Genomic DNA, 72,089 nt, shown 5'->3' on the forward strand with positions numbered 1-72,089 from the left:
ATAGATGACTGAGCTAGCCCAATAACTGTGATGTAATGGCTAGATATAAAGAAATGGAACCAATAAGTAAATAGAGTCAAAGTATTTTCTTACATTTGTGTTTTAAAATCCATAGTCTGATGTTCTAATTTCAGCTTTTAAATACCTACACATCTGTTGTTTTGCATGTCACAAAGAGAATTATGAACAATAGCCAGAACTTCCCTTCTTTTGAGACATTCAGGCTAATGGTTCAATCAATGCCTAAGGGTTACTGAAAAAAAATAGTTTCTTCCAAACATGACTGACAAAAGTAATTATAGCAATAAGTTGAAATAAATATGTACTTGCCATTGACGGCAATGAGTTCCACAGTCGGCCATTTATGTGAACCAAATAAATCCTACTCCATTTGCAAAGGGGAAAAAAAGCTTTTGTGCTGCTTTTCTTTAGTTGTAATTTAATCTGTACTATTTAATTTTATTCAGCATATTGACTCCATGCCTTGACCATCAGCAGCAATCTGGGACCTGTCTTTTCTCCCATTATGGCATTAAAGTGCAGCAAAGTAGAATGGCCAAGGCCCACTTTTTTGTCTTACTCTATTGCCAAGGTAGATGATTTGGCTGGCTCCACCAGCTGCCAGACCATCATACTATGAAGTTGTTCCTGCTGCTTGGGAAGATTTTTCTGGTTTATTTGTCATCACTCAGATTGGATTCCTTGTCCTTTGATCTCAAAAGTGGGAAATTGGTTAATCCTACAGTCTTTAGCATATGCCCCACTCCCAATGGCCACTGAAATTCATACTTAATTGCTTATTTATTTCAGAGACACATTTCTGACACATGTTGAAAATTTTGCAACCCAAAATACAATACAGGACTTTGGGACCAGCATTCAATCAATCTAAGGTATACTTTGATGGCTCTGATATCTACTCCCACAATTCTGATTGGTGCTCTCATTTCACCATTCATCAGAATACATATAATCCAGATTTCACAAGGATTCATTCAAAGCAGTACTGCAGACTAAAATTGAGGGCAACTCAAAGATGAAAAGATCCTTTACCTTTTATGCTGATGTTGCATAATACAAAGAAACTCTTTTTCTGGGTGGGTGTTAAGAAACTGTACCTATAAAAATAATATCAAATATTTCCCTATTAATCCAAATCATTAAAATCAATACAATTAAAGATACAACTCTTGATTCTGTAGTACAAAAAGTGCATTCAGTGTTACGCTGACAGTAATATATCAGTTTAACACTGAATGTAAAAGCTATGCCATGTGTAGCTTGCTGCAGTACAAGACCATGAGATTAAGGAAACCAAGAAATGACAATTTAGCAGTTTTTCCAGCTGATTTTAAATTTAAATGTCAAATGTTGAGAAATATAAAGAACTAAGCATTGACATACACAGCAGGGAATGGAGGAGGAATAATGATAGATAAAATGTGTGTTTTAACCATACTATGCAATTTACATGGCTGCATGTGATATTGGAATGCAAGTATGAAAAACAAGAGTTTTGTTGTGATGTCACAGTACATGTTGCACCATGTTTGCATAATTGTGATTTATACTAGGTGCCCATAATGCTAAACATTCTTACGGTGCAATCCAGAGCTTATTTTGACATCTTTCGTATAAGCTCTGCCTATTCCAACAATGGTACTTCTGCAACATGTAAACAGCTAATGAACAAGATGATTATTCATAAAGTCATTCTCAGGATGAGTCTTAAAGATTAATGGACTCAGTGGTCTTATTTTAAAATATTTTATTCACTTCATAGAGTTGTAGTTTGGCTAAACATTCAAAAAGCTACTAGTAGTTTATAAATTTAAATAAAGAAAATATTGGAAACTTCTGATTTGAAATCAAATCAATTAACCAAGAAAACATTAAAAACAGCAATACAGGTGACAGCTTTAGTAGTTAAAGCCACTCTAATATTTAGCACATGAAGTTAACACAGAGAGAAAAATTGATCTTTTAAGCCTTAGAAGAGCTTCACTTTTTCCATATTATTCTTAGAATACTTTAGAATTGGTGGTGGGTTTGAACTTCCTTTACTGCCTGGATTGAAGTAAGATTTCTTGTCATTTCTTTGCTTTCTGTTATACTTCTGTCAACTACAACTTCCTTTGCCTTTCACATTCCTCATCTGAAAAAGTCTCATGAGAGAAGTTCCCTCATGACATCTTGTTTGGGGTTTAATTGAAGTATGAAAAGGCAAGAGGTGTTCTGTTGTAGAGACAGCAATCTCTCAGAAGGAAGTTCTCTAACCAGTTTTTTATGAGGTCAGGAAACAGGCAAAAAATCTAACATTAGAGTCATAAAAACCAAAAGGGAAACTTGTAAAATCCAAAAGCTATCTAAGGTTAATACCAAAAGTTTTTGGATCAGTCTGAAGAAATGACAATCAAAGGAGCTATGTAAGAACCAGCATACTGATTCCAGTCTAGCAATACTTACAACAGAAAAATATAATTTTAGTTCTGGAATGAGATGAGTTCACGAATGAAGGTGAATGTATGTGTCCCAGGATAATGTTGCAGGTGCCAATCTGGGTCGGTCACTGGGACCAAAGGTTTTGTCTTCCCATCTTTCAAACTCATACTGGAGCCCATCTTCAGGGAACTTCTCTCCAGCAGATGGCTCCAGTACAAGTCTGAAACCTCTGGTTCTGGTGACCACCCCAGATTGGATCCTGAGATGAGTTCATTTGGAATCAAGTGCTGATAAACTATCCCTGAGAATTAAAAAAAAGCAAATAAAAACAAAGTCATTAAACCTAAATCCACCTAAAGCCTTGCATGATAGCTGGGAGTTTTCTATCTAGCTTGCTTTAAAGGAATTGGATTCAGGTGGTTTATTACTGGCCAAATGGTTTATCTGGTGGTTTATCTCTGGCCAAATTTAACCCTATTTGCTTTGCTAGAGGCACTATAAACCCAGAAATATTTTTTTAAAAAAAGAAATCAAGGATTAGGTCCACAAACTATTTAAAGAATCTTTGTCAAATCTCAGCTACCTTTATGCTGGAATCCAAGGTGTTTAGAAAGTGAAAAGAGTGATCACATAGAAATGTTCTTAGCAGCAAATTCTCCATCTATTTGGACTGCTTTGGGATGCGGGGTAGCTGTCATTTTTCCTTATTTCTCCAGAACATAACACCCAGAGCATTAGGAAGAATATTGTTTGCTATTTCCATCACTACAGGTAACAGTGCAAAAGATAACTTACTTTTTTAAAGAAAAAATCTTTAACCTAAGCTACTAGCCTCACTATTATACTTATGGTAGCATATTTTACTTAACTAAAAATAAGGCTGAGATCAACAATGTTATTTTCATTTTATATATGTGTTCAATCTGTGAGGACTTTTCAAATATTTAAGCCTTCGTAGAAATACAAATATGTAAATCAGAATGAGATGTAAAACACTTAATTTTTGTTTTATTTTAATAACCCATAATTTCTCAAATATTACATATACAAATATTACAGCAAGGACTCTAACTTGGAAATGCTAAATTACATGTGAGTTCCATGCAATATTTTGTAAAAGCAAAACAAAATCCCTACATTTATTCATTTATTTAGAATAGTAAAGAGAAAGATCAGTATCTTGGACCATAGATAAGATGAATATCCCATTGGGATCCATACATTAGAACATTTTATATGTAGTCAGAACACAAATTGTATAATACAGCCTTATTTGAAAAAAAAAGTATAGTGAGAACTGCATAAGTAGAACTGATTGGGATAAATTGTAGGGTTGATACAAAAATATGAATTGTATTTTCTTTTAGTTCTGCATTTTAGTCTATTCTTTTATCTATCAGTGTGCTATTTTCTTGTACTTTGTTTTCTAATGCAGCATTATAAATAATAAATATTTATTTTCCTTCTAGTTATGTTCAATTTATTTATTTATTTATTTAAAGGAGAATATTTGACTGATCTTTTTCATGGGTAAAGTATGACCTTCTTCTATTACTTTAGTGAAGAAGTAGCCATAAATAACTGGCCTTTTCTATTGGTTCTCAAGTGATCTTTATCTTCATTTACATTAAATCTCAAGGGCAGATGTCAAGCTGGAACTCTTCCCATGACCTTTTCAGATTTGGAACTGTGGATTGTAAAGGGAGCTTCTGAGTGGTACTGTATAAAAATGTGTAATAATTACTAACACCAACAGAATAGCTTGTCTATTTCTTGCAACACATAAAGCTCAGAAATGAGAAAAATAAATGCAATTTGTCAAATAACCTGAGAGCAAGGTAGGAAACAGAATTTTCTTGCAGGGAGCTGGAGTGTATATATGTGAAGGAAACTCTAAGAAATTGCAAGGAAGATTTTGGCACAGCATTAGTCCATAACATCTTCCCCAATGTAATCATATTCATGTCTATTCAAACCAGTGGTGGGATTCAGCTGGTTTGCACCGCTTTGGCAGAACCGGTAGCTAATTTTTCGTTGCCAGGCCCAGAATGGACTTCCAGAAGTGGCATTCACACAGAGAACCAGTTGTTCACATATCTGAATCCCACTACTGATTCAAACATATACCTATTGAATACAATGAGATTTTTTCCCATGTACTGAATTGTCCTTCATGTCTGTATTATTTAGTCAGATATCAGTATACCTTATAATTGCATCTACACTTTCCCCTAAAGCAAAAATAGGTTGCAAGGTAATTTCTACCTACAGAAGCACTTTTCATATAGAAACTTTCAATAAAAATAAGATGAGAGTTCATATTTATGAAGCCTAAGTAAAACATAACACTCACTGGGCATTTTGCCATTCCATTTAATCTGCCATTATAACAAATACTTTTCTTTAATGTCAGGTATTTCCTAGGATTAATAGGCATGACTATATAATCAAGTGAAAAAAAGAGTCATATGTATAATTTTGCTTACTTTCAGAGACTTTATAGCCCCTTTTTGTTTCTAAACATTAACCTTTTATTATGACATTTGAAAAAAGAGAAGGCAAAGTGTTTCAGCATCCATAGTCACAGCCTATAGTAATGCCAAGGCACATGGCACAATCAAGATCTGTGAACTCTCCTAGTTTCTGCTGTTCCTCATATGGAAGCTGTTAAATCACTTCAGGGCTTTTGACTACTCTAAATTGACTCTCATGTTAAAGGCTCCTTGCAGCAGAGAAATCAAAGAGAAATCAATTGGCCCCTGCTGTCAACAGTGGAAATGAGGAGGAGCATCCAGAAGATGGATTTTGATGATGTTCCATTTCACAAGCAAAAGCAGAACTTATCAATTTCATTGAACTCTAGGGATGATTTGCAAGCTTCTTGAAACACAGCTGTAAAATACCACAGAAAAGTTTTGTTTGAGAATGGTGAGGCATTGTTTGAAGAAATAGTTACATATTTTTTTCTTACTTTGTTTTGAGGCCCACCAGTATAATTACTAGGGATAGGTGTAAAAAAACATGCAATATATTTGTTCTTTGCAAAAGTCTTCTATTATAATGGATGCTGACTTTGTAGTGGATATGTATGATATACCTTATATGTACAGATGACAAATGAAACAATTTACCATGCATGACATGATTTATGTATGGAATACAGAAAAAAAACTCCATGGTCATCCATGGATATTTCTGTGTAAATGGATTTTAGCTTTCCAAAGCTGAGATTGTCAAGATGAGGATAAAATTATATAGATTAAACAGTTTCTTAGAAGGAGGAATTTCAATGAATGAAATTCTACCTTTCATAATGAGAAACCAATCAGAAGCTGAGCTTTTGTTGTAGCAAACTTCAAGATCTTGAAAGATGCTGCCTACAGAAAAAAGCCCTGACAACCACCTTTATTATCTTACAGAAATTATAACTAAAGCATAGCTCAAAAAGCTAATAATATTGACATACTGTACTACACACATTTTTAATATTTATACCTTAATACTATGTTATCACATTGGATTTCTTCAGCTTAGTTTTTAACTTCATACATAGTTAATGCACAGCCTTGATATATGTAGCTGAAAATTATTATTTTCCTTGTGTTTTTCTGAGCATCAGATGAGGGAAGTTCAGACTAGAAAGTAATGGCTAGGATCATTATAAGCATTAAGATCTTGGAATTTGTTGCAACAAATCACTTCTTTTGAAAAGCTCAGCTTCTGACTGGCTTGACATTATGAAAGCTATAATGAAGTCTATACCATTTGTCTATTTGTTTTCTTTTCAGATGCACATTCAGGAAACCAAACAAGCAGCTGGAGAGCAGATGATGGCACAATTTCCTAACGTTAGCTTCAGTTAGGCAAGACTGGAATAAAACTGTTACATCTGGGGAGTTTTGGTGGAGAGAAACCTGAACTGAGCTCACAGTCAAATCACTTCACACTTTCTGCTAATTTGATTCCCAAATCTCTACAAAGCATCTGGCAGACATCTTCAACATCCAGAAGAAAAGAGCCAGGTTGATTCTATACAGAAAGGCCAGCTGCTGAAACATGTAAGAATAAGCAAAATTTACCCCATGACTTTTCAGTTTCCTATTCGCTGTGATTCAGATATTTGTGGCCACAAAGCCAGCAGAATTTTGCTTGTGGAACTTATTTGGCTGAAACTCAAAGTAGCTGATGTTGAGAGCTTGTTTTCTTTACAGCAAGAATCTCCAACAGCCCTGGTAACAATTAATTGGAAATAAGGATTTCAAACTAATACTTCTATTCACCATCTTGTAAATATTAGTCGGCTTCTTCTTGTGGGGAAAAAGACATAATCTATAAATCATTGGATTCTTAGGAAAATGTAACATGGAGTCCTTGCATCATTCTAGAATCAGTTCTACAGTTCTATGTTCCCACACAATTGTCTGTATTTGTTAACCAATTTATTTATTTTTAGTTTAGTGTTAGTGTGTTGATAAAAATAAAAATAAAAACAGTAAAGACAATTGGATTGCTGGCTTCTAAATGGCTGAGTGGGTTCGAAGTGGAAACTATGCCATGTAGATGTGCCTTTACTATCAATGTAGATGGCACGCTCCAATAACCCTATACTTTGTGTAAACTCAGAGTATCTTAATGTTAGTTGTTTGCATTAGTCTAGAGCAGAAGAGCTACCTTGCTCTGTACACCGCCCCGAGTCCTTCGGGAGAAGGGCGGTATATAAAAACAAACAAACAAACAAACAAATAAATAAATAAATAAATAAATATAATGAAAACTTAGTACAAATAAGTTAGAATTTTGATATTCCACTAGTGTTCACATTTTAGTGTGGTATGTACACACTAAAATTTCTCAAACCTTAATAATACCAATTTAGAAAGCACGGAAATATAATTTGGTTGATGTTTCATGCAATTCCATTACATACCAGCATAAAAATGATCAACTTATGCTTTCAGAAATCAATAACAAATACATATGAGACAATGTTAGGAAGATGGTATTAATTTATTTTATGATGCCAGTGTTAGGGTAAATAAGTGGATTATTATGATGGACTGGTTGTTTTGATTTCCTAGAAGACAGTCTTTAAAACAATCCTTTCTCCTAAATGAAATGGCATTGATCTGAATTTGAAGAGTTGCTTTCAGGAATAATACTGTCCCGAGCTTGCCAAAACCAAACAAAGCCATCATAAACTTACTGGCTAGCTTGAGTAGAATTCAGCCATGCATTTCTTTTTTTTTCTTCTTACAAAATCACTTCCCAAATATTTAAACATTTACCACTGTTTTACACCCAAAGACACAGATATGATTAATGCAGAATATTGGTTAAAAGATCACTTTCAGATAAGGCTTTCAAGAATCTACTGTTGCATCTAAAGTCAAGAGCTCTTGTCACTGTCCCCCCTAGTAAGAACATTTATGTTGTATTTAGTTATTTGCTCTGACAGGTGCTTGGCTGGAAGGCAGTTTTTTCTGGACTATTCATTATTGAACTACTGAGTTATAAAAAGAAATATCAAGAGAGACTTTAGTATTTTAGCCTTTTTCCAGGAACATAGGTCAAAGTTTTTCTTTATAGGGAGAAAATTCCTTAAGAAATGATTTGAAATGAAAGCATTGAAATTGTTGTCTGAGATGGACTACAAAAAATAAATTATTGATAGAATGATTGTCTGAAAAAATAATGAGAAATAACAAACCAGATATGGCTATTCCTTTGTCACATATTGTTCTTTTCTTGTTTTCAGCAAGAATTAATATTTCTATATTTTCAGGATAGGAAAGAAACAATGTGATGTAAGCAAATAAGATGGGGGGGTTAAATTCACACAGATATTTACAATAATTTTAAACTTTTTTAAGTAATTGATTTCTGGTAATAATTGCAAAGAGATAGAAATTAAAGTAAAAAAACAAAACAAAAAGTAATTTGTTTTTAGCAATCTTCCAATACTGGATGTTCTCAAAACTGCTTCTCCGGGAAAACTTTTGATCCTTTCGTTATAAGATATGGTTATTAAAAGGCATGCAAATAGCCTGAGATAAGGAGGGACAAAGGCACCTGGTAGAACAATTGCATTTATGGCTTTCTAAAGCAAGAACACCCACTGTAGTTCTGAAGGATGTTTCCTCAATAAGGAAGTTTGAAGTTCCCTGAACATTTTTCAGAGAAGAGATCCTAGGCATTCTACTACACTATATTGATCAGTTGGGGAAGCAATGTGGGACTTGTACAATAGAAAATTATATGCATTCTCTGAATGGACAAGACAGAAAACTGAATAAATTGTTTTATTTTACAAGTTATCTGAATATGCAAATTCCTTGAATGTTTTGGAAAGGAGCACATTGTTAGTAGAATTACCAAGTTTAAACTTTTACCATACTATTCAGCACTGATTGAAACAAAAGCATAAAATAATTGTTGTACAAGAGCATAGAAATAAGTCTTCCATCAAATAATAAACAATGAAAAAATGTGATATAAATAAGTAGAGACATCATCAGAAATCACTGAATATAATTTCCTTGGGTTTTTTTATACAGCTTATTTTCTTTATTTATTTGCAGCTGTGTTCCCTCTTCCCTCTCTGCCTGTGCTATTTGAAGCACAGAACAGATTTTATTCTAATATTTCTAAAACTCATGCTGTCGTGAACAATGTCAGATAAGAAGCAGGAAGGTCTAGAGTCATATTCCTAAAGAAATATGCATGTCACCATATAACTTTGAGCTCATTACTCCTCCTTTATTAATCCCAAGGTGCAGTTCTTTCTTGGAAATGTGCCCACCTGAGTTTTAAATTTGGCACCAGCCATGAAGGATAAAGAGACAGTGGGCTAGCTCTGTAAACCAGGAAGCCTTAACAGCTTTTAGACACACTGTGTCACAGATTGCCATTGAGGACCATGCAGAAACTACAGACAATCCAGAATATAGTGAGACAAGAAATTATGAATTCACCTTGATCAGAGGTGGGATTCAAATATGTGAACAACCGGTTCTCTGTGTGGATGCCGCTTCTGGAAGTTCATTCTGGGCCTGGGCAACAAAAAATTAGCTACTGGTTCTGCTGAAGTGGTGCAAACATGCTGAATCCCACCACTGACCTAGATACACTCATGTAACATCAACGACAACAGCACTAGTTCTTAGTAATCTTCCAGATACAATTCAAGTTACTGGTTGTGGTCAATAATTGTGCTAATGTCATTGCCCAGAGATTTTACAGAAAAATAAAGATATTGTTTATTCTTATTCATGTTGTATATCTTGCTCCCTGAACAGTGTATATATTTATTACACAAATATGCACACACACACACACACACACAAATATAACTGAACATGAATTGAGATTTTTTTTCTCTTGTATGAAGTAGCTAATGGACTTCCTCATAGTACAATATGTCATCGTCCATTATTCCATGGCCTGGGTTCATACTAAATATTAAACCATAGTGTGCTTGTATATTTAATTATTGTTTGAGGGTTTAACATAATTTATGAACTGTACTATAAAAGCTTGGCTTATGTCTTAGCTTGCTACTGTAACCCAGGGTTTCTTCAGTTAATGTTGATTAAATAAACCAAAGCTAATTATGGTAGGCAAATCAGGCCTCTATATTTTTCTCTTAACTATAGCTATGGTTTGAAACTTGACTTGTTTCCACTGATTATAATTAAAATTAATTATAATTTGTTTGTATCAATTTTAATGGCATAACAAGTTATAACTAATTAGAAATACAAGCAAATTCCTTGAAGCCATACCATATATGGAGATTACTAGATTCTTAATCTACTGTAACTACCTTAGTAATACCAGATTCTTAAAGCCAAATTTCTTATAAAATATAGTTTAATATGTATAAACTAATATGTATAAACTAATACATAGCAAATAAATGAAGGGCACTGCTGCAACAGAACTCAATTTTCCATTTTGGAAAATATAGGGTGGGAGAATAGCTGAGAATATATTTACTAATGAATATTCAAGAATGACTTCACCCAGTACTGAAACACAGCTGCTCTAGTGGCAAAATGCTGTAGATGCTTAAAACAGCAAGCAATTTAGTCAAAAGAAGTCACAACACATCACATCCTGTTCAATATGATTCTGTAAAAACAAATTAAAATATGCAAGAAGCACATGGGTTTTGGAAAGTTACAAAGGCCATGCCTGAGATGCAAAAAATAAATGTGATATTTAAAGATGAAAACCCATAACTCAGTTTAAAATGAGCTGTCAGCTTGTAGAAACTTTCTGAACAATTCAGTATAAGCTGTGATATGGAATAGTGCCTTAAATAAAGAGACAGTCTTTGGGTAAGAAACTTCTTTTTTTATTATACAGTAAGAAGGAGAAATGCTTGATTATTGAGGGACTGCAATAATCAGTAATTCAAGAAAATATTAGGTTCAGGCCATTTATACTATAAACCACACTCTCTCTGATATGTATTTATCAGTTATTGTTATAAGTGTTCACTTGTTATTAACCTATGAAATAGTTGTGTTACAGCAAGTTGGAATAAGGTTCGTGAGGTAAACTCCCATTTGACAGTTCAGCACGCGGCAATTTGACTCTCTTCCATATGCTATTTATCTGATAGGATGTAAAAGGTCTGGGAAATACCTTTGGCTTTGTATTTACTTGTTCATGACTCTTTCATGTTCTACACATTAGCATGTAGTCCTCTGTATATCCTTTCCTTTACATATAAGTGTCAGGAAAATTTACTGGATAAGTATGTATACAAACTGCTTACCTTATCAAGGAATGGAAATAAATTCAAATTTTGACAGGTAGAGCTAACATAGCCTTCTCTAATTAGTAAGTCTATTTATGAGGGTAGTACATTAAAGTACAATATGATCAAATATCCTTAGACTGAGAAAGGATTGTATGTAGGTGTGGATTGGTTTTGTTTTTGCTTTTTATTTTGCTTGAGCTGAGATTTCAACTTGACATATGAAATACATTCCTTTGGAATAATTATATCTCTAAATGTTCAAAACAAACCATATAAATGTAATTGAACTTCAAGCAACAGAGAAAGAAATGAACTACAGAATCATTTCTACATTTATAGGTAATTGTATAAAAACTATACATTTACTTTTATAAAGTAAATAAATTATAAATTATAAAAAGTGTAAAGAGGGGCACATAACTAAGGCAAAGTATCAGCAAATAGCCTCACCCTACAAAAATGAAGTGAGAAAAGCTAAGGCTCAAAATGAACTAAGGCTTGCAACAAAAGTAAAAAAACAAAAAAAACTTCTTTCAACATGTAAAAAAGAAGAAAAAAGTTAAGGAAATGATTGGTCCATTAGTGGGAGTGTTATACACTGGGTTCGTTGCTTGATTGACAAGATGAGGTGAGTGAGTTCAGCAAGAATCATTCATTTGCTTACAGGACCTGAACTGAGAAACAGGGCTGAGGATGCAGCTATTTATACCCTGGCCTCTAGGTGGCGGCCAATAGGTTTAAAGCAACCTATTGCTGCCCTAGAAGCAGCCAATGGCAGCGCTAGACATGGGTTGTCTGAGGAGCTGGGAGCCATTAGCCAGCTTCCCTACTTAAACAACATTCCAGCAATTAATCCCACGTGATACTCTTTAGTAAGACAAAACCCAATACATTATAGGGAGAAAGTGGTGACAAGCAACAGGGAGAAAGCAGAACTATTTAACTCATTTTTTGCATCCATCTTTACAAAAAGGCAAAAAACAGTCCAACCTATCAAAAACAGTACCATAAAAAACAGATTAGCAACACAAGTTAAGATAGGCAAGAAAATGGTAAGTGAGCACCTGTCCACCCTAGATGAGTTCAAATAACCAGGACCAGATGGATTACACCCCAAGGTGCTGAAGGAACTGGCAGGTGTGATCTCAGAACCACTAAACTATATCTTTCAAATATCCTGGAACTACTAGAGGACTGGAAAAGAGCTGATGTAGTTCCCCTCTTCAAAAAAGGGAAAAAATGGATCCAGGATACTACAGACCTATCAGCCTAACTTCAATATCTGGGAAGATTCTGGAAAAGAAAACCAAGCAATGAACCAGCAAACACCTAGAGGCAAACAAAGTCGTTACCAAAAGCCAACATGGATTTGTCAAAAACAGATCATGCCAGATAAATCTTATTGCATTCTTTGACCATTAATGGACCAGAGGAATGCTGTGGGTATAATTTACCTGGACTTCAGCAAGACTTGATAAGATAGAAAAATGTGGGTTAGACAGCATCACTGCCAGATGGATTTGTAGCTGGCTGACCAACCATTGTTGTTGTTGTTGTTGTTGTTGTTGTTGTTGTTGTTGTTGTTGTTGTTGTTGTTGTTATTATTATTATTATTATTATTATTATTATTATTATTATACGAGAAATTTCTACAGCCACAAGAAATAATAATGTGAGCTGTATTTAGGGAGTTTAAATGAAGTTGATATAGCTACAAAATATGAGTTCAGCTTTTTTTTTTAAGACAAAGATAGCGGCCAGTGTAGGATTGAACATCTTGTTGAGCCAGCCAAGAAAGTAGAAAGCCCTGAGGGAGGGGAAACTGGGTGGGGGTGGGGGAGGGATGGGTTTTATGTTTAAAATGTATCTGTAAAACTTTTTAATAAAAAAAAGAAAGAAAGTAGAAAGCCCTGATCACCAAATGAAGATACTTCATAGTCAGACATAAATTAATAACTGTACCATACTTTTCACAAATGATTATAAAATATCATAGCACTTCCTGTTGTGCTACTTGTGAGAATGCTTGTACGTTCTTCCTATGAACAGGAAAACATATGCAACCTGTTGTTGTTGTTTTCAGAAAAAACACATGCAAACTAATGGATAGCTGAAATTTATATTATAGATACTGTTAATGGCATTTTTAAGCAAATATGTAAAACAATAAATGGGACTTGTGGCATGTTTTAAGTGTAAAGTTATGCTTATTTAAATATATTATTTGATAGTTGATGCTTAAATACAGATTAGAATTTTTATATGAAGAATGGATTAGAAATAAGAAATTGCTTTGCCACATTTAATGGCCTCATTGCGAGTCCCATCCATCCATCCATCCATCCATCCATCCATCCATCCATCCCCTTTCTCTCTTTTTCTCCCATCTCAGGTTACTGTGTTTTCTGCAGGTGCAGTTGTTGCTTTTATTGGCATTATTGTTGTTTCTTGTGGTGTGACTGAAACTCTTCTTACTTCACAAAACTACCTTGTAATTCCTGGCTGGCCTGGCCTGATGGGGAGTTACCTAGGGTTTTAATATTTATATATATTTTCTATTGTTTTTACTTTGGGCAATAATTTAATTCTTTTTTAACTTTTGTATTTTTGTAGTTTTATGATATGCCCTGTTTACTGCCCTGAGTCCTTCGGGAGAAGGGCGGTATAAAAATTTAATAAAACCTAAACCTAAACCTAATATTTCCTCCAAAAAATACAATACATATTTCAGGAGAGGGTTCAGATAGTCTTGGAGTTGAGGAACCATGTCTCTAACACATTCTTTATAAAAGAATATGCTTTCAGCAAACTGTGTTATGAAGGAGTGTTACCTTCTTGTTAGTTCCACACTTGAGATTTGAATAAAGCAATCTTTGCCAGTAAACAAAACCTACCATACTTCCCATTTAAATGTTCTGGTGTGTGCAAAGCATAGAGAGTATTCAGGAACCCAAAGGCCAAATTCTATAACCTGAATTACTAAGGAAAATTCATAATCACTACATTACCATTGCTATGGAGAACAGTCTAAAGCTGCCAACTCTTCAGCAAAGCATGTATCACTGGTTAACTCTTAGAAACTGGCTCTTCCAGTTCTTTTATGGAACATAAAAATTATTCATGCAAAGCTGCTTTTCATGCACAGGTGAATAGGAAAAAACAAAACAGAACTGGCAGAGAAACAAGTGGTACTTCCTTTGTTCCTTTCTTCTTCAGGCAAAAGATAGTCCATAATTATGAGAAATAAATATATTTTCTGAAGTTTAATTATGAAAAAAAAGAAAAGACAAGAAAAAAGTATACTGTGTTTGAAAATTGCACCATTATGGCCTGCTGTTATAATGTTATAATATGAACCAACATTATGGGGATTCCTAAAGTGAATGCTTATACATTGTAAAAACATTTATCCAGACTCAAATATTCCTGGGCAATGATTAGCAAAGGCGATTCATTATCAGAAATAAAATATTCAGGAATGCAGAACTGGAAGAGATTCAGAAAAACTGTAGAAACGGAAGACCCAGACACAATAGTAGAATAGTAGAAGAAACTCAGATAAAACCAATTGCAAATAAAAAGGGGAAAGCTGGTATGAACTAGAGAAATGATAACTTAGAAGAAATAATAACAACATAACCAGTACAAGAGAAAATTATGGCAGGTGCAGACTTACCAGTAGAAAAACAAAGAATGGCAGCATTGAGAGTAAAGCCCCCCAAAGACCTGGCACCTATAATGAAAGAAAATAAGATACTTGCAAGAATCAAAATAACACCAAACATTGAAAAGACCAAGCAGTGGCATTTACAGAAGAATTGGCATTAAAATTAGGAAACAAAAAAAAATCATATTCAATCCCAAAGTGGCCAAGATAAAGAAATGAAGATCAGATATGAGTCATTTACAAATATGATAGAGCAGAAATTGTAGAATATAAGAATCAAGACAAACCTAATTAAAAAAACTCGCATAGCACTATAAAAAATGAAAAAGCTTTGTGAATCATGAAGCAACAAATAATAGCAATAGCAAGGATAATTGAATGTTATGAGGCATAGATTATCAAATTTAAATAAAATCAGCTATTTCAATCAGATCAAAGGCAATTCTAGAGAAGTATAAATGGCAGTAGTAATTCTGAAAATGGAATACCAAACAAAATAGAAAGATATATGAGAAATTAAAAAGACTATAATAAAAATGCTGGGTGAATAAAAGAATTTGAAGATGTATTTTAAAAAAATAAATTGGAAGAAGTAATTATAACAGCAGAAATGGTTAAAAATCAAATGAAAAGGATTAAAAAAATGATATCTCCTGGAAACAACCAATTGCATGGCTCAAATATCTGACTACCTTACATCCAGTCATAGCAAAACAGCTTAAAAGAAATATTGCGTAAAGGAGACATCAGTGACTGATTTAATACCTGGCAAAACTTACCTTATTCAAAAAGACTCAGTGAAAGGGACAACACCAGGAATCTATAGACCAGTAACATGCTGGCCTACAATATTTAAATTACTCACAGGCATAATAACCGAAAACATTCAAGATTATTTTAAAAAAATAACATCCTTCCACTAGAACAAAAAAAGAAAAAAAAGGGGGGGGAAACATAGGTACAAAATATCAACTTCTGATTGATAAAATGGATTTGGAAAATTGCAAAAGGTTTATAGAAAACCATAAAGCAGCGGAAGACAGAATTGGTGGATGGGAATGAAAAATATGGGCTTGTGAATATTTGCTTCAAATGAATGATCTGTAGCTTCATGAAAAATCAAAAACTGAAATCCAGTCATTGGGAAATAGCATAAGAATTTTTAACATAAATATAGCAGTGGAATTTGGCCTAAAGAAATGTGCTACAGTAACAATAAATCGGGGTAAAATCATGAACAGTAATGGAATTAAAACACCAAATGGCAAACCATCAAAAGCCATCAACATAAATTTAAAAATATCTGGGCATTTTACAGTTGAGTAACATCAAGCATGGACAAGTTAAAAATGTGATTAGTAACAAAATACATCTAAAGAGTGAGAAAAGAGGAAAAAAGTTAAAAAAAAGGACAAAATTAAATAATGGAAAAACTATCAAAACCATCAATACATAAGCCAAACCTATTTTACAATGTATTGCTGAAATTATTAACTTAAAAATCATTGCACCATAATACTGTTATGGAGTTGTTTTTCTAGTTCATTTATCCAGTGTTTTTTATCTTTGTTTATCCATATTCCAATGTATAGCCACCTATGAAAAACTAATAATAGTGATCACCATATTTTTCATAATTTTTAAAGCCAACCAACTAGCTAGCTAGCATATAGATAAAAAATATATTCCCTCAATTTAACCAACTGCCATTTGAAACAGTCTTCCATTTAATATTTTAATACAGTCTTGCACAACTAAGCTCCTGTGGATAATTCTGAAGCTGAAAATCCTTCTACTCACTTTTCTCTCCATGAAAAATTGAGAGAATAGCTCTAAATGTTGTATTATTCCCTAGCAAGGGAATTACTCCAGTTTCTTCATCGTTTTGAAAGGAAAAATATGTTACAAACTAGACTGAAATGGGAACAAAGAGAGATCAGTCCTATGAAAAGGAAGAAATATTGTGTCTTCCATTTTATGAAACTGTGCTAGAATAGGTATGTTTGCTGTCAAAATTTATCAACAGTTCAGATAGACATAATGTGTTGTTATATCATAGACCTAAACTATCAGCTATTGCTTGGAGCCTTTTTTCATTTATTTCTCTGATTTCAATAACTCTGAAAGGCTTTAATTGAAAATTATCAATTTCCCAAATTTTTCTACAACAGTCTTCTGTTTCCCATTCAGGTTTTGATAATTTGCAGATGTATATACAATAGACTTCTATTCAATGGTGATGTCCTAAGGACCCACTTTATAAAGTTGAATTAAAATCACACTCTATGATTAAATCTTTAAGTTGCTTACAGTATCACAAATTGTTCCTGGGACATGTTCCAATCTTCTGATATATTTCTGGTATTTATAAAAAATGCACTTTAATTGCATAAATTAAACACAAAATACAAATTATCAGCTATACTCAAAGAAAGTATTAATCCAAAAAATATTGAGGGTGGGATTCAAGGAAAATTTACCAACATTTCAGTCAATTTCTAACCTTCTAGTTTAATTTCTTATGCAGTCACAGCTTGAATAGCCACGGAAGTTTAATAATGCATTTTGTTTTTAAATTTATGAACTTGTCTTACTAAATTTTCCAACATGTTTAAATGCATAAAGATATGGTTCACAATCTCCTACCTTATAAAAATATATTTGTAAGTTTAAGCAATATTCTATATGTGCATGTATGCCTTCGAGTTAAGTGTTGACTCTTGGCAAATGCCTGGACAAGCCCCTGTAGTTTTCTTGGCAAGATTTCTGAAATGATTTGCTATTTCCTTCCTACTAAGACTGAGAGAGAGTGACTGGTCCAAGGTCACCCAGATGACTTTTTGCCTAACTTGAATTCAGGGTCTCCTGTTTTCTAGCCTGGTACCTACACCAAATTGGCTCTTGAAACAACAGTATTATTTTTTCACTCTTTGTCACTAACTGTTGTAGCTTATACTAAGTCTTATGTACAGTTCTTAATTTCTGATTGCTTTTTATCTTGTGGTTATTAGAAACTTCATTGTCTTTGCTTTGCAAGCCTTGTCCATCCATTCCAAGAAGCCTCCTAGTCTGTTGCTATTGATTTATTTGCTGCTTTTAGAATAATATTATAGCAAATAACATTCTGTTTCTGCCTGCACCTGAAATAGGTATAGGAAACTGCATTGTATCACACCTCAGTGTACTCTATATTGATTGGCAACTGCTTTCAAGAGTTTCAGATAGGATTCACATAGAAATCTTTAACAGCTGCCAGAAATATAAAGCATATGCTCTTCACAGAGTTATTCCTTCGGGTTGGTTTCTGAACTTATTGTATAAAATTTATTTCTGCCCACAATATCCTACATTAAGCCGGTTTTTTACAACAAAGTATCAAAATAAGTAGCTATTTTTTAAAAAAAATGTTTTTAAGGCAAGAATATTTTTGACTTTCTATTGTGCTACTGTTATTCCACATTCAGTGGAAAAGAAATATATCTTTATTATGCTATCTCCTTCTACCAGTATACCTGGAGGATATATTATAATGAAGAGTAGTAATAGCAACAGCACTTAGACTTATATACCACTTCACAGCCTTCTGTAAGCAGTTTACAGTCAGCATATTGCCCCCAACAATCTGGGTCCTTATTTTACTGATCTCAGAAGGATGGAAAGCTGAGTCAACCTTGAGCCAGGGAGATTTGACCTGCCAAACTGCAGGCAGTCGCAGTCTGTAGAATTAGCCTGCAATACTACATTCTAAGCACTGCGCCACCATGGCGACATTTGGGATACAGTAACAATGGATATTATGGTGAAAAATTGGTTCCTTGTACTAATTCAGACAGTTTGATCTAGAGGTTAAAGTACTAGGATAGAAAGCGGGAAACCAAGAGTTCAAGTCTTGCTTTGGCTATGAAAGCCAGTTGGGTGACTTTGGGTCAGTCAATCTCTCTTAGTCCACATGGTTGTTGTTGTAGAGAAAATAAAGGAGGAAGATATGTTAAATATGCTTGCCACATTAAGTTATTTGCAAAAAATAATAAAGGTATGATATAAATAAATAATTTAACAATAAGAGTTGGAGCTATTCTCTGTAATAATTACATTTATGTTAAATGTTGGCATGCATATAATTATAACTCTATCCTATGAATTTTTCCATATCAAAGAAACTAATGATTATCAAAGGAATTGGTTGTTGTTTCACTTCTTATTCATAAATTGAATGTATAGGGTACATCTAAATTTGAAAAATAATTCCTCTGAGAGCTGAACTCAGGGAGAACTGATGGCCATCTTCCACTGCAACAGAATATGGTGGGAACTTTGCCAAACTTGCACTTTGTTGAGTTTTAAAAGAAAGAGTATGATTTTAGTGGTATTTGGCAGTTTCTGGTTTATTATTGGTGTTGGTTTTATTCAAATGGAGAACACTGCAACTATAACTTCATTGCAGTTTGATACTGAAACTCCCTTAAATGCTTTGGATGAATTATTTTGGACAGCCCTTGGAAAAGTGATTTGGAAACAGGAAAGCAACATCCACAGGCCAATCAAGCCCTATGCAAAAACATGTTTAATTAACTCTTAATCAGTGACTTCTGGATGTCACATTAGTCATCTGTGGTATGTAAAGACAGGGACTATTAGCTACTATATTTATAAAATCATTACACCTGCACAAAGCATTTAGTTGGTGTAACATATTTTATTAGTTAGCTGCTAGAAGAAAAACCTTGTAGAATCTATAGCAAAAAAAGTTTGGCTTGGATAAGAGTTTGGCTGTTGTGATACCCCACATTAAGGGAATATATATATATATATATATATATATATATATATATATATATATATATATATATATATATATATATATATATATATATATATATATATATATATATATATATATATATATATATATATAGTATATATACACACACACATTAGTTACCAGTATAATTAAGCATTTTAAATACTGAAAGATCAAAAGTGTCAAACAGCAGATGTTCACTTACTAATACAGTATAAATGATCACCTACACAGAAATGTATGCAGTGTTACTCCTTTTATTATTACAGTTCTATAAAAACCAAGCAAACAACATTCTTTGTCAAATTTGATAACAGAGCTATGTGAAGGAAACACAGAGTTAAATGTTACTGAATGGTAATAAAGAAGCTGGTCCACAGCTCAAGAGAGTTGTCTTCAGTGTAGAGTTGCCCTGATGCTGAAACTGAACTTTAATGCATCCCTGAAGAGGGGAAAGGATGTAGTAGAACAGGCATTGTTTGGGGTTTTATGATGAGAAGTAAGCCTGCTGGGTAAAGAGCAGATGGTTTATACGTTCAGTGGGACTTGTTCACATTTGTTCACACCTCTAGCAGACAATTTGCTAAGGTTCCAATTTATGGGGAGTGTAAATGATAGAGTCTTCATAAGATTTTTTTTGTTGTAGTTATCACTAACGAAACAGAAATAATATGGTAATACTTAAAGAAAAAGCTCTTTCTATTTATATGTTGGAGAGTTTTTTTTAAAAAAAAAAAGATCCTCCCTGCTTTATAAAGAGGCTCAGGAGCCATTATAAAATAATTTCTACATGATATAAACCTAGGGTGGGTATAAAATAAAGTCATGAGTCTGTGCAACTTTCCTTATGGCAAGGTATCCTTTACGACTAGGCAATATCATGGAATATTCAGAATACCAGTGGGAAAGTCCTCTTCTGTGTGCTTCTTCCTTTTTATTTTTAGCTGAATATATTTCTGCCCTTCTGTTTACTTTAAAGGAAAATGGTGGGTATTTCATAAAAGCAAACTATTGGCTTATGGCTAAGAATTTTGAAATTTTCAGTTCTAACATATTTACAAAGTGTCCCATTAGGATACCATTAGGCACAGGCCTGTTTCAGCCCTTTCAATGACCAGAAAGAAGGTGCATACAATGTACTGGCAGAGTCTAACAATTCAATAATACTTGTGGAAGTCCAGAATAGGCTGTTTTGGGAGGGGATCAACCCTGACTGCTCTTTAGAAGGCCAGATCCTGAAGTTGAAACTCAAATACTTTGGCCACCTAATGAGAAGGAAGGACTCACTTTCGCAGCCTAATGCTGTGAAAGGTTGAGGGCAAGAGAAGAAGGGGATGACAGAGAATGTGGTGGCTGGATGGAGTCACTGAAGCAGTAGGCGTGAGCTTAAATGGACTGCAGAAGATGGTAGAGGACAGAAAGGCCTGGAGGAACGTTGTCCATGGGGTTGCGATGGGTCGGACACAACTTTTCAACTAACAACAAATAAAATGTATTATTGCCACAATTGATCTCTTTCCCAGAGATCAATGGAAATTACTGCAATTCCTATTTTTCACTTTCTGCTTTTAATCAAACTATATCACAGAAGGACAAGTGTGCTCACAATCATCTAAATACATTCTAAAATTCATTCCCCCACACATACCAACACACTTCCTTAGCAACTAACATAAAAATTGCTGCATTAAGCAACACACACATTAGTCTCCTCAATCATGCTGAAAAATCCACAGCCACTCAGTACACAATACTTATTTTTTTTCTCCTAAAGCTGCCTATCTCTCCACATCGCCTTGCTTGCAGTTGCACTAAGTTCTCAAATAATATTTCATGTTGGTTTCCCTGTTTTTTCAAGTCATCCCCTGATTTTTTTCCATTTCCACCAATTTCCCTAATCTAGACTAATAATCATCAATTTTTCAGGTCTGCCATGTGCTACAGTGCAGATTATGATGATGTGCATGTATATATTACATCTTTATACCCTAAGGATATCTATGAGTTCTCATGGGTCACAAAAAATTGTTAGGAAAAAAAGATTATGATAAAAGGTGAGACATTCATTCTGATGCTCTACCACTACTGAGAAAAGACATTAAAGACCTAAAACAGAACAAATGTGAAAAGGGATAAAGTTTAAATGCAAAACACTATTAAGAATTTTTTTATTTGAAAGATAAGTTGAGGAATATGTTGTAGGAGACAATGATTACAATTGTAATTTAACATGAACTCATGTTGTGTGTATATATGTAATTTAAAACATATGTGGTCTTTGAACTCCTGATTCCCAGGGTGCCCTTTGGCATCACCTAGGATATGGATTGTTTGCAAAGACATAGTCCACAAACATAATGAAAGCAACTTCTTTTTTAAATGTCTGACCATTTTTTCCTAGCTTACAAAATTAGAATAATTTTAAAATGTACAATATAATATGTTAAAATACACTATAAAGTTTTTAAAATTGAATTTAAAGATTGCATAAAAGCATCCTAAAGCATTAAGGTGAAGAGAAGAAAGGATACATGGAAACTTATAAGTAAACAGTGCGCTAGAAATTGGATGTCTACAGTATGTCTTTTAAATAGTCACCTGAATATAAATCTATTGTCTATTTCCCCAATAGACAAACATAGAACTCTGCTGTTAATAATACAGGATAACTATATTTAATTAATAATCTTTTTACAGGTAGTCCTCACCTTACAACAGTTCATTTAGTGACCATTTGAAGTTAAAATGGCACTAAAAATGTGACTTATGACCATTTTTCACATTTATGCCCATTGCAGCATCCCCACAATCACATGATTTACATTCAGATGTTTGAGAACTGGTTCATACTTACGATGGTTGCAACCATATGACCACCATTTACAGCCTTCTGACAAGGGACGTCATGGGGAAGCCAGATTCACTTAACAATCTTGTTACTAACTTAACAACTGCAGTGATTCACTTAACAAATGTAGCAAGAAAAGTTGTAAAATGGGGAAAAACTCACTTAACAAATTTCTCACTTAGCAAGATAATTTTGGGTTCAATTGTGATCGTAGGTTGAGAAGTACCTGTATTGTTTTCAAACAGTCTAAGGGGGTACTCACTTCAAATGTTTAGGATAGGTAGCAAAAAAAAGTGACAATTCAGGGTAGTTTCCATCTACTTTTAGAATTTAAATCTAAAGTACAAAGAGCTGATACAGGATGAGTTCTCAGTTCTATAACCTTTGTGAGAGAGTGTATAAATGTGAGACAATAAAAGTCAAGGGGTACAATGTCATTGTCAACATTCTTAAATTTGACAATTTTAGCCTAAAGGTTGCAACAATTATTTGTTAATTACACTTAGCCTGTTGAGATTTATTCATTGTATTCCATTGCCATAGTTATCAATTGCAATTGATAATTTTCTATTAATGGCAACATATAGGATAAGCAATGTCTGTAAAGTCATGACTTATTATGCATTTTTACTATACTTTGAGGATTATGTTAATAGATTAAAAAAATTCCTAACAGAATAATTTGGTTATTTGAGCTTGCCGGCCTAGACTGAGGGATTGGGATTTTAATTTTTTTTTTAATTTTTAAACTTTTAGAATGTCTTTTACTTATTAGGGCTAATTTAACTTAATTTATTTTAACTTTGTATAGTGTATATTGTACATTGTGTTTTAATTGCCCTGTACACCGCCCCAAGTCCTTCGGGAGAAGGGCGGTATATAAATCCAATAAATAATAATAATAATAATAATAATAATAATAATAATAATAATAATAATAATAATAATAATAATTTGACAGAAACCAAATGCACAGAGAAGTCATGGGTTTTCCTTCATTGGATGTCTACAAGCTGAATAGCCATTCATCTGGGATGCTTGGATTCTTATGAGTAAGAAACTGGAGTCAATAATCTACATATCCCTTCCTACTCTGGTTCTATGATTAATCAAATGTATATTCCTCTCCACTCTAGAGGTTAACCCACAAGACTAACCACGAAAATGAGATTCTGTCCTGCCTTGAGCATGAAAGCCAGCTTGGTGACTTTGAGCCAGTCATTTTCTCTCACAATTGTAGGCTTGATGACAGGTCAGTTGGTCAATTCCTGTCCCAACCAATAGGTCAATACTAACAAAGATAATACAAAGATTTTGGGCTTGCTCTATAGCAGGGGTGTCAAACTTGCAATGTCATGTGATGTGTCACGACATATCGTGACTTTTTTTCCATTGCCAGCAATGGGGTGGGTGCAGTTTTGACATGACGCATCCGGCCCACAGGCCAGTAGTTTGACACCCCTGCTCTATAGGATAGGCTGAAGTTAGTCTAGGGCAGGGGTAGGCAACCTTGGCTCTTTTATGACTCGTGGACTTCAACTCCCAGAATTCCTGAGCCAGCATGGTTGGCTCAGGAATTCTGGGAGTTGAAGTCCACAAGTCATAGAAGAGCCAAGGTTGCCTACCCCTGGTCTAGGGAAAACCAAGGGAAGACATCATATTGGGGTTGAAGTATATAAAAGATTAGAATAGAAAAGATGGTCTAGAACTATTTTCCATTCCCATAGTCACTAAACCAGAAATAATAAACTTTGAGCTACCTTGATTACATTTAAATGTAAAGAAACTGTGTGACACTAAAACAGCGTTATAAATTCCCCAGTCTTGGGGGATTTATGAAGACTATGGGCAATATACACTGCAAGTGCAATAGTTTGAATTTATAGTCTAATGTAAATACTGTATGTAGAATTATTATAATGTCATTGTAAGATTATTTGTAAAAACGTATGTATCTTATGTTTTAAACTTTCCATCAATTCATATCAGGAACCCTGTAGTTCTAACACCAACATACAGAAACATTGCCTATTTCTTATATCATACACATAACATCACATTTATAGTATGCTTAATTAGATATTAGTTTAGATATTCTAAACTAATTAATATTAACCGTAATAAATATATTCTGATTCCTAGATAATATTTGTCCTTTTCGAGACTTCTTACTTAACCAGAACTGTGCATATTTCTCTCCCTATTAAGGTCCTATGAGATTATTGTGCTTATTGTTTCATGGTAGTTAAGGTAGTAAACAATCTTCAGGAACTATCATAGTTAACACATGAGTTAACTATTGTTACGCCATATACAGTAGTATACATTTTTATCAGAAAGCAGGCTATATGTTATCAGCCAATTGAAATGAATTGTTTTAAAAGAGAATGGGGGAGGGAGTGAAATGCAGATATAAGAGGAAAAAGGGCAAAGAGTGACCTCTTCTGGACAACCTGAATATATCCCATCTCTCTTGTTCCAGAAATGTATTTTGTGTAAATTTTGCATTCTGAATTGTTGAGAGTTTAAATGCATATTTGCTTGACTTCAGATTTCAATATAATTGTCACACTAACTGAAATCTTTTTCTAGTGTAGTTTGCCAATAATGGATGAACATATTTTTCAATATTAAGATAAGAGTGTATAATATTCGTGACTGCTTTCTGTCAGCTGGCTGCAAAGATCGTATAGATTCAAATAATCAATGTGGGGTTAGAACAATGTCTGAGAAACTTTAATAAATCAAGATTCATAATGAACTCTGGAAGCAGTTTGTAATTTCAGTGCTGCAATTCATAATTTACAAGCACACTGTCTTTTTCTTCTCGTCCCATTAGTGCCAATCCAAACCAGACCATAAATTCTAAGGTCACTAGAATTTAAATGTTTCCTAGATCCCATTGGTTATCTGTTCCTAGGAATTCCTTTATGAATGGCTACATTAAACCTCATGCAGGTTTAAATAGAAATTACAGTACAACAGGATATGCTGAAACAATGGTATGTTTCCTATTTTTAGAAGGCCATAAAAGCACTATCAGCCATAATGTTTCCAAATTCTGCATAGCTGCTTCAAGAATGAGGCAACCAATATTGTCCAACAATATTGTATTTCTTTGATACTCTTTAAAATTCTTTCCCTTCTTCCTTCTTTACAACTTAATCAATGTTAAATGTTTAAGTTTATCATATAATTTATTTTAATTGCCATCTTTAATGTAGATTTTATGTACTTGTACGGATGTTGGTCAAAGACTGTAATAAAAGTTTATCTTACTTTACCATAATTCCTGCTAAATTTTCCTTAGGTGCCAAAGATTGTGAAAGCCAAAAGCAAGTATTAAATGACAAAAAAATTATTTGCCTTTCTAGTACATGGACTTTGTTCAACATCTGGGTACCTATTTAGAAATATCTCTTCAACACAAATCATTTGGGTGTGCTTTTTATTACTATTGCTGGAAATCAGGATGGTCTGTCTTTAAAATCATGAAGATCTCTGAAGTGCATACTGAAATACTATACTTTGCTAAAGAGTTGCCTTTTTTTGAACTACACCTAAAATACAGTGTACATTCTTTGGCCAAATAGAAAGTTTGTGTTTGCTGCACAGACTTGTCACCATTCTGTTAATTTAAACATAAGCCTAAGTGGTTCTCAAAATATAATAGATATTATTTGACTCTGCAACATATTCTATATGTTCCAAGCTCTGAATCTCTACTAATATCAAAGTTATTAATATGTCTAGATTCAATTTAAATGATGTTATTTTTTAAACATATTTGACTGGGGGGGGGACCTTATATTTTAGAAATATTTGACAGGAGAGAAAACAGAGCCAGATATGTAGTTTAGTACATCACTTTACCTTGTGAACCTTTTATAAACCTTAATTGTGGTGACCAGCATACATCTGGCCATATAAACACATAAATCATATTATCATGATGGCAAAGTATGAGTATATAATCTTACAATGAAATATTTAGTAAGAATTAAAACAAAGGGGGTTTTTTTCCAAGTGAAAAAAATTACAGTACAAAGCTGTGATTGCGTAGTGGTAAGAATCAATATTATCCAATTAAGTCCACAATGATCAAGTAAGTGTTGGGGTAGAGGAAGCCGTATCCTTCTACAGATGAGATTCAAGAGTTATTCAACTGAATCTATACATTGAATTTACTGAACTGAACTAGAAAGTCAGATCAAAATCATCAAATCCAATATCTGTTCAAATATTTTCAGTCAGCTTGAAAATCAACAGAAATTCATTCATTTCAATCCAGTTCCACTCATTTAATCATATCATATACCAATGTTATTCTGTTTGAACTGGACTAAAATCAAACCATGTTTTCCTTTTCCAGAGTCAGAAGAATTAAATGTGAGCCAAACTAGGAGGGATAAGTGAGAAATAATGCTAAATCTCATTCTTTAAAATTAAAAAACAAACAAACAAACAAAACCAAGCATCTGATACCCTGACCACCAAAGTTCAAGCTTTATCAGTACAGTCAGGGAAATATTGTATATTGTCCAAGCAACATTTCTCAGTAGAAGAGCTTAAAGTGATTATCCCTTATTAACCTTACTCAGTGAACAATGTAATTTATGTATTTTAAATAATATGGTGAAATATTTAATTATATGCATTGGTATCTTCCTATTTCTCTGCAATTACCATTTTAAAAGAGTAATAACATGTGCTAAGCACATTGATTTGTGCTTCTTAGATTGTAAGCCGCCCTGAGTCTTCAGAGAAGGGCGGGATATAAATGGGATTTTAAAAAAAATAACAAGACTATGACCAAAGGAATAAGACTATGACAAAAGGAAAGGAAATAAACATTTGACCATCTAAATCCTACTTAATATATATGAAACCAAAATATATTAGCCATCCATGAGTATTTCTTATGATTTTCTTATTTTAACCAATACATTATTATCATTTTACAGAACTGCACACTCTATTTTGTTCATTGCATGATTGCCTAACAAATTTCTAAAAACAGTTTTCTTTTATCTAAAACAAATTTCATAGAGGCTCAAAGGTCATTATTTAGGAGGTCTTCCTGACCTAGCTGTTGTATAAAGCAGATGGCTCTGCTTTATGGCAATTAGTAAGTAGGAACTGTAGTGTCTGGTTATATCTTCTGATTCTCTTTTTATATGAAGTTATGTGAAACTGGAACCTCTTTGAAAGTCAGGCTGTACTGAAGCCATTTAGCTATTTCATCTCTAATTATAGATATTGATAAAGCCATTTTAATGTAAAAGCAGGATCATTGCTGGAGCTGTCAGATATGTAAATGGTGCATAGAGGTCAAGCTTCAAGGCTATCCCTTCTCATGATAACCTTTACATATATGATAAAGATCTCATTTGGATGAGAAATTCAATTTCACATGGTGAAACATAAGAAATCTGAGCTTTTACTTGTATTATTTGGAAATGCTGTTCTATATGGGGTTAGGTCAGGAGGACTCCTGTTTCTTCTTTGAAAAGATCTATCCAGGTATTAAAAAGCACTATCATGCAAGATAGAAGCATTTACAATTTCCTGAATTCAGGACAAGGTAGTTTATTAAAGTTATTTTGATTTTTGCATATATATCCATATAATTTTCATAACTTAGCCTTCAATAGACAGTTTGGCTACCCAACATTGTGATTTACTGTTAGTCACTCTAATCTTATTACTAATGACCTAAGTTCATTCAACTCTGCCTTTTACCAAAAACAAAAATAAAAACAAATCCTGGAGATTATTTTCTTCCCATGGATAAAGTCATAAAAAATTTCCATCAATTTCTCAGTCCACAAATTAAGTAGTAGTTATAAAAGTCATTTTTCCCAATGAAATTTGCACTACTTGGTTATCAATGTTTCAGTATAACTTCATGAAGTAAAAAACAGTATATGTCTTTTTCTATTGGAGCATTAAAACTAGTTGTAAACTAGGAGAAATTATGGAGGTCCACAGTGCTTTAAACATTAAATCTGTCCACTTAAAGAAATGGTCAGATGATCATTAGGTTACAATTATTTATTATTTAAGAAATACTTTTTTCTTCTTCTTCTTTCCAGCAACATAAATATGCAATAATGGTAGTTAGGACTCATTATTAGTACTTTGAAATATATATCTATATATCATAAAATACTTCTCAAATTTTTACTTCATTTTTAAATAAATACTTTGTTAGGAACACACAAATATTATTACACTTTATTTTAATCTCTGCTTCTCAGCAAATTGCTTACTAATTGAAATTCAAGCTGTGAATTTTCATCACTGTGAAAGTATAAAATGTTTTGAAAAAGATTTTTATTATGACGTTTTTCATATCTATTAAAATAAGATGTACTTTCTTTAAACAAAAAAGTGAATACTTACATATGCATCTGCTTAATTAACATGCATTTGCTAAATGCCCTAATCCAGTGGTCCCCAACCTTTCCAGCTCTGTGGATCAGTGGCAGTGGCGGCAGTGGTAGCAGCAGGAGGGATGGTTCCACACAAGTGGCAGGTTCATGAGCTCGAGAACACGCCCACTACTTGTGCAAATTTCCTGGATAACTATTTAATGTGGTTTGAACTCTTGTATTTTAAAAGAAGAATAAAAGCCATTAGACCCATCTTTTAGGTCAGCATATCCTAGTAGAGTCTGCCTTTCACTTGTGAAATGATAGACAAGCATAGCAATAATTTCCTCATTTGAACTCTCTATGTCACACTTTTTTTTCCTTCTGCAGCCACCCATCACTTGGGTATTCATCTGGTGACTATTCCAGTTAACTCAAAGAACAAAACATTTATAAGTCTGTTTTTATGATTCTGAATTTCCTCTCGGTAATGCCATACAGTACGTGTTTGTTCTGTTTTTTCAAAAGATGATTCTTTCAGGTAACCATGAAATTAACATATGTCTTTCAAAGGAGTACACAAACTGTGACGATAGATGCAAATCAACAGATATTTTTACTGAGCTGTTTTAATTTATAACTATCATTAGGGACATGAAAGAAAATGAAGGAAATCAAAATGGTCTTTAGAACCCTATGTAGCTCACTATGTTGTGCCCAGGGATAATATCTAGCTTAAGTTTCTTCACAGAGGAAAAAAATCAAACAGATCCATTGATCTTACAAAACTATCATTATCTTTGAAGTTTATTCATCACGATCATCTTAACCAGTTCTTAATTCCTAGCATTCAGTTTTTAATGCTGAATGATATTTTGTTTGTTTATTTGCCTTCCAGGAGTGATTTTCTTGGTCATTTGTAACACAAAGCCATACCAAATTTTTAAATATATTAAGGGGACCATATATTCTAAAGGAGTGGCATTTATATGGCAACTTCAAAATTATATTTATTATTTTATATAGCACAGTCAAGCAATCTATAATGGAAAAAAAACTAAAGATACAGGAGAACATTTTCAAAATTTTAGAAAACTCCATATATTAAATCAGCTAAAGCTTTTTCTTCTACTTCTTCTTCAACATCATCACTGTCATCCTTTGCTTATCTGTAGGATATTTTTTTATTATAAACTACAAAAAATATCCTCTATGAGTGAATATCCAATGTTATTCAATGTACAGTACTTCATTTTTAATCAGATCAAATAAAACAAATTTTCAGATAAAATTGTTGAGCCAATCTAATGCATTAAATTTAATTATTTATTTAAAACATTTATACAGCTGCCCATATTAGAATGAACTCAGTCATAACCAAATCAATTCAGGAGCTTCCAAATACATTTTATAATTTGATATGTATGCATTTGCCAATCTAGTCTTTTCACAATTGATTCAAACTCAAAGTTCATATTTGAAACATTGATGATTTACAGAGGATGGTTTTTTGCTTCAGTTTGTTTTGCAAATTTGTAACTTTGAGGTCCAGCTGTTTCAAAAAGCTGTTGTTTGATTTTGTATAAAATCTTTCATAGAACGATGTGAAATTTATCAAATATGTATGAAATGGTATCAGCTTACTAATTGGAGGGAAGTATCACTTTATAGAAGTAAAGAATAAAGTAAAACCAATATCAGCTGAGTCTAATCCATCCTTGGACTTTTTAAAATACCACATCTCATAGTACACTATTCCACTATACTAGTAAAAAGCCTGTGGACAGCTCACAAATGCTGATTGATGACACACTTTCTAAGTAACTAGAAAGTAGTAATAAAAACAAGCTTTGCAGACAATTTATGTGCTACTAGCAATTCACCCACATATTACAGAGCAGTAGAAGAAAAGAAGTGATTATGATCTTTTGTAAGGGAATAAAAGCATTGTGAAAATGGCAAAGCATGATGTTTCTTAACTCATGTTGTCAAGAACCTGGTGGGATGAAGTGCTATACACTTGTACCACCGTCCCAACAGCTAAACAGAGAAAATCAGTATGAACTCTTGAAGTATCAGTTTATGATCCATTTCTTCACATGAATTGTTTAATTTTAAATTTTAAACTCTATATTTGTTCATACTTAAAAGGAGAATCTGCAAAGAATACAAATAGCAAAATATGCTTCAAAAATAATTGATCTATTTTCGACTTGTAATCTTACATTGACAGTATTTACACTGAATTTCGTTGTACAAAGCAATAATTTCAGGTAAACTAAGTGAAGTTTCATTGATAACTGTGCAATTCCAATGTAAATTTAAATTTCCTTGGGATTTAAATCCTGCGTATTTTCATACAGCCCAGTTAACAGCTATTACATGTAGGAAAAATTCTAATTTCAACATATCTGTACTAGAGCAAGGACAGAGGATTTTATTGAGGAATTTTAATCTTATCTCCTTTAGTTCCGATATAGAGATCACTCCTCACCTTCCTTAGAGTGCTGGGAAATATCTTTCTTGAATAGAATTTAACTCTATTCCATCCCACCCCTGTGAATTCCATCCCAGGTCTCCCAGTCCCTCAGACAGATATTGTGCTCTCTTCTTGCTGGAATTAACCTGTGAAAATCAGTTTTATGCCATTTTCTTTTCCTGCTAACATTAAGCCAGGTATCTTGTTTTCTACCCGACTGATAAAAATTTTTGTTTGTGTGTGTGTGTGTGTGTGTATGTGTGAAAGAGAGAGATAGAGAGAATGCATGTGCACAAACAGGCATAAATATACAATATGTGGAGGCCTTGATCGTTTCCTTACAGACATTTCATTACCTATCTAGGTAACATAATTAGTGTATTCACACAGGATATTTAGGGAAAAGTGTTTTATCTATTGTTGGTCATACCTGGTTCAACTGAAATTGGGAAAGAGGTCTAAAGCTTGAGGGATTCATTAAGGAACTTGTTTCCTCCCATTCATCCACCTAATTTAAAATCAGATCCTCCCAATTTATCCAATTTACCCTAAAGTACAATATAATATTTCCATTTAGCAATGTGCCCAGACCCCTGCTGAGCATAATAAACCTGTAATGTCTAATCACTCTGTAAGCGCATTTTTTTTCTGGAGAAAAAATTAAAAGTATAATTTAAAGGGAGAATGATAGTTTGATAAATTGTTCTAGCCATCTTTTTTACAGTAAAACATGATTTACTTTTAAGGTGTTATTACCTATTGAGCTATATAGATAAAATGTTTAATACAAAGTTTCATAAGTATTATCCAAACTTTCTTTTCCCCCTCTTTTTTTTAACCTCTGAGAAGAGAGAGAGAGAGAGAAAGAAAGAAAGATTATTGCATTTATTCATACATGAGAAAAAAGACTAACAATCTAGTTTCTATTTCTGTAGTGACCTGGACATTAAATAAAAAAAAATCATAAAGAAAACTGCAAAAGGAGTCATGCTGATAAAAAAAAAGATCTGGAAAGTTTTATCCTCCCATGCCCTGAAGTATTGTGTTGTATTTCATGCCTGTAACCTTTGGAGTTCTGTATGGCTGAAAGAAGCACTATATCCTCTTATGGTTTAAGCAAGGGAAAATGATATAGAAACAAGTTAATGTTTCATTTTAAAGAAAACAAGATAAAAGAAATGGGAATCCTTAAAGAATAAAAATAACAGCTTCAAAACCTTGTGCCATTTAAATATAAAAAATAAAAAATACAGTGAACGGTTTCGTGGAATTTGCAACAGTTTTTCTGGAGAAAAAAAAAGGTGGGATACTATTCCATCCACCCATCCATTCATAGATATCATTAATTCCAGACTTCCAGAACTCCAGAGTGGACAGGACGCTCAATATTCTGGTAGATACTGTACTTCAAGGGCTTGAAGTATGAATTAGCTTAGCTTCCTAAAAGAAATGGAGTAAAATCCTAGCTATTTAGCCACTTCAGCACACAACTCATTATTTGTACAGCTTTGTAGTATTCTCTGCACTTTCAGGAAAAGCTTAGTGTTGATATTGGACTTATAAACTGCTAGTGTGTAATTTCCTGTTCATTAGTTTTAGAAACAGGGATAATCCACTAGTCCCATCACCAGAGTGGGTCAGTAACCATTTTTTGGGGGGACAGGATTGCATAGTGTTATCCCTCCCATTGCAAAGGTGACCTTTAGGGATATTTTAATGCTATGTCTTTGAAGGACTCTTCTCCACCACACTACTATCTTATGTCTCCATGTCTGTTTCACTTGGTGTGCTTTACTTTATTATAGGCTAATTGTACAGTCATTATTATAACCTCTAATTTCTTCTAGGGCTACAGTTAGAAGGAATGCTAAAATAGCAAATGTTTAGAATGTTTACATTGCAAGAAGAGGTTTGTGGTTTGAAATGTGGCAGAAACATTTTTTAAAAAAAAACTACTGGTATATAATTTGTTTACTAAATATATAAGCCACCCATTGCATCTACATAACACTGACAACTCAGAATTAAAACAGAATAAAAATAATAAAATGTAAAACAATTATGAAAATGGTGAAACAATACACTGCTAGACTTATTTTAAAAGTGGGGAGGCAGGGGAAGTAGATAGTTCTGGAAAAAGGAAGAAAAGCTTTCTTTAAAAAAAATTTCTCCTGGGTTTTAATGATGACTGTAAAAATTTTACAGATCTGTCTAACCATACCTGAAATATGTCTGTCATTTCCTCATGCCATGTATCTGACTGAACCAGGATAAGCAATTCTATATTTTTCAATTGATTAGAATATGATTGTTGGGGATGTGCTCTTATAGTGTAATGAAGTGGGTAGATCCAGCACTTTCTGATAAGACAGAACTACTTTACTCCTTAAAGCAGCTTAGCATTTGCAGAGAAACTGATGCTCCATTTTACATGGCCCCAGGGCTTTTTTTCTCATAGAACGCTCAGAACGGAGTTCCGGCACCTTTTTGGGATGGAACCTTGTAGGGTAGGCAAGGCGGGTTGTATGACATGTGTGAGTTCCGGCACCTTTTTCTTTTACAAAAAAAGCACTGCATGGCCCATCTCAGAGACTTGAAGGATGGTAGAAGTTATTTTCATGAAAGGAAGGCTAGAAGAAACCTATACCGGCACCTACATTATTTATATGCCAGTTGACTCCTAGTGATTACAGGTGGTTTACACTTTATTAAAAATATAAAATATGTGACTAAAATACTGCTATTTCTATTTTATATATAATGTATTTTATATTTGTAACTGTATATTATTGTACACATAAAAATATGAAATCACAGCTGCCAGTTCTTTATCTGGTGTTGTCTTTCATATACATCAAGTTCTTCTCAAGAATTTAGGATGTTGTAATCTATTAGCATGAGGGACGCAGTGGCTCAGTGGGTTAGGACGCTGAGCTTGTCGATCAGAAGGTCGGCAGTTTGGCGGGTCGAATCCCGAGTGCCGCGTAACAGAGTGAGCACCTGTTACTCGTCCCAGCTTCTGCCAACCTAGCAGTTCGAAAGCACATAAAAATGCAAGTAGAAAAATAGGGACCACTACGGTGGGAAGGTAACAGCGTTCCGTGCGCCTTTGGCGTCTAGTCATGCCGGCCACATGACCACGGAGACGTCCTCGGACAAGCGCTGGCTCTTCAGCTTTGAAACGGAGATGAGCACTGGCCCCTAGAGTCGGAAACGACTAGCACGCATGTGCGGGGGAACCTTTACCTTTACCTTTAATCTATTAGTATAGTGTATGTGCAGATCCAAGCAGTATGGTCTTTTCTGATGGGCAGACAGAAAAGTTGTCAATACACAGATTTTGTAGGTACTATCTAATATTTTTGAGTAAACCACCCACTGTGCCAATAATCATTGGGACCTCTATAGCCATAAACTTTCAGTTTTATTGTCTGTGGAGAGTCTCGGTCATCCAGGTCATAGTTGTCTCAAAGGTGCTTTTTTTTTCAAAAGGCAAATGGACTCTTTTTTCCTTGAGGAAGAAGAAGAAATTTCACTTCTCATCCAAGAAGCTTCATCAGTTGTGATTGGGTAGTGGGGAGATGGAAGGAAACAGGATAGAAATGTAGGAAGATAATGGCTGCTGTAGCTTGTAGGCATGTTTATTATTGTGGTACTTTGACATATGGCTATACACAGAGGAGTTAAACTGAATAAAGTACTAAATGGTATTTTGTGTCATTCTTGTAATAATAGGTTGAAAACTATTCTACATTCTACATACTTAAGTGCAGATGGGTCTTTTCATAGCAAGAAATCCTTGTCACAGTTATAAAGTCAACTTGGAACTTATGTGAACAATCTCCATAATCCATTGAAAAAAATAAAATGCTAGAATCAAATTGTTCAGTAGACTACATTTGATTCATTCTTGATTATTTCCAACAGTATAGTGTAATACTGATAGTGTTCCCAAACACCTTTATAGCTAAGAGACTTACTATATAAAGATGATGATTCAATTTTTCAGTTCTTGCTTCTGCCATGAACATAATAAGTGCTTTAGTCAAGCCATTATAGCCTTCCACATACCTTATGTGGGTAATGTGCTGCTATTCATAAAAGAAATACAATATTAAAATGTATGTTCCATGTAAATCAAATTTATTTAGTCTTTATAGACTGACTTTTTGGTGGAAGAAATGTTTCACATAAGTTGATATAGATGATATAGATATAGATATAGATATAAATATAGATATAGATATACATATAGATACAGATATAGATATGGCTATTAGGCTACTGCTACTGCTAAGCTTGTAAGCCGCCCTGAGTCTTCGGAGAAGGGCGGGATATAAATGGAATTAAAATAAAAAATAATAAATAAATAAATAAATATGCCAAACTTCTTTTCTCCCTTGGTAACAAAGCTCATATTTGTTTTATTCAATGTATTATGAAGAAAAAGAAGAAGAAAGGAATTGATACACTATTATCCTTTTATATTGAATGTATCAGGTTTACCAGTAACCTTGTCATTTTATCTATTTGACAGCACTTACAGGTACTTCACCTTTCTTTAGACACATTTATTTAATGTGGTATCTACTTAATGCTATATAGAAAATTAAATGTTTCATGCTTTAAGGCTATAAGGAAACTCAGCTGTGAGATTTCTTAGAGCTTGTGCCATCAGAAAAGAACAGAGCACCACAGGTTTAAATCAGAGCAATCGTCCTTTCAGAAAGTGTTTGCCTTACAACATTTTAAGCTGACAAATGAGACAAATCCAAAAAAAAGGCAATTTCACATTCTTCTCTCTTCAATCTTTATAACAATTTTTAAATAATCTTAAGGAAATGTTTACTCTGCGACTGATTTAATATTACTACATTACAATTACTTCAATAAAAACAGTTTTGACTTGTTTGATTAAAGAAATGACAATATATTTATTGGAGACTGGAAATCACTTATGGACTTTTTGCTAAAAAAACTAAAAATGGACTTTTGATTTATGAGATTGATGATTTGAAAGGGTAGACTATAAAAAGAAGGAAAAATGTATAATATAATTATATATTATACATATACATACACACACTTGCAACTACTTTTAAGAAGAGTGGATGCTGCTTTCTTATAATCTTGCCTTGCTTTCCCATTTTTATTTCTTGCACTTTTTTCACTTACTCGTTACTTTTTTACTTCCCTTGATATTTTTAAACAAATATGTATAATTTTGAAAATGATGTCAATACATAACTTCTTTCACTCTGATTAATTTTCCCTTTTTCTCCTTTAATATGCCTTTTGCATAATATGTCTCAAAATACTTACAGAATATATTTTTACAAAAGTTTAAACATATTTGTTCAAATATGATTTAATGAACCATTGAGAGAAGTTAATATAGCTTTTATATATCACATATTAAACTTAAAAGATTTTTTCCATATTTCCTTATTTTAAAACTATAAAAATTGTACATAAATAGTAACCATTCATATTTTCATATTCATATTTTCAGTAAGATGCCATGTTTAATTTTGTACTATGTCTATGTTCTGTCAACTTCAGTTCATTTCATAATTTATTGAAACATGCTATTTGAGCAACTTCTATTGTTCTTGTTTCATAATAATATCATCCTTTTGCTAACTTTTAAAGTTTTTAAAAAACATATCTCTTCACTTATTTTATAAAACTAATATAATAATGGGGTGGAGAAGGAAGAGAGGGAAGAAGAATTTTCCCGTAAACAGCTCAAACTTCATAGGGCTCTTGAAAAGCTTTATTCACAAATATACAGTAGAAATTAATATCATCTAATATTCAATAAACTTTTCAGTGTGAGATATTCCTATCTTATATCTAGTCCTTAACAGTTTTGTAGTACACATGAATGTTTTTAATAGTATATCTATCTTATTTAGCATGAGCAGGATCTGCCTTTTTCCAGATATGCACAGTTATGTCAAGGTAGTATTACAGGTGTCAGTAATATTTTCCAAACCTGAGTCAAGGTCATTGGTAGGTAACAGTGTAGGAGGGAGGAAGGGCAAGTCTTTATTACTAGATAACCTCTAATTTTTCATAGAATCTGACTGCTTCTGACAAAATTGTCAAAATACACTTAATGATCCTGAATTATATAGAAAATTGAATGAATTCTGGCTTAATTTTGTTTAATAGACAAAATCAGCTTTCTTTTGCAACTTCAGTTCCAGAGCCACTGGAATACCCCATAGCAGGACTAGTATTACAGCTTCATTATAAAGATATCAAATATGCACCTTAAATGCTTTTTATGTCCATAAAGTTACAGGGGGAAAAAATCCCAACATATATGCACTGTATTTTTAAAAAGGTATTTTCTCTCTTAGATAAGATGTTGCATGCTAAATGCATTAACGGATGCCTTAAACGCATTCACAAGCCAAGTCTCCTTCAAATGAGGGTGCATGTGATTTCCATGTAAGAGGACTACTTTGCAATCTTCACACCACAGCTTGCGCTGATAGGCAAACCATTCAGACTTTGAGAATACCCTGGAGGAAATTAGCTAAGCTGAGTGCATCTTCTTGCCTTATAGATGAAAGCCACTTTCCATTTCACATGATCTCTCTATGGCTTTCTTGCACAGCTGTCAGCCATTTCAGCATCTCTGTCAGAAAGGCAAAGTCACATTGGTGCTGTAGGCAAGAGGAAGTGTCAAACTTTTCAAAATGGCTAAAAAAAATGCACAAAGTGTATTGTAGACAATAAATACATTTCAACCCCCAAGCTATGCAAAAGTCAGTGGCTGTTCGTTCCTTAAGCACTGTTCATAGATGTCATAATTTTGTATGAATGCAGTTCAGCAGGATGAGCAGCATCATTACAGTTTCTGAAGTTCCATGATTGGGAGAAATCTGTATTTAAAGAAAACTAGGCTTTTAGTAGATAGACAGATCAGCTCCAGGACAGCCTAAGGGTACAATCCACTTTCCACTGAAATGTTCTTTTCTGCAAAGGAAAGAGATGCACATTCACTCACGTTAACCTATTTCTTGCAGGCTTCTCTCTGTGGAATATATATTCTAATGTGTTTATCTCTTATTTTATTGCACTTAATGAGTTGTCCAATAACAACAGCTCTCCAAGCAACATGCAAAACAAAACAGACTGAAATTTCCAATATATCCAAAGTTAATAAGGCAGCATATTAAAACTTTGTAAAAACAAAACATCCATTCCAAAGCATATATAAAGAATAAAAGTTTCACTAATTATCATTTATATGGAAGCTCAAATAGAAAAATTTCATACAATAAAACAAACATGCTAAAATCATGAAGAATCTGATTCCAAAATATTTTTAAAAGACTTGAGAAAATAAAGAGATAATTGCCTACTGTCAAATATACATTAAGTTAGGACCAGGCATGCTGTATTAAGCATCCCTATTGAAAATACTACTTTTCTTAAGAACAGATTGGAGAGTTTCTGCTGAAGAACTCAAGTTCAACAGATCCAAAAAACAAGGCTATTAATTGTTCATACACATCCAAACTAGTTTTGAAAGCTTTCAATGGTACCAGCTACAACTTTTTCACAATCTTTCTCCTCCCTCCCAAGCCCCATCCCTTTTTTACCAGTATACAGGACAGTATATGTAAACCTCTTACACCAGAGATAGGCAATTAATTTGGTTACCTAGCCAGTCATAAAATTTGATGACAAGTCTGGAACCATAGAAGTGATGCCATTATTATACATTTGGATGGAATTAGGATTTTATATGGTTTCTCAACCTTATCCAACTCCTGCCTCGCTTAGGGACTGAGAACTTTCATTCTCTGTTAAACCTCATTTAGGCAAAGGATGACGGTTTTCTGTGTTTCTTGCTTCAGAGCAGTAGCAAACAATGCCATAGATTTTCAGCAATTATATTTGATGAATAACTTAAGAAGGAGCCATTAAAAGCAGAAGACTGAGGGTCATGGTAATCTCTGTCTCATCTCAAAAACAACTGGTAGTTTTATCCAGTGCTTTTTTTTTTCTTAAAAAAAAGGTGCCAGAACTCACACATGTCATACAACCCGCCTTGCCTACCCTACAAGGTTCCATCCAAAAAAGGTGCTGGAACTCCATTCTGGGCATTCTATGTCAAAAAAAGCCCTGGATTTATCCAAGGAATAATGATTGCCCCAAAGCATTCTGGCTGAGAAGAAATATGTATCCAGTTCTCATCATTATATTATGCAAATAATTTCTCTTTTTCCTTTTCTATCATTTTTTCATTGTCTTTTATTTCATTTTGTACACATCTGAATCTTATGTTATGTTGTAATAAGAAGGAATGAGTAATTTTCTACTTTAGATTCCAAATACATGAGTTTCATAAATGATACTGGCTATAAGCTTTGTTTCAGATTTGACAAAGGAGCCTCCTCCAGCTCACTTTCATTAGATAACATATAGATAGATAGATAGATAGATAGATAGATAGATAGATAGATAGATAGATAGATAGATAGATAGATAGATTAGATAGATAGATAGATAGATAGGAGACAGAGAAAGAATCCTCTTTCATCATAGATATATACAAATGTCATACAAATCCCTTTTGTTAACAAGGGATAATATATTTTATTTTTATTCTTTTCATTCTTCAAATTCATCAGCATTATAGATGAATAGAAAAATGTTAATTAAATCTGCAATGTTTGTTACTTCTAAACTACATCTGGGATTTTGACATTAGGAAGGGCTGAATGGCTTATAATTAATTGGAAATAGATATTACTCAGACTAAGAAAATGGCAGACATTTTTCAAAAGTCTCATAAGAATGTTGATTACATATTGTTCTTTAGATTTGCAGTTCCACAAAAGCTTACAAAGGTCCTAAATTCTGGCCTATTTTTTATTGGCACATGGTCCTTATCTACAACATCTCCTCTGTTAGCATCTGTACCATTTCTCTTAGCTGTAACCAATGAGTTTGGCCATTAATTGCAGATTGCCTCTGTCCTCCATGAGGTCAGAAGTCAATTTCTTTCCTCTCAGAAATACCACTCTGTGATTATCCTTAAGAACCTGGGCAAATCAACTCCAATTTAAGTTTTCTTAATTTTTAAAAAAGCAGAATCTGAAAATAACAATATGTACTGTATGTAATAGTGGCATGGTTAATTGGGAACAGTCTGAATAAATGGCACAGCATCAACTTAACCACCATTGTTACTAAAAATATATATTTCTCTATATTCTTCTACTGGATTTGATTTCCAGTTTCCTTGCCACTTATTCAATGACTACTTATTGTATTTCTGTCATATTCTAATTTTTGTGAATATTTAATGAAGATTCTTTATATTCTAAATAATTTGGAGTGATATATAGTTGGGTTTGCAAAATCATGAGTAGAAAGAATATTATCAAAGCTGAAATTATATGGGGAAGAGGTCAGCAGGCATGTATCCTCTGTGAATTGTTCAACTTTCTCCTGTAACTTTCTCTTCCTCTTTGTATCCAATCAACACAACCAAGAAGGAAAAGGGGGGAGGGAATCAGATTGTTCTTTTATTTACTTATGTTTATTAACTTAATAATGAACTCCCAATAAGAAAAGACTTGGGTTTGTTGTTGCTTTATTTGCTAAATTCTATAAAGAAAGTGTAAAAATACTCCTTAACTATCCAATCAGTTAAGGTGCTTGCCTAGAATCCAGCGGACTGTGAATTGTACAGTAGTCCTGCCTTAAGCATTAAACCCAACTGGGTGACTTAGGGCAGAGATCCCCAACCTTGGACATTTTATGACTTGTGGACTTGAACTTTCAGAATTCCTCAGCCAGCCATGCTGGTTGAAGAATTCTGGGAGTTGAAGACCACAAGTCATAAAGTGGCCAAGGTTGGGGACCCCTGACTTAGGGGCATTCATTCTTTCTCACCCCAACCCACATCACAGGATTATTGTTGTTAGGAAAATAGGAGGAGGAAGAAATATAAGGTATATCTGCTACCTTGAGTTATTTATAAAAATAATAAAGGTGTGATAAAAAAAAATCAAAACATAGCTATCACCTTTTCATTTCTCATTCTTATTCTTGATCTTGTTTTCTTTTATTTTTAACCAAATGAACAACTTTTTTCTTTTTCTTCATTGTCAAAGGAAATTAAGGCAGCAAACAAAAGTAGATAAATCCTATTGTTTTAATTTTTTTCATCAATGCACAAAATTACTTTTTGTCTATGTATTCTATTCTTAAGTTTGCAACATACCTAACATTCTGCAAACTCACCCACCCCCTTTTCCTTTAAAAAAAAATTCTACCTTTCTTATATTCGGACTAGGATGTCAACCATCATAGCCTTCTTCATTATGTTTAGAGAATTAGCAGGTTAAAATCTCTGGATTACTTTTCATGCTGAAAAGCCTTGAAGTTTAAGATTCATGTATAAGATTGCAAAGTGTTAATCAACATGGAGAGATTTTTCATTACCTCATTACCTTTATTTGATAAATTGCATTGATGGATTTATTAACCATAATTTAAATTTTGGTCTTCCAGAATGCATAAGCTTGTTTAACAACCTGAAAGCGTTTGGGTTCCAGCATAAACAGCATAATGAGCCTTGGTGGAGCAGTGGGCTAATGCCTCCTTAAGTAACACCAGCTGCCTGCAATTAGTGCAGGTTCGCATCCCACCAGGCTCAAGGTTGACTCAGCCTTCCATCCTTCCGAGGTAGGTAAAATGAGGACCCACATTGTTGGGGGCAATAAGCTGACTTTGTAATAATGCCGCTTGGGGGGGGCGAAAGCCCTAATAAGCAGGCATATACATAGAATGAAGGCTATTGCTAAGCACATTGGTTTGTGCTTAAATTGTAGGCCGCCCTGAGTCCTTGGAGAAGGGCGGGATATAAATGGGATTTTTTAAAAAATGGTTATCCTGTTCATTACATTTTCTTACACTTGTCTGAGGCTTTTTAAGACAAGTATGTATTCAAGTCACTAAGCTATGATCTTTCCTCTAGTTATCCAAGTGTTTATTCACTAACAACTGTGATCAAATAGAAAAGAACAAGCAATGATGCAACAATGCTCAACTCTTTTATCCACCAAAAGAGAAGGCAATACTCAATAAGATGTTACTTATAACACTGGGAAATGCAATACAGTTCCTGATATTTGAAATTTAGCTTCTTCCTTTCCTATTCTTTTGATAATTGGTTTGAAAACAGACACAACTGACAGAGAACAGACTCTTCAGCATTTATTCTAAGGAATCAAGTTTTGCAAAGCTCTATAGTTCCCAATTGGAAAAAAGAAGTGCACTACTTAGGAAGTAAATTAGAATTTTTCACCAATCATTAATAACAGCATAAAATTATTTGCAGAACAAGATTATGGGATCTTGTTCTAAAAGACAAGGTTCCTGAAAAAAGAGCTAGAATATTTTAGATATAGAGTTGGATTGAGATTGATTTGAGAGAGACTTGTTATGCTAAGCTTCTTTCCAATTTTTAGTTAGTTTCTGCCCATAATAACTAGGGATGCCATGTGATTCATTTAATGGATGGCAGTCTTTTATTACAGAAGCCTTTGCTTTAAATGCTTAATCTACTTGATTAAGATTAAAAGCCTTGGAAAGAGACCATGAGCCTTGAAATAATCTTTCAACAAAAGAACTTGGGACAGCAGACTATTGTAAGCAGGCATAAACATTGCCAGGGCAGACTCTAAAATGCCAGGTTGGACTATTGGGTATTATCAATTAATATACATGTGGATGGGACTGGATGGAATAAGATACTCTAAAAACTGAAACAGCAGGTTTTCTGAACATACTTGGGACTTCTGTATGCAATGCACACTTTCTGTATGCAATATATATGTATATGTACGTATGTATGTGTGAGTCTGTATATGTGTGTGTGTTTATTTTATATTATGAATCAAATTTATATGGCTGTCCATTTCACAAAATAACTGTGTGATGTACAACAATCCAATAAACAACAATTATCTTTATTATAACATATAAAGTGATCCAATTTGGGGAAGGAAAGAGCACATCTCTGCTTTGATATGATGTAAGAGGCTGTCTTCCTGGAAATCAGTTTTAGCATCAGTCAGCCATGGACCTGACTCAAGTAATTCAAGACCCGACCCATAATGGAGGGCACACACTCGACCTGGTTTTTTATTTCTGGACAGTGGATTAATGATCTGGGTAGGGGGGATTTAACCATCCAACCCCTGTCATGGTTGTAGCGAAGGTTGTTGAGAGTGTTGTGGCGCGTCAGCTTCCGCAATTCCTGGATGAAGCGGACTATCTGGACCTGTACCAGTCCAGTTTCAGGCCCAGTTACAGCATAGAAACAGCATTGGTCGCACTGGTAGATGATCTCTGGAGGGCTTGTTCCTCTGGGGTTGTTCCTCTGTCCTGGTCCTACTTGACCTCTCAGCAGCTTTTGATACCATCGACCATGGTATCCTGCTGTGGCAGCTTGAGGGGTTGGGAGTGGGAGGCACTGTTTTACGGTGGTTCTCCTCCTACCTCTCGGGCTGCTTGCAGTTTGTATTGGCAGGAGGGCAGAGATTTACCCCAAGGCCCCTCACTTGTGGGGTGCCTCAGGGGTCGGTTCTCTCCACCCTCCTGTTTAATATTTATATGAAGCCTCTGGGTGAGATCATCCGTGGCTTTGGGGTGAGGTATCACCAATATGCAGATGATACCCAGTTGTTCATCTCCACCCCAAACCAATCCGGTGATGCCCTTGACGTGATGTCCCAGTGCCTGGAGGCGGTGCAGGTCTGGATGGGAAGGAACAGGCTCAGGCTGAACCCCTCCAAGACTGAGTGGCTGTGGATACTGGCATCTTGTATTGTCCAACATGTTCCACCTCTTTTGATGGGAGGGAGGTATTGCCCCCCCTCTGAAAGGGCTCGCAACTTGGGTGTCCTCCTGGATTCACGACTTAACTTGGAGGATCATCTAACTGCTGTGACCAGGGGGGCCTTCGCACAGGTTTGCCTGGTGTGCCAGTTGCGCCCTTTTTTGGACCGAGATGCCCTATGCACGGTCACCCACACCCTTGTCACTTCTCGCCTGGATTACTGCAATGCCCTCTACATGGGGCTGCCCTTGAAGTGCACCCAGAGGCTTCAGCTGGTGCAAAATGCGGATGCGCGGGTGCTTATGGGAGTTTCTCGATACTCCCATGTTACACCACTCCTGCGTGAGCTGCACTGGCTTCCGGTTGTCCTCCGGGTGCAATTCAAGGTGCTGGTAATCACTTTTAAAGCCCTACATGGCTTAAGCCCGGGGTACTTGCGAGACCATCTGCTGCCATTATCAACCTCCCATTGCCCAGTTCGCTCCCACAGAGTCGGCCTTCTCAGGGTGCCATCAGCTAAGCAATGCCAGCTGGCGACCCCCAGGGGAGATCCTTCTCTGTGGGCACACCAACCCTCTGGAATGAACTGCCCCCGGAGCTGAGGATGGCCCCTGACCTTTGGTCTTTCCGCCATGACCTGAAGACATGGATGTTCCAACAATCGGGCCTGGACTGACTGTAGTTTTAAATTTGGTTTTATTGGGACTATTGTTATGTATTTACTTCATTGTTTAATTCTTTTTTAAAATTTTGTATTTTATGTTTTTAACTTTTTATTGTTGTGAGCTGCCCTGAGTCCTTAGGGAGAAGGGCAGCATATAAATTTAATAAATTCAATTCAATTCAATAATAATATACAACAAATGTCTGTTCAGTCATGATTACTGCCTTGAAAGAAGAACTTCTTGATACACTATTTTTATGGAGAATACAATAATACTGAATGATAGAAAAACCTTAGCCTTAGCCATTAGCAAATTTTGTGTAAGGTTATTACTTAATTTATAATATATTGTATTCTAACAAGATACTGCCGTAATAAAGAAAACATACCTACATACATCACTTAGTTATATTAAACATATATATGTGTGTCTCTGTGTGTGTGTGTTTGTGTGTGTATGTGTGTCTCTGTGTGTGTCTCTGTATGTGTCTCTGTGTGTGTGTGTGTTTGTGTCTCTGTGTCTGTGTGTCATTGTGTCTGTGTGTCTGTGTGTCTGTGTGTCTGTGTCTGTGTCTCTGTGTCTCTGTGTGTGTCTGTGTGTGTCTGTGTGTGTGTCTGTGTGTTGTGTAGTATTTAATATTGTAATAATGTGACATTTATATTATTTAAATATCTATTTGTTATACAAACTATTGTTAAATTAAATCTACTATAAATCTTCTAATTTAGTTTGAAATGTAGATAATTTAAGTGATTCAGTAACAATGTTCATCTGAAAAAAATGAATACAAGACTGTTTTTGACCAGTTAGAAATTATATTGTTAATTAATAAAATGAAATACCTAAATTACTGTATTATCATTCTGAATTTATAACATGAAACTGCTTCTTTTTAAAAAGAATATTTTAGTGATTGCAGTTACTTTTCTAATAAAGCAATAAGTTCAGCGTGTAAAAAACAAAAAAACAACAACAGAAACAGATGTTATTAATATAGTTTAAATATTTTTGAAGTTATATGCAGACCGACAATATTGCTTTTCTTTCTTAACTGCCTTCACTTGGTGGACAAAATTGTTGTTGTTTTTTAGTGCAATTTCATGAATATATTTTCAACCAAGTCACATTGACTGTTTTAGAAATGTAAAATGTATTTATTAATATTATTCTATATTTATGTCTGCTTGTGTATGTGCATCAGCTGGTTTCACAAAGGTATTTTTAGCTCCAAATTTAACCCATTTTTTAACCATCATGTACTTTTTGTTTCATCAGTAAATCATCCAGCATTAATGAAATAGACATTTTTCTATTTCTTATTATGCAGTATAGCATAAGTTCTAATAATTGGTAAAAGTTTTCAAAGTAAACATTTTCAAACAACCCTGCTACTTCAGAACAAATGAGCAACTAATTTAGCATCAGGTTTTGATCAACTATTCATCATGTATAATTATATTAAATGGGAGGGATGCTTACATTTTTTCAAAAACATGAATTCTTGTTTTCTGAATGAAGAGTTCTCTAAAGAGAAAATTCTAAACACGAGGCAGTCATTTTGATATTGACTGACTTCTTTGAGAATTTATTGAACACAGTGCTCTACTTTTGTATTCCTGGAGCAAGAGATGCCATTTTGTAGCTAGCTGATAGACTTTGCAAAAGCTAAAACCTTTTTTTATCTTTGAAAAGTGTCCCAATTAATTGTAAAAACTGCAATGTAACTGCTTTATTATTTGATAAAAAAAACTGTATTTATGGGCTTTTTAACCAACATTTACTTTTCACTTAGCTCTCAAATCATCGTGCATCAGCTGGCTTTATGTGAACTTCAGTTATTATTACCTACCTAACATTAGTTTTATTACATGCTTCTTACCACTGCAATGAAAGCCATCTGTCTCTTTATTTCTCTCTCTCTCTCTTATCTATTTCTAATGTATCTGATGGTCAAATGATAAACTGGGGCTCAGTAGCATAACCACTATCCTAAAATGGGTTTTATTATAAAGGCCACATCTCAGAAATGATTTTGAAGATTTTATCAAACTGTAAAAAATAACTTTTCTTTAGTCTAGCCTTTCTCTTTAAAAAAAATCTGCCCATAATGTGCGTGTGTGAGTGTACACACACACACACACACACACACACACACACACACAAACACACATAGATAGATAGAGAGGGAGAGAGAGAGAGAGAGATGTAGATATAGAATAGGTATAGATATGAACAAACATATGTGAACCTATTAAGTATGAAAATTTAAATTAAATTTACATTTCAGATTCTAGTTACAGCCTTATTATAAATTTGTGATTCATCTCAGCATATGTTTATTTAGGTAGTTATTTATTTTTTGTTAAGATAAGAATGCAAATAAAACTAAAACACGCAATAGATTCTAAGCAGGCCCTTTGAGGTTTTGGAATCCAAACTATTTATTGATTGTGGAAAATGACCAAGAAGACACTGTGTCTTATATTTTCTTTCAATTGCTTTGAATTGCTTATCCTAACATTTGATTTTAGAGTTGGCTGCCTCACAAAATCCTGAATATATCTCAAGAGAAAAGAAGTGTGCTAAACACATGCACAGTCAGAAAGATTTTAGTTAATGCAAGTTGTGAAATAAAATACATTTTCAAAAGGGTTAGAAAAGATTCTAAAGGGTCAGATTTCCAAAAATAATAAAAGAACAAAACCCAAATATCTTGAACCTACCTCTCAAGAGTATTATATATGAGTATAAGATTCTCAGACAAATCTGAGACAAATTCAGCATGTAGTATTGTATTATATTAATTACTCTTCTGTTCCCTGGCTATCTACCATGCCATAATCATAGGACTCATTCTCACATGCCTCTAACTGCAGTAACTGTTATTAAAGGACATGTCCTCATGACAGAATTATTTTCTCATTCAGCCATTTGGGGAAGTCCATTAGATTTCTCTTTAGCTCTTCAAAAGTAGTTCATTTCCTTTTATGCCAGTATAATTGTGATTTATATCAATGATCCAATTATGAATGCTGATCTGTGAAGATCCTATTGGTTACTTTATACAGGTCTTGAGACTATTTTTTCTCTGATTCTTAAGCATTGTTCTTTATATCCATTTTGGCTTTTGCTGTAGGAGAGATCAGACACTCAACTTCCTCTGCAGAAAAGCAAGCAATACTAGAAAACACAACTTTAATATTGAAGACATATAATAATGTGGAATTATGAGATGGTGAAACCAATTGATATATAAAATAGAAAAGTAAGTAATGGAACAAGTCTGCATAACGTCTTTCTTTTCTTGTTGATTAAAATCATTACTCATATCCCTCCCAACTTACCTTTCATCTTCTTGCAACCCATCAATGACTTGACTTCACTTCTTCATCAATATAACCCATGAGAATTCATATCTGATGCAGCTTTATTTTCATGGGCTTCAGTTGTACTTTTTTAAATTAGAGTTTGACTTTGTTAAGCTATCATGTAATGAGGATCACACGATGTTGCTTTTCAAATAGAAAACAGCAGCACTTACATTTGAAGTTTTAATCTGCCTGTTTGGCCTTTGCCCCAATGAACTTTCTTTTTTTTCCCAATGAATTAAAAGTAATTAGGTGAAACTAATCAATCACACCATAAAGACATGTGGTACAGCAATACTGGATACATTTGGAATCTACAAATTAGTTCTGAAAATAAAAACGTTAGAAAATAGATCACAGAAAGATAAGAATGTCGGCGGCATATTACTGGACTTATAGATCATAGAATAATCTATACTTGAAAGTGGATAAAGGTCTCAAAAGCAGCTTTCATTAGCTTCCTAAAATATTTATATTTTTTTACATTTTAGAAAAGCCTAGTTAGTTCTAGTGAGTATTCAATAAAAGCACTGTTATTAGAATTAGAAACAGTGTCACCAGCAGATAAACATCTCTTTGATTTTTTTTAATTACCAAGTAATTTCTAGGACTATTTTTGGTTCTTGGCTATGTCAGGTTAAGTAGAATTAATATTTGAGCTGAATCTTGTCCAAACCAAAGGAATTGAAGAACCTGACCCACTTGTGGCTAACAGTAATCAATATGTAAATATGTTCTTGGATGATTGTAAATTTGGACCAATGATAACCATTATCTCTTTGGAAGGTAGTTCTGTGGCCACCGGCTTCTCTTGTGATAATATTCCCAAAACCTGACCTGAAGAAATGGATTTATAGCTGAAAAAAATGCTCTAATAATGTTACTGAATTAGTCTAATCAATGCAAGTGAAAAGTATATTTATGTGTTGGTTTTTTGATGATAACTAGTTTGTCTCATAACATAATGTGAACCCCTTTACCAGCATAGTATTGTGATTTCTGAGAAAAGGAAAAATAAATTCACATCAAAATAAATTCCTGGTACAATATAAAGTTATTCTGGTGTTGCTTAAGTGAAATTGGCATCGTTCATGTTTTAAAAGTAGATGATGTCAGGTTACATCCTACTGCAAGGGAATATTAAGTTAATGAAATATCAAAAATAACACTTTACCAAAACACACCATTATACTGTAATTTATCTGATATCTGGGTTGTGTTTAAGCTAATTTAAGTGAAGTATAATCAAGTTTGGTAGATTTGGAGGTAAAGCAAGGAGAGAAATATTTATTATAAAAATTAATGGCCTGCTTTATTGGATATTTTAATGGCAATATCTATATACACTGATATATTAGTAATGATCCATGAAAAATAGATTGGATATGAAACAGAAGCTGTTTCTTATCAAAAGAGACAAATTGTTTGGAACAAAGCATATGATTGAGGCACCAATGGTCATTTATCTTTTTCCAATCTATATATTAGAAGAGGAATATATTTAATTGTCTCTAGAATATAGTCTTTTGGAAAGTATCTGACAAATTCCTCTGGTTTTTAGACCACTATCACACCAAACCAGCTGTCCAACTTCACCATTGACAAATTGCAGTTCCTTTTTTCTTGCTTATTTTGATTGACAGCATGATTTATCATTCATGCTCAGAATAACTTTTATTCTTAACTTCATATTTACAAGAATCCTCTGAAGAAAGTCAAAATCCAATTCATCACCTTTTAATTGCATGGATTTTCTTTTTTAATATTATAAGAACTTATACTGATTTTATAAGGCAAATTCATTGTGAAATATTGTTAAAATTGGCATGCGAACTAAATCTTCCCCAAATAAGTGAATATTTACATAGCTGAAACAACCTTGGAACACAGGTTTCTTGAAGCAGATATTCAGTTCTGTTTAATTCAGACTGAAATAAAAAGAAGTTGAAAAACAAATGACAAAATACAATTAGACTGTGATGGAAAATCAGACTCTAGAATGTTTAGCCCTTTCATATTTGCTACATTAATCTTGAAATTTTCTCTATGTGTTTATATATGTGTGTTTTCAAAATATTACAAAGATGCAGCTAAAAGACAATAGCCACTGGGTATAAGGATTCAACAACCAATTGCATTTTATATCCACCACACATTAGAAATTCTGAAAGTGATTCATCAACAGCAGTGCCCCATAATTGTAATATTTGCTAGGCTCTCCATCTTCATCCTGGCATGATTGCATTAGTATAACATAAATGATTCTCAAGGTGCAAGAATTCAATAAATTCATTGCTAATATTAAAGGCCACAGGATCAAAAGATGATATGCAGTGGAGGTAAGAGTCTCCAGAACCGACTATTGAGTTCATTAATTCATGGGAGCAAAATGAAAATGAAGTATTGGGTGAAAAAGAAAGAAGAAAAGTCACTTGATTTGGATCCCCAAAATAAACATAACCATCATATAAGTTTGTGTAGCCTTTTCTTTTATCTAGGAGCCCTACCCTGAAGATACTGATTTTACTTAATCATCTTTCTGAGAATACCCCTTGCATTTGGTGAGAATTTTCCAATCTCACTGGTGGTGCAATCCTACAGGTTCAACCATCCATTTGAGGGATGGCAAGCATTTTAAAATTGCTTTAATAGGGTTTTTTTCCTGAATTCTCAGCAGTACTTTCTCCTTTTACTGGCAAATCCACTTACACTTTCATTTCTGTGTTAGAAGCAAGGAAAATATTGACTGCAAGGATTCAATAGGGTTTAATTTCATTTGTTTTATTTATTTATTTTAAAAAAAACCAGAATGAATTAGTTTGCTGGTCACTTTCATCTTGCATTCAATGATTGCTTTGGACAATACACAATACTGAGCACATAATGTATGAGCTAAATGAAAATACTCCCTTAGAAAATTAAAAAGAGCACTATTGTAAGTACATATGTCCAAAACCAAATACCTTTTTCATTAATGTAGTTGAATAATAGCAGTGACACCTGCTATTAGAAAAAGGAAATTAAAGTATATTTATTTTGTCAGTTAATTGAACAGCTCCATAATCAATTCCATTCAGGCTTAACTGAAAAACCTGGCCATGTGTTTTTTTAATTGTATGATGGTGTTTTCTTGTATGGATATTGGTTTCCTTATAAAATGCAATTATGCTATAAAAATATTAGCAATGGTTTTTAAAGATTAAAATAAAAGACACCACACTGAAAGTCACTGCTTTAACACTTGATCAACCATTTGTCATTGGTCAGTCAGCATAAAAATAAATGTAATATTTAAAATATGAAGTTATTTGAAAATTCAATTTACAATCCTTAATTAGTGGTTTGTGAGTGTTAGATGTCCCTTAGCATTAAACATGCTAGCTCTGGTTAATATTTTTTAATAATTTGTGTAAGTCTTTCCTGCCCAGGAAACAGCCTGTCACAGATACAGTACAGACATCAGTCTACTGTGTATTACTTCTTTTTCTTTTAAAGAACTGAAAAATTGAAAGCTCTTTTATACCAAACTTCACACAATTTGACTGACCTCTGGTTCAAGTACATGGAAAGGACTAATCTTACATGGCATATAAATGAAGAGGTGACCCACTTGGATTATTTTGTCAATGTATGCCAAATTATTTCTTCATTTTCGTTTAGCATGAACTTTAAATAATTGAAAAATTATAATCCTAATCACATTTTGGATTCTGTGTGTAAGATATGCATTTTAATATTTGCATTTCATTCATTATTTTACATAGCTAATTAAGTATATCTTTCTTTAAGAAATTAATTTAACATTAAATTAAAAAACAGTTCTGTTCTGACCAATGTATACCCAATATTTTCACTGATTTACAGGATAACTAAATAAATGGAAACAGTTGAAAGAATGTTTTTATACAAGATTTGTATACTTGAAAATTTCTAAGATTTGAGTTTTTATAAAGAAATTATTAACACTTCTGTTTAAAGGACTACCTTACAAACTTTTTATGCTCTTAACATTCTTCTTCAGAGATAATCAAAAAGCATTTGCATTTGCAACTTTAAATTTTGGAGGAGCATCTAATCCTCTCAGAATAATGATTTCTATGATTAATGTACTTCAAACATCAAAACTAATATTTATTTGGTGGTTAAAATGGCCACAAGCTAACTACTGTAGGTTAAATCAATTGAATGAAGATCCAATCATTAATAATATTGAAGCACAGCAAAACAGAGACTGGGATAAATAAATAGCACATTTACGATTTAGATTTCTTGCTAATATCAAAATTTCTTTCTTAATTAAGTTATTACATTTATTTCAGGTTATTTATCACAATTGAAAGACAGTAAAAAACAAAAATAAAATTGGAATTGGGGATTGCAATCAGATTGGTCTTCCAAACCAAATTGTTGGTTTATATGTTGATAGCTGCCTGTAATAATGGGGAAAACTATCCAAAACAAGAATGGAAGCAAAGGATTTTATTGTTGTATGATTAATATAGTATGCTTTAGTGCCTACACTTTGCATACAAAGTGTGCATTGTGCATTTGTGCTTTTGAGTCAACATTTACTATAGGTGACTATATAGATATGTCTCTGCGGTTTTCTTGAGCAGATTTCAGAAGATTTCTTGCCATTGCTTTCTGTCAAGGGCTGAGAGAATGGTTGTCCCAGATGGTTTTGTGCCTCAGATAAAGCTAGTTTCTCCTAGTTTCTAGCCTGGTGCCTTAACCATTGTCCCTCACCTGTATATGTAGTATTTTAAATTTGGCCAGTAGTAACTGATGTGAAATTCCTATATTTTTGCATGCAACTTTATATTCAGCTGTTTCAATATAAGACAAAAAGACATCTCACAATCAGTTGACAGATGTGATGGCTAGAATCAGATAATATTACTATTTTACACAGGTCATCCATTCTACACTATTAATAGAGCATAAGTGTCAAAGAATTTAAATAACCAATCCAAAATCAGAAGAAGAGGATAAATCAAATCCTCACATCTGAAACAAATTGTTCAAAATGCTGAACAAGTTCACTATTGCTGCTGTACAGTCATTACATACAATCACTATAAAGTTAAGATAGCTATGTTGAATTTCCTGTGCAACATAGGGATGCAATAATATTCAAGAATTATTGATTTCAGGCCAAGGATGTCAGATAGGAAACAAGTGAGAACCTTATCTATTATGAGTACCAGCTAACTATTATTGTAATGAGGTTTCTAAATCTCTGAAAATATACATTAAAAAGGAGAATTCCAGCAAATAGATAGGTCAACTGTAAATAGTACTGTGAATACCTAGCCATACATAAGAGGATTTGAAGAATCAGGTTTTGCCCTAAAGAGCCTAACAATGAAGTAGTAGCCTTTGATAATTCCAGTATAACAGTTCCAGAGTCTATTCCTTGCCCCAGATTTTTTCAGCAAAAGGTGTGGTGCATGTCTAATTGTAGTCAAATAAAGATTCTGTCAATTAACCCTGAATAAATCTTTCATCCCCATTAAGATGATTTTTTTTTAAAAAAACGCCTATCTGCATAAAACTACCCGCATAAAATAATTATTGAATAGCACAATTAATCCCTCAATCTCAGCTTCATTTGCTTTTCATTTTGAATTGCCTCATCAGTTTTCAAGACCAAATCAGTGTGAGCCTTGGCCATGGTATGGAATATAGACAAACAATAGAAGTAGCTTATTCAGAAAACTCATATTATCACAGTGAACAAAATAAGCTGACAGTCATAAGATATTTTTAGTTCCCCTGGCCTAAATAAATTCTGTCTCCACCAGGAAAATGCATTTTCCCCGAAAAGATATTCATATATCCTTCCTTAATCATGTATCTATGATTTTATTTAAGTAATAAAGTTATGCATTATTTTATAAAGAGTCTGAGTTTTTGCAGTTCATCTACTGTGCTGTCTACAAGTAATGTACCACTAATCATTTGGTCTTGAGCTTGATCACTTAGAGTTCAGACTCTAGGCTCCAGCAGAAAAATCTATCTTGCCTGATATTTACTCAGTGTCAATGCAATTTGCTAACTTCAAGTGCCAATTTGAATAAAAATTGGGCTTGTAATGGGGGTTGTATTGAATCTGAATTACTTTGTAATGCTGTAAAAATAGGATTTATGAAATCTGATTTGAAACATATTGTGCTGGGTAACCACATTTGGTTTCTTGGAAATTTCTCACTGAAGTTGGTTAATAAATTATAATTAAGCACATACTAATAAAGTAAATCAAAATATTATTTATGCTATTATGTATAATCCATAATGCACTTTTATGGAAACTACTGATGAAAAAGGAGAAAGTGCAGAAATTATCATTCATCTACAATTTTTTTATATCAGGAAAAAAAATATAATAAAGAGATTTATGGCATGGTTTGGAAAAAAGAAGGTAAGCCAATAGGTAAAGGTCAAGAAAACTATAAACTATAATCCTATCATTCACAATTTTCTGTGAAATGAGTGTTTCAGTTAGTTATATGAATTGCTGTCCTATTTAGCATATCTTCTCTTGGGATATTATTCTCACTTTCAGATTATCTAAGTAGTTGCTATACTATTCTGTTGTACAATAACCAAAATCCACAGTGAAACTAGAAGGGAGGTAAAACTGAAACCTGAAGAGTTTGCTATCTACCCACCATCCTTTTTTCTTATTTTTTTTTCTTTTTCAATTATGGATTTCTGCAGGGAGAAGCAGCTAGGAAGAAGAAAAGAGAACAATCTAATTGTTCCCAGTTATTGGGTAAAATCTTCCAGGATGAAGGAAGGAAAAGAACTCACACAAACTTCCTAGGTTTATAGAGTAGTCAGACAGAAAGTGGAACTAGAGTCTGATTGCATGTGCTATAACTGAATTATCTGATTTTCTTCAAAGCTTATTTTCCCCTTAATTGCATTCTAAATCTAACCTTTGTCTTTTTATTCACCTTGATTCTTGTTTTACTTTAAAATACAAATCCTTTTTTCCCAATCCTAACAAATATCCATGTCTTTTCTTTACTACTATGTGTTCTTGCAAGCTTTAAATACTGCTTAAAATGGGGGGGTGTGTTTCACCATATTTGCATTTTAAATATTGTAATGTGTTAATATGTCTCTGAAGGCCTAAGGCCCCTGGGATCCTATGCTTAAGATACTTTTCAATCATCAGAAAAGGAGAAGATATTTTCTTTCTTTATGCTTTGATCTTATAATCGTGATTGGGATAAGAAAACTGTAGCAGCAAATATCATTTGATAGCAATAACAGTTGCATATAACTAAGTTGGAGCTGCTCTGATAATAATGAGATTCCTACAGTGATGAATTTCTTTACAATATGAACTGTGCAACGAACCCCTTTCCACGTCGGTTCCTTCCAGGTAAATTAAAATTACAATCTGAAATTCTGACATATATGGATAACTTTGGATTTTAAGATAACCTTAATTCAAAGAACCCCTTCATGGATTACTGCCTTGTCGTGGCGAAGGGGCTTGCGTAATTCAATGAAGCTATGAGCTATGCCGTGCAGGGCCACCCAAGACGGAAAGGTCATAGCAGAGAGTTCTGACAAAACGTGATCCACTGGAGAAGGAAATGGCAACCCACTCCAGTATCTTTGCCATGAAAACCCTATGGACAGTACCAAAAGGCAAAACGATATGACGCTGGAAGATGAGCCCCTCAGGTCGGAAGACGTCCAATATGCTACTGGGGAAGAGCAGAGGGCTAGTACTAGTAGCGCCAGAAAGAATGAAGCGACTGGGCCAAAGCCGAAAGGACGCTCAGCTGTGGATATGTCTGGTGGTGAAAGGAAAGTCCGATGCTGTAAAGATTTTTTCTCCATAGGAACCTGGAATGTAAGATCCATGAATCAAGGAAAGCTGGACGTGGTCAAACAAGAGATGACAAGACTAAACATCGACATCTTAGGTATCAGCGAACTAAAATGGACAGGAATGGGTGAATTTAATTCAGATGACCATCAGGTATACTACTGCGGGCAAGAATCCCTCAGAAGAAATGGAGTAGCCTTCATAGTCAATAAAAGAGTAGGAAAAGCAATACTGGGATACAATCCTCAAAATGACAGAATGATCTCAGTTCGAATCCAAGGCAAACCATTCAATATCACAGTAGTCCAAGTCTATGCCCCAACCACTGGTGCTGAAGAGGATGAAATTGACCGGTTCTATGAAGCCCTACAGCACCTTATAGAACTAACACCCAAAAATGATGTCCTTATCATTATAGGGGATTGGAATGCTAAAGTAGGAAGCCAAAAGATAACTGGAATAACAGGCAAGTTTGGCCTTGGAGTACAAAATGAAGCAGGGCACAGGCTGATAGAATTTTGTCAAGAGAATATGATGGTCATAGCAAACACTCTTTTCCAACAACCCAAGAGACGGCTCTACACATGGACATCACCAGACGGTCAACACAGAAATCAGATTGACTATATGCTCTGCAGCCAAAGATGGAGAAGCTCTATACAGTCAGTAAAAACAAGACCAGGAGCTGACTGTGGCTCAGACCATGAGCTTCTTGTTGCAAAGTTTAGGCTTAAATTAAAGAAAGTAGGGAAAAGCACTAGGGCAGTCAGGTATGAATTAAATCATATCCCTGTTGAATATACAGTAGAGGTGACAAATAGATTTAAGGAATTAGATCTGATAGACAGAGTGCCTGAAGAACTATGGACAGAGGTTCGCAACATTGTACAACAGGTAGCAACCAAAACCATCCCAAAGAAAAAGAAATGCAAGAAAGCAAAATGGCTGTCTGAGGAAGCTTTGCAAATAGCTGAGGAAAGGAGGGAAGCGAAAGGCAAGGGAGAAAAAGAAAGATACGCCCAATTAAATGCAGAATTCCAAAGAATAGCTAGAAGAGATAAGAATGCCTTCTTAAATGAACAATGCAAAGAAATAGAAGAAAACAATAGAATAGGGAGGACCAGAGATCTTTTCAAGAAAATTGGAGAGATGAAAGGAATGTTTCATGCAAAAATGGGCATGATAAAGGACCAAAATGGCAGGGACCTAACAGAGGCAGAAGAGATTAAGAAGAGGTGGCAAAATTACACAGAAGAACTATACAAGAATGAGCTTAACGTCCCTGATAATCACAATGAGGTGGTCACTGACCTCGAGCCAGACATCCTAGAATGTGAAGTGAAGTGGGCCTTAGAAAAGCTGAGCAACAACAAAGCTAGTGGAGGTGACAGTATTCCAGCTGAGCTATTCAAAATCTTAAAAGACGATGCAGTAAAAGTGCTACACTCAATTTGCCAGCAAATTTGGAAAACTCAACAGTGGCCACAAGATTGGAAAAGATCAGTTTACATTCCAATTCCAAAGAAAGGCAGTGCCAAAGAATGTTCAAACTATCGCACCATTGCACTGATTTCTCATGCTAGTAAAGTTATGCTTAAAATTCTACAAGCTAGACTCCAGCAGTATGTGGATCGAGAACTACCAGAAGTACAGGCAGGATTTCGAAGAGGCAGAGGAACTAGAGATCAAATTGCTAACATACGCTGGATCATGGAGAAAGCTAGAGAGTTCCAGAAAAACATCTACTTATGCTTCATTGACTATGCTAAAGCCTTTGATTGTGTGGATCATAACAAACTGTGGCAAGTTCTTAAAGAGATGGGCATACCAGACCATCTTATTTGTCTCTTGAGAAACCTATATGCGGGTCAAGAAGCAACAGTGAGAACTGGACACGGAACCACTGATTGGTTCAAAATTGGGAAAGGAGTCCGGCAAGGCTGTATACTGTCGCCTTGCCTATTTAACTTATATGCAGAGCACATCATGAGAAAGGCAGGGCTAGATGAATCAAAAGTTGGAATTAAGATTGCCGGAAGAAACATCAACAACCTAAGATATGCAGATGATACCACTCTAATGGCAGAAAGTGAAGAGGAACTAAAGAGCCTCTTGTTGCGAGTGAAGAAGGAGAGTGCAAAAGTTGGCTTGAAACTAAACATTAAGAAAACCAAGATCATGGCATCCGGCCCTCTCAATTCCTGGCAAATAGATGGGGAAGAAATGGAGGTAGTGACAGATTTTATTTTCCTGGGCTCCAAGATCACTGCAGATGGGGACTGTAGCCAAGAAATTAAAAGACGCTTGCTCCTTGGGAGGAAAGCCATGGCAAATCTAGACAGCACACTAAAAAGCAGAGACATCACCCTGTCAACAAAAGTGTGTATAGTCAAGGCTATGGTCTTCCCAGTTGCAATGTATGGCAGTGAAAGCTGGACCATAAGAAAGGCTGAGTGCCAAAGAATTGAAGCCTTTGAACTATGGTGCTGGAGAAGACTCCTGCGAGTTCCTTGGACTGCAAGGCGATCAAACCGGTCAGTCCTAGAGGAGATCAACCCTGACTGCTCTTTAGAAGGCCAGATCCTGAAGCTAAAACTCAAATACTTTGGCCACCTAATGAGAAGGAAGGACTCACTGGAGAAGAGCCTAATGCTGGGAAAGATTGAGGGCAATAGAAGAAGGGGACGACAGAGAATGAGGTGGCTGGATGGAGTCACTGAAGCAGTAGGCGTGAGCTTAAATGGACTCCAGAAGATGGTAGAGGACAGGAAGGCCTGGAGGAATGAAGGCTACTGCTAAGCTTGTAAGCCGCCCTGAGTCTTCGGAGAAGGGCGGGATATAAATGGAATTAAAATAAAATAAAATAAATAAACTAACAACAACAACAACAAAATTCAAAGAAAGTCAACTAAGACCACTTAGAAATCTTCTATAATCTATTTCAAACTATTTGTAGATCAGGTTATACATAAATTGTTTGCTAAATATATCATTTTAGTTAGTTAATATGCATGATTCCATTTTTTTAAATAGTTTTGTTTACATGAATTAGTTTTTACCTTAGGATCTGGGAAGTCACCTAGATGATGCTACTCATAATCATGATATTACCTTGCCTAAGGCTATTAAGATATTTCACAAAGGCAAACCAAACACCATTTGTACACAGTAATTATGATTTATAACTGCAAATAATTTAATTAGGAAATAATTCCGAGTTTAAAATTCTGACCATAAGTCCTGCAAGACACCAACAGGGATAATTCTAGATTCAGAGATGGTCAGTTTATGTATTCAAACTAAGTCACCTAAAATATTATACCATCTTCTGATTTTGCAAAAGTTCATTCAATATAGACAGATTTGCAGAATTCATCATTTCATTTCTACTGAAATCAGATTTCTGTCATGAGTTATTTTAATATATCATACTGGATAAAAGATTTAAATGTTTTAACTAATACCAAAATTTGGCATGGCAACCAACTATATATAAACAGAGACAAAATCCCACATTTACTAACTATTACCTAGTCAGGTAATGAAATGTCCACAAGCAAACAATCAAGCTCAGAGAGCACCAAGGACTCCACAGTTACAACCTGAACTACATATATTCTCTTCTATTGAAGCCATATATTAATCAAAATATATAATTATTAGGTGCTCCTTTGATAGAATAGCAGGCTTAATTCAAGTATATCAAATTGATGCTTAAATTCTGATTAGAAAGCTTACCTAGTCTGAATGTACTTATTAAAAATGTCACAGAAATTAATGTGATATGTTGCAAAAATTTGACATGTAGAGATCTCCTTTCATTCGATAAACTGAGTATGTCAGGCTCCAAATGTTGTAGCATAAATCTATAGTTAAAATCATACTGTCTTAAACAGTGAAAGCCTTTCTGTTTGGAAGGTTATTCATTCATTCAAATCCAAGAGCAAAGCGTATTGTATCCCATTGGATCCGTCAACCAGATTCACAAACTGTATTTGTATTGTCTGCACTGCGTTAGCAGAAGTAATATGACAAGCTCCTTCTTCCTCCAGGGCTATGATAATAAAAATGTATCTATAAATCAACCCAAGTTTTCAGAGACTTAAAGGACAGAAAATGATGCATAATGCCAGCGAAGAACTTGTCTGTAGGTAATACATATTTCCCAGTCTCTTTCCTCTCTTTGTCATAAGACAAAAATATTGAACTTGGTGCACTTGCTATTCAGTGCATGTAATGGCTGATAGTGCATGACAGCAAACTGCCACTTTGACCTTTCCACTATTTTTCTGACAAGTTAGCTATTTCCACGTGGGTTTATAGTTTCATCCAGGAAACAGAGCAAAAACTGAAGAACAACCTCATCAGAATCTCTGAACAAGACAATACTATTTGAATTTTAGGATTGTCCTTAGGGTGGTTCAAGAATCCGTATTTGTTGCTGTACAAATAACAAATTACTTTTCTATTTTGTGTTAAAACTTTCTAAAAAGCAGAGTTCTTGACTTTACAAATATGTTGTAGCTCAAGAAAGTTATCACCTGGTATAAACGATTGGTCGAAAGAGATACTAAGAAGAGGCTGGAAGATAAGGAAAATGAGCACTCCATTTTTTCCCCTAATCAATCACACATTAACCGGACAGTCATCCAATTTGCTGAGAAAATTTATGAAATTGTCGATGTGGATATTATAAGTTATTGATGATCCTTTCAGAACTGTCTCTTTTACTATCCTGCATTGTCAGGCATTCTACCTCATAAATGGAACTTATGTAAGAAAGACTCTCCTCTCTAGGAATGCCTCAGAAGCAGTGGTTTCAGATAGAAAGAAATGTGAAATACATTTTTATTAGCTGAAATATCTGTTCATTCAAATAGAAAATCCTTTTTTTGTCTAACAATGTTTAGATAAGATCACCTGTTATTTCTTCTTGAGAAGTAACAAAGTTGAAAAATTATAATGCATATATTTGTTAATTCATTTTAGTGGTTAGATTGTATCACTATGATGAATCAGATTTTTGCAAAGGAGAAAATTAAGGTTTAAGAATATTAATATAGTATTACATTATATTACAGAACATTAAAATATGCCTATTTAAGCTTTGATTTTTGCAGAGATAATTACATATTCTTAGAAGGACACATGGGTAAAAGATCCTAAGACTGTCAACTCTTAAATTGTCACTTCTCACCCTTTGAACTGTGTTTATATTGATTGAGAAACAAGATTGGACATATGGCTTGGGTTCAACTCATTGTTAAAACATTATTGTAACATTCATATAAATATAATATTTCTGTGATATCTTAAAAAGCTATGGAATAATAATAAAATAACATTTCAACTGTATTTTGGTATTATACAGTATAAATATAATATCAGTATTGTTATTTTTTTCAACAATTGTTTTAAGAATTATATAAAACAAATCAAAATAGTACTAACCTAATACAGAAATCTATTATCTATCTATCTATCTATCTATCTATCTATCTATCTATCTATCTATCTATCTATCTATCTATCTATCATCTATCAAACCAAAAAAGCTACTGAACTCCGGGATACAAAATAGCCTTTTAATTACTGAGCTTTCAACCTCCTGTTGACATCATCAGAGTAAGGGCTAAAGCTGGGAAGAATCTACATATAAACCTATGTGATAGTTTAACGGTCAGGTCATAGAATGTGTAATCAGTCTGCCTGGCCCCCTCCCTCTCTCATTCAGCCTCACTAGTTCCGGCTCAGCCGTACAAGCCAGCTTCTGTTTAGATCTTCATATCTTACCTCCCCCCAGCTGTTCGGCATGACTATCCTGTTGCGCGCGGCCTTTCGGTGCTGTGGCTGGATCATTGCTCTTGCCATCGCAATTAGTCATGGCATTGGTCTGCTGTGTAAGTGTGTCAGCTGTTGATGTCCTCATCATGTACCTCATCCCAGCCATATTAGTCCGCTGTCCTTCCTTTGGCTCAACAGCGGGCTCCGCTTGTATTTTCATCACTCCACCTGTCATGCCATCATGTCATTCAATGGGTAAGTGAGTCAGCTCTTTCATACTTTTATTCATCCAGCGTGAAGATGGTAAAAGATTATGAATAAAAGCTCAGTGATTAAAAGGCTCTTTTGTATCCCAGAGTTCAGTAGCTTTTTTGGTTTTCTAAATGTTTACACCTGGGATTCAAGTATTTAAAATGATTAAAAATCTATCTATTTATCTATCTGTCTATCTGTCTGACTGTCTGTCTATCTATCTATCTGTCTGTCTGTCTATCATCTTTCTCTTTAAAAAAGAAAAAAGAAAAAATACAGAAACATCACCATCAAAAAACATCAAAAACAAAAAAGAAGAAAAAATAGAATAAGAAACTTTCCTCTTTATCTCCCAGAATGATAGTCAACATTAACATCTTATCACACTCTCTTAAAATAAAACTAAATATTTCCTCATTCCATACTTCCATACTCAGTACCACCCGGTTTTATATAAATCATCTCTAAATCTTCAATTTTCCTTTTTAACCAGCAAAGAACATATAAAAAGTGCTGTAACCAAAACATGAAAAACATATCATTATAACAATAAACAGTTACAATTCTATATATTTGTGTAATGCAATATTATATTAATACAATATATTGATTATATTAATATAATATTAATCAAATCGTATTTATTTCTGATATATTTACACAACTATCTTTTAGCCTACTGTATTTTGTATAAATGTCTCCGATTTTATTATATAAAATCATTTCAGTAAAGTAGTTCTAGTAAATCCCAGATAGATTAGATTAGATGATAGATATAGATAGATAGATAGATAGATAGATAGATAGATAGATAGATAGATAGATGATAGATATTTTGATCCATTCTTTTTACAAAAAGTAAAAAATATAATCTCAAAGACTTTTGCAAGTTAATAAAATGCATAATCCCTGTAGTGAAACTCCAATAAAAATGTAAATCAAGTCCAAGCACTCTCACTACCCAGCACATGATGTGATTTCCCTATGGAAACAAAAATCATTCAAATCAGCCAAATAAATAAAAGGAAAAAGACAAAAATAAAGTGAATAGAATCCAGCAGGGGTTCAAATAAATCAGCATTCAACCAACCAGTTAACTTTTAGAAATAAGTAACATAACAAAACAAAAACTTGAAAAAGTGTAATTAAAACCCAGGCTTGCTTATAATTTGCCAAGAAGAAAAGATGGGTGGGTGACCAGTGACTTTCTGGCTGTACTCACAGGGAAATGTAATCTTCAAGATTCCTCTTCTGCAAGGGGGGGGGGGGTCCACAGCCATCCTAAGTCCTTAGGTCATTCCTAAGTGCTCCAATTCATATCCAGGAAGCAAGGCTGCCAAAGAACCAGCTTTGGCAGCAAAATCAGCACATCTTCTACAAGAGAGAAAAATTCCCTTACTGTTCAGCAGTAATGTATTAAGATAATGTATTAATTAATTTTCTAGGCAAAAACAATGGGATCCAATAAGTCTGTTTTTAATAAGCTATGATAAGATTTTTTCCCCATTTTTATACTGATTTTAAAAGTTTCCAATTATTTAGACAAAACATCAATGTGTAATTCCATACTCCATTTTGTATATTGATTACTCTGTAACTTGTATGTATAAATATTGTAGAATTTAGTGATCTCTTTTAATAAGATAGGTGCTCTGAAGTCAAAAATGCCATTTGCCCTGATCAAAATGTCAATAAACGTTATTTTTGTAAATATTGACAATTGACAATTGGGTGGCAATTCTATTTATTCTTTTAACATTTAACATTAAAAAATGCTAAAAAATTCTTCAGTGTCATCCAGTTGATGATCTAATGTTGAAATCTCAACTTCTATCTACATCCATATTTTTAATTATATGATAGGGGAAGTGGATATATCTAATATATTATGTTTTGAATCCAAAAAGAGTCCAATTAGCTAAAAGTACTATAATGTATTTGAATTTTTCAAAAGAAAAGTGACTTTATATTAAATGGAAATTTGATATTTGTTTTGATGAGAGCTGTTTTGATATGAGATTGGTGTCAAATAAATTTAATTAATAAATAAAATAAAAGCTCATCAAAAGACATGCATAGTGGTAATAATTCATGATTTCAAAAATCCAATGTCCCTTTTTAAAAATATGTTTGGAACTGATGAATCCCAGTTGGATTTACAAAACAATGTATTGAAATTGAAATCAAATTCAAAATATAAAATATCCTCAGAATTGTATTTTATGGTAATATTTATTTATCCCGAAAGATAGGTGGAAATAGTATCTTAGCATTAGGTGTACTTCCAAAGAACAAGTATGATACCCAATCACAGTTTTCTTTTCAATAGAAAAAGTCCTACATATGCATAGCTCTGCTCCACACTACCTTGACTGATAAGACCATGTAACAGCTAAGAGGTTTGGTGAATACATACTCTAACTTGCTGCCTTAAGTACCAAAAAAAATCCTGAAATATTTAATGAAACTGAGATACATCTTTGATTTACAATCCAAATTTACAAATGTTTGTGTAAGTTTTCTTGCACGAAACATTAGGAGATAATAATAATAATAATAAGTTGGAAGGGACCTTGGATGTCATCTAGTCCAACCCCCTGCTCAGGCAGGAAACCCTATACCATTTCAGACAAATGGCTGGCCAGTCTCTTCTTAAAAACTTCCAGTGTTGGAGCATTCACAACTTCTGGAGGCAGGTAGTTTAGGTTGTAACCCTAAACTACACATACCCAATTCCAGCAACTGTTCCCTATATGTTTTAGCCTCCAGTCCCCCAATCATCTTTGTTGCTCTTCTCTGTACTCTTTCTAGAGTCTCGACATCTTTTTTACATCGTGGTGACCAAAACTGGATGCAGTATTCCAAGTGTGGCCTTACCAAGGCATTGTAAAGTGGTATTAGTACTTCACATGATCTTTATTCTATCCCTCTGTTAATGCAGCCTAGCACTGTGTTGGCTTTTTTGGCAGCTGCAGCACACTGCTGGCTCATATTTAAGTGATTGTCCACTAGGACTCCGAGATCTCTCTCACAGTTACTACTATTGAGCAAGGTACCACCTATACGATACCTGTGCATTTGATTTTTCCTGCCGAAATGTAGAACCTTTACTTTTTTTGACCATTGAATTTCATTTTGTTAGATAGTGCCCAGTGTTTGAGTCTGTCCAGATCCTCCTGTATCTTAAGCCTATCTTTTGGAGTATTGGCTATTCCTGCCAGCTTGGTGTTGTCTGCAAATTGGATGAGTTCCCCATCTATCTCCTCATCCAAATCATTGACGAAGATGTTGAAGAGCAGTGGGCCCAGAACAGAGCCCTGGGGCACCCCACTACACACTTCCTTCCATGTAGATGCAGTTCCATTGAGGACCACATGCTGAGTATGGCCAGTCAGCCAGCTACGAATCCATCTGGTGGTGATGCTATCTAACCCACATTTTTCTATCTTATCAAGTAGTAGGTTGTGATCTACTTTGTCAAATGCCTTACTGAAGTCCAAGTAAATTATATCTACAGCATTCCTCTGGTCCACTAGTTTTGTCACTTGGTCAAAGAATGCAATAAGATTTGTCTGGCATGATCAGTTTTTGACAAACCCATGTTGGCTTTTAGTGATAACTTTGTTTGCATCAAGGTGTTCGCTGATTTGTTGTTTGATTATCTTTTCCAGAATCTTTCCAGGTATTGAGGTCAGGCTGATAGGTCTGTGGTTTCCTGGATCTATTTTTTCCCTTTTTTGAATATGGGAACTACATCAGCTCTCTTCCAGTCCTCTGGTAGTTCCCCAGTGCTCCAGAATCTTTGAAAAATATAGTTCAGTGGTTCTGAGATCACATCTGCCAGTTCCTTGAGAACCTTGGGGTGTAATACATCTGCTCCTGGTGATTTGAACTCATCTAGGCTGGACAGATGCTTACTTACCATTTTCTTGCCTATCTTAACTTGCATTTCTATTCTGTTTTTTATGGCACTGGTTTTGGTAGGTTGGACTGTTTTTGCCCTTTTTGTAAAGACAGATGCAAAAAACAAGTTAAATAGTTCTGCTTTCTCCCTGTTACTTGTCACCTTCTTGCCACTTTCCCCCACTAATGGGCCAATCATTTCCTTAACTTTTTTCTTGTTTTTTATATATTGAAAGAAGCTTTTTTGTTATTTTTGACTTTGGTTGCAAGGCTTAGTTCATTTTGAGCCTTAGCTTCCCTCACTTCATCTTTGTTTTCCCCTTTAGGATTCTCATCCATGGAATTCTTCCCAAGGTCTCTCTAAGTTTATTGAAATTAGCTCTTTTAAAGTCCAAGACTCTAGTTTGGCTGTATTCTATTGCTTGTGCTTCCCTAATGTTGAATTCCAATATTGCATGATCACTTCCCCCCCCCCCAGGTTCCTGTGGCTTCGACACTTTCTATCATTTCATCTCTGTTAGTGAGAATTAAATCCAATATGGCTAATTCCCTAGTTCCTTTCTCTACTTTTTGGGAGAGAAAGTTGTCTGCTAGGTTTGTCAGGAATCTGTTAGATCTTCCACTTGGTGCAGAGTTTGTCTCCCAGTTGATATCAGGGTAATTTAAAGTCCCCCATTACTATTGTGATGTGTTTCCTACATACCTTAGTAGCTGACTAGCAAAAAGTTCATCTATCTCCTCTGCTTGGTTGGGTGGCCTATAGTATACACAGTCTTTGCTGGCATTGTTGACTATTTTGAAAATACGCTTCTTATCCCTACTGGCAGTAGCACCTGGAAGACACCTGACCTCTTTTGAAACCTCTGTATCTTTTCCTAAGTTTACATCCCTTATAATTGAATCACCAACCAGAAGGTGGCTTCTCTTTTTGGGTACCTTTCTTTTCTTGCATGACTGATGTGTGATACCTGATTCGCACTTCTCCCTGTCAAAAACAAGTTCATCTCGGACCATGGTTGTAGTATAACACTTTGCAATAGATGAAGGTTTTTGTTCATCTTTTGTTTCAATGAAGGGGTAAGAGCATCTTTTCATTATTACTATTGCAATAATTGTAAGCTTCTGTGAAATTTAAAACCCATTCAAGCAGCAGCTATTAAGAACCATTGGTTTGTATCTCTAATAGCTTGATCTCATATGGTAAGTTTATTTTTTCTTCCAAAGAAGTGGCCTTTGGTAATAACCTTTTTAAAAAAATAAAAATAAAAAACTAGAGATAGTGCACATTCTTCTGTTACATTTGACCTTAGCAGCAGTTTAAATCAATTATGTAGTACACAATCTATTTCCCATTTTCATTACATTTTCCATTTCCTTGAAGGACCTAGCATGTAAATGGCTGCTGCTTTTCTCTCTGACCTAGAAATTCATAGACATCACTGTAATTGAAACATAGAGTTAAACAAGCAGCTTGGAGATTTACAACTTTAACCTCCTGGTGAAGAAGAATTAACTCATCAACACACCAGTATATTAAACCAGCTCAACTGTCTTCAGCAATTACAAACTGCATTACTTTCTGCCTCAGTTCTGGAATGATGGGAATGGCTCATTTAATCATTTTATTCAGGGGGCTTTGACAAAAAGCTCTCTCCCATTTGTTCCATTTTGGATTCTGTGAATCTAACTTTATTAGCTGTTCAATGTTTTGGCAGAGGTCTAATGGCCAGAATAACTCAAATATTCCTTGCACATGCCATTTCTGTATTAAATATAGCCAACCTGTAGCAAATCACTTTTTGCTGAAAATAATAGCTCACACTTTATTAGAGACTGACAGGAATAAGGCAGAAGAGTGCTACTTTGCAATTCTTCTGGAGATTTCTGTCTTCTTCTGCTGTAGTCTTTTATGGATTCAAATCACACTTCAGTGTTTTTTAAAAAATAAATCTCTGTATTAAGCATGACATCATTGGATATCTTGTTCTCAGAATGTATGGTTCTGAACAAAGAAGATATAACTTATTATATTTTGCTTGTATTCTCCAGATGGAATTTCAACTCTTTCAGTCATGCTGTCTGACAGTTTGAGGTTTTGGTTCCAGCACATCTGTATAATATCAGATGGAGAAAGTTGATAGTAATAATAGCATCTTTCAGGATAGACTAGTGAGCCTGGAAAAGGATTTTAATACTGTTCCTAAGGTTTGATGATTTGGGATTGCTACCTCAGACCTATATTATAGGGTCCAAAATTGGTATAGTTTGTCTTCCATGCTGGAATCAGTGTGAATGACTAAAGCTCTCACTATGCCCAAAACCAGAATATATACCAGCCAGATTGGGTGAAAACTGAGTTGCAGTTGTGACATATTTACACATTGCCATTAGAGAAAGCTGACTTAGATGACACTACTAGGTGAGTTTATATGTAGTAGTGCAGTTTTGTCATTTAAATTAAAAAATATGCACAATACACTCAATTTTTCTGGAACTCATTTTTACATTATATTTAGCAGAAATTGATATCTGAAGTCAGTAATAAAGTATATCTGAAATATGCAATATTGTGGAATATATGTCTCTGTGTGTGTGTGTGTGTGTGTGTGTGTGTAGGGACGCGGTGGCTCAGTGGGTTAGGACGCTGAGCTTGTCGATCAGAAGGTCAGCAGTTTGGCAGGTCAAATCTCGAGTGCCGCGTAACAGAGTGAGCGCCTGTTACTCGTCCCAGCTTCTGCCAACCTAGCAGTTCGAAAGCATGTAAAAATGCAAGTAGAAAAATAGGGACCACTACGGTGGGAAGGTAACAGCATTCCATGCGCCTTTGGCGTCTAGTCATGCCGGCCACATGACCACGGAGACGTCTTCGGACAAGCGCTGGCTCTTAGGCTTTGAAACGGAGATGAGCACCGGCCCCTAGAGTTGGAAACAACTAGCACGAATGTGTGGGGGAACCTTTACCTTTACGTGTGTGTGTGTGTGTGTGTGTGTGTGTGTGTGTAAATTATTCAAATTGCTAATAAAGAATTTGGGAGGCTGAGATGATAATTTCGAACTTCTTATGTTCTCATCAGTCAGTCATACCCTTTATCTGAGATTCAAACCTGGGCTGATTATATATTAGGCAGTTGTTTTAACTTCCTGAGCCACAGGTTCTTTCTCTCTTTTATTAGCTAGAAGGCAAGGGAAATATGTGTTAAGCATTTGTCAAGGCTTTTTGAATGTACCTTGCTAATTAACTCTTTCTTTCCTGCTTTGGCCTGACCCAAGGCTTATCAAATATATATATATATGACGGACACAGAGGTCAGTGGGTTAGGATGCTGAGCTTGTTGATCAGAAGGTTGGCAGTTTGGCGGGTCAAATCCCGAGTGCTGCGTAACAGAGTGAGCTCCTGTTACTCGTCTCAGCTTCTGCCAACCTAGCAGTTTGAGAGCACGTAAAAATGCAAGTAGAAAAATAGGGACCACGACGGTGGGAAGGTAACAGCGTTCCGTGCACCTTTGGCATCTAGTCATGCCGGTCACATGACCACGGAGACATCCTCGGACAAGTGCTGGCTCTTCGGCTTTGAAACGGAGATGAGCACCGGCCCCTAGAGTCGGAAACAACTAGCACGCATGTGCAGAGGAACTTTTACCTTTTACCTTTTACCTTTTACCTTTTACCTTTATATATATATATATATATATATATATATATATATATATATATATATATATATATATATGTAGGTCTAGAGTCTTGGGTTTCTTCCCGCGTTCCTTTCATCTTCAGAAAGTTGTGGCGACGTTTCGACGAAATCCCATCCGTCATCATCAGGCCGGAGTGTTCCTCCTGCTGCTTTCAGGAGCAATGCGTGGTCTGTCTGTTCCTTTCCTTCCAACTGCCGGTGGGGCTGTGTTCCGACTGGGTGGAGGCGTGGCTGCTTTCTGATTGGGTGGGGGTGTCCTCCGACTGGGTGGAGGTGTGGTTGTCTTCTGATTGACAACAACAACAACAACAGCAGAAACAAACGTCCTAGCAAAAGGTTTCAACTTCGCTGTTGCACCAAAGAAAATTCCCACAGAAACCATCATATGTGGAGTGGAAACCAGCTTAACTAAACTCAATACAGATGAAGCAGACCAAGTCAGACATGAAGTCACCCACATCCTATGCACAAGCAAACCACCCAAAAGCAACCTAACAAAAGAAGAACAAGTAGCATTGCAAAACCTAAGAAAAGACAACAGCATAATCATACTACCAGCAGATAAAGGCAATGCTACAGTGGTAATGGACACATCAGACTATGAAGAGAAACTGTCCAACTTACTCAAAGAAACTACATACAAACCTATATATACAGATCCCACAACCTATCTAGAAAAGACCACCAAGAAAAAGATAAAATCAACTTCTATAAGCCAAGAAATCCAACAAACAATCATTCCTAGGGAGAAGTCATCCAGATGCCCAAAACTATATGGCCTCCCCAAAATACACAAAGATGGAATCCCACTAAGACCCATAGTAAGTTCTATAGGCTCACCACTACAAAACCTAGCTAAATACCTAGCAAAACAATTACAACCTCAAGCAGAAATGGCAGCTTCATATGTCCAAAACTCATACCACTTTATAGAATTAGTGAAAAATCTACAGATAGACCAAAAAGACTTGCTAGTCAGCTTCGATGTGGTATCACTATTCACCCAGGTGCCAGTCCAAGAAGCTCTATCAACAATAAGAAGCAAATACCAACCACCAAACCATATTATAGAACTAGCAGAACACTGCTTATCAAACACATACTTCATACACAGAGGCCAGAGATACAAACAAATAGAAGGCGCACCAAGCACAAATAAATTCAGTAGCCAAAACACTAATAACAAGAACCAGACGCCTTGCAGATGAAACACATATACAAACAGAACTACACACCCTGACAGACATATTGACAGCAAACAAGTTCCAAAAAAACAAAATCACCAATATAATTCAGCAGGGGACTCCGAAACAGAAAAAACATCCAAGAAGAAGAACAGAACAACGGACGAGCCATCTTGCCCTACATAAAAGGAACAACCGACAAAATCAGTAAAGTACTACGCAAACATAACATCAAAACCGCATTTAACACTGACAGAAAGATATCAACCATCCTGAGAAATCCCAAAGACAAAATAGAACTGGAAAACCAGGGCATATACCAAATCCCATGCGCCTCCTGTCCAGCAACATACATCGGACAGACTAACAGAAGAATAGAGGTACGTGTAGAAGAACATAAGAACTCAGTACAGAAGAAAGATCACACATCTTCACTAGTACAACACATAAACACTATGGGACACAACATCAATTTTGAAGGTACAAAAACAATCGCCAAAATAGAACATCTCAATAGCAGAATAATCAGAGAAGCCATTGAAATAGAAAAACACCCAGACAGTATGAACAAGCGAGACGACACCTCCCGCCTACATGCCATTTGGAAACCAGCATTGATAGACAAACGAATTTCAGCAAACAAGGATTTAAAAAACCAACAAACAACCCCAAATGCCACCAGCCCCAGCAAGACTCATCCACACCCAGAACGATCAGGACACGGGCGGTCTTGTCAATGTTATCTGGGAGGAGTTTGATTCTGTGACCCCTGATGAAGTGGACAGGATTATGGGGAGGTTGAGCTCCACCACATGTTTATTGGATCCGTGCCCTTCCTGGCTGGTTTATGCAGCCAGGGAGAGGACACGAGGCTGGTTCCAGGCGGTGATATCTGCTTCTTTGAGTGAGGGTAATTTCCCCACCGTCTTGAAGGAGGCGGTGGTGAGACCTCTCCTCAAGAAGCCTGCCTTGGACCCAGCTGTTTTGAACAACTTTCGTCCAGTCTCCAACCTTCGCTTTCTTGCGAAGGTTGTTGAGAGTGTGGTGGCGCACCAGCTCCCTCTGGTCCTGGATGAAGCGGATTATCTGGACCCGTACCAATCGGGTTTCAGGCCCGGGTACAGCACGGAGACGG

This window comes from Vipera berus (genome assembly GCF_964194415.1).
Source record: "Vipera berus genome assembly, chromosome: 5".
Lineage (NCBI taxonomy): Eukaryota > Metazoa > Chordata > Lepidosauria > Squamata > Viperidae > Vipera > Vipera berus.